This window comes from Scleropages formosus, chromosome 3 (genome assembly GCF_900964775.1).
Source record: "Scleropages formosus chromosome 3, fSclFor1.1, whole genome shotgun sequence".
Taxonomy (NCBI): Eukaryota; Metazoa; Chordata; class Actinopteri; order Osteoglossiformes; family Osteoglossidae; genus Scleropages; species Scleropages formosus.
The window spans coordinates 4644078-4713893 of NC_041808.1; the positions used below are offsets into that span (position 1 = coordinate 4644078).

Consider the following 69816-nt stretch of genomic DNA (forward strand, 5'->3'; position numbering starts at 1 on the left):
AAGCCAGAGCCTGACCTAGCAACACAAGGTGCAATGCCAAAGGGGAAGCCAATCTGTTGTAAGGCACCCCAAGGAGGGCTCAAACCTGTCACACAGCAGGCACCAACTGAATCCCCCCCAGTAACAAATTTGAAAGATTAAGTGATTTTATTGGGAAATATCTGGTTATATCTAGTTCCTTTGTGTGGTAGCATATTTTAGTTAAGCTCATTTGGGCTGCTTCCCATCCAGTCCTACATAGCCTTCCACACACTAGCCTTCTGAGAAGAGTGCTGGCAGCTGGAACTAGACATGTTAAGAATTGTCAGATAAAATCTGATATGGACATTACAGCCACTGGCCCGATGGGCCATTGACTCAGTAGCATTCAACATGTACATGTTTAGGTTGCCTCCACGCATTATCCTCAGCTTGGATCTTCAGTCATGGAGGGGTATGTGCAGTGAAGTGTCCAGTGTTCATTTTCCAGGAGTGTTGCCACCTCCCTCCAAAGCCCATTCATCATCTTGTAAAATGTTTAAATTGCAAGTGTTCTTAGAATACACAAGACCAAGGCTTAGGGTTATTTAACCAATGTTTTATTACATAAAGGCATACCACTTTATCTATATACAAAATTTTTAAAAAGCTTGTAAAGTTTAAAAAGGTCAGGGTCAGACCTGCCCTTCAGCTAGTTTTACATTATACAAGTCTTCAAGAAACCAAATGCTTTAGGGGAAAAACCCAGTGCCAACACTGGGTTGCAAGGGTGGGGGGGAATCACATCCAAGACAAGCCTTTCAAGTTTGAAGGTTAAGGCACAAGGAATGTTCCAGAACAGCCCATCATTCAGCTCCTGAAATGCAGGCCATCACCTCCTCAAGTTAGGATAGAGACTGCTGCATCTCATCCATCTCCCTAGGCTGCAAGAAGCAAAAAACCATTGAAAATCCATAAGCAATGGTTGAGCAGCATTGTTCACTTAACAGCCATGTAGACAACTCCTTGAAGAGAGTCGAGAGTTGCATTCTCACCTGCGTCTTCTCATACCGGGCACGTTCCCTCCTCCTGGCAAAGAACTGAAAGGACAAATGTGATCATGGTTAAACATCAGTCATATACACAATTCATTTCTCCCCCACTGGTGTGCAGATGTTTGCCTTTGAACCAAACATGGAACTCACCAGAATGAGTAGCCCAGCAACAACAGCAAGCACAACTACAACGATGACTGCAATTATTCCACCTGTCAGTCTCTTCATGGTGAAGGTAGGGGGTTTCTCATCCACATAGTATACCACAATGTTCTCAAAGTCCAGCTGCTGACCACCAACTGTGGGCTGGAACTTCTTCTCACCTTCAAAGAGTGGAAGCACCTTGACCTAGAAGAATGACCAGGAAACATGTGCTCTGGTAAGAGTGCCTCTGGCTTGATTTGAGGGGAAGGAGGGAAACAAAAACAAACTTACATCCTTCTCCATGTAGTAGGCCATGCGTGACAGGTCAACATTTCTGTTACCAACTGGTTTCACCACATCCACCACAACGACACGTGCCTGAGGGTCATACTAGAAGGGGAGGAAAAAGGTTTAACTTGGTTAAGTTAAATGAAACCATCTGTCCAGGGGACAAGAACTGGTCAAGAATAAGCTTACTTCCTTCTATTCTAGCACCCAAGTCACATCTTCAGAAGGACACATTAAAATTTAAATATATCAAAACAATTCCAGAGCTGGTAGTAAATTTTGTATATTGCAGTGGAAAAAGCCAAGTCCAAAGCACCTCAGAATTGTTCATGTAGCTGGCACTGAGATTGTAGCGAGACTCCATGGCAGCTCCCAAGGCCCTGCAGAAATATCAACGTTAGACTATTTGCCTATATGTGCAGTGGACACCAATCAACATACAAGGAAAACAAAGGGCAGACATACGCCTTCAGCTGAGTAGCATCAAGTTTTGCTTGAGTCTCTTTGTGCTTCAGCTCCAAGCGAATCCAGCTATGGCAGAAGGAACATTAACTGCAGCAGGTGTATGTGCTTTAACATTTAAATCTTCAAAGCTAGTTCCTTCATAAAGGACAAAGCCCACCAAATGCAATACAACAATGACATTAAGTTATACTTTGTCCTAAGGTTCACCAATCAGAACCAGTGTGTAAGTCAAATTGTACAAAGCAAAGTTTGATCAGGACAAACCCTCTGCCAAGTCAAGCATGCATTTGAGCATTGTGCTTAGAAAGGACTTGCACTCACTGTGTCTCCACCAGTTCACTGCAGGAAATGCCATCTTTGTCACCCTTGTCTGTGCGCCGTACACCAGCACTATTCACACACCAGCACTCATTTGTGTTGTTGCACTGCTTGGCTTTGAAGCGGCCGTCAATCTCGCACTCCGGGTCGTAGATGCCGTCGTTGTCCACGAAGGCGTGCTCGGTGGGCTTACCACCTGTGCGGGTTGACAAACCCTTCCTGGCACGGTACATCTCCGCCTTCATCAGGAAGCACTTGGGCACCACTGGCATCAAGAGATCATCATTAAGCAACAATTTCTGAGAAAAAGGCTTCAATTTACACTACCAAAGTTATAACAGCCCTTAGGCAGTAGAGCCCTGATAGAGACCAAGGCAATGTCAAGTTGACATGAATGCAATCTGGACTAGTGGAAGTCCACATTCCTGCTCCATTTGGACAGATGTTTACTGAGCACACGACTCTTGAAAACAAGGTGTCATGTTATAAGATGCCAAAATGCAGCCTTAATGTCCCCACCTGTTGTACCCTTTCATGAGCAACCACCACAAAAAAAAGCACCATTGAAAAAAGAAAAATAAAAAGCATGGCTTCACTTACAGGTAGAGCAGTTGAGAACCTGTTTTTCCCCATTTCCAACAGACACTGAGCACTGACAGGGGGTCCCATCACAAGTGGCCCACTTGAGGTATGGGCACTGGCCTGAGGAAAGCACAGCAGCACAGTTACTCTCTGCCTGTTGGGGGCAGATGAGAGCACTCCCTTGGTACAACCCCCCCCCCTCCCCTTTACATAGGAGGGGTGGAGAAGATCAGGTGTCCATGGGGCGTTGGCCATCCCAGAGCCCTACACCCGACCCTCTTTGTCTCGATGATGAGGTCACCAGAGAACGATCGGCGATCAGAGGCACGCACCAAATAGCCGTTAAACGAGTAATCGGTGTCAACGGCTCGCCTTCACAAACTACACAGTTCACTGCGTTTACGCAGGAAGGAGCGATTGTGCAATAGCGACTAATTTACACTGCGTAACAATTATAGGGAAATAATCAAAGCAGAGACTTACACTGAGCCCACGCGCCCACCACGAACGCGCACAGCCACAGGGCGAGCAGAACCAGGGACTTCATGGTGCTCTTCACACAGAGGATGAGAAACAGCAATCCGACACAGAGGACGCCGGAAGACCCGAGGAGTCAGCAGCCGTGCGAGATCTTTCAACGAAAGTCCCTAGTTTCGAACCCGAGTCCTGCGCGCAGCGGAGTTGACGCGTGTCGGGAGGACGGAAACCCCTCGAACAGGACAAAAGATCCTCGGTGTTTAAAGTTTAGAAGTTCAATCCGCTCAATTCCAGGAGGTAGCGGCTCTAGTAGACCCTCAACTTCGGTGGAACTTCTCCAAAATGAGCGCGCACCTGTCCTCCACGTACATTTATACACACACCTGCCGAGTGACGTCACCGAGTCCGCCCTGGTGAAACTCAAGGTGTGTCTTCACCTGTTTCTCAGCGAAAACACACACACACAAACGAATTGTGCACATGTGTGTTGTTGTTACTAAATCTCGCCGGTGTGAAACTGTTAGTCACCCGAAAACTGCGTCGCGTTTCTCTTTTTTGGACTCAAGTTTCGACGTTTGTCCAGAAATTAATATTAAGTCTTTGATGAAAACCCTTAAAAGTAGGGAAACTGTTTGAGACATTGTGGTCCCTTCCTATATTTGTGTTCTTCTTCTTAAAATGTACTGTATCTCAGTCATAACGGTGATGATCTAAACAGTTTTTCATCATTTTATATCATTTTCAAAATTTCACCATATTCATTTCAATATTTTTAAATATTGCATTTTGAAAGATGATACCGGTTTATTTTTTTCCTCCTATTTCGTACAGACAGACAAGAGACAAGGAATAATATTTAATAATAATAACAATAATATTTATTACTGTCTTGTTTAAACAAATATGCTGCTGCATTTTGTTATGTAGTACAAGAATAACATTTTGCCTGTGATATTTTGTCAGTGTAAACCATATTTGTTACCAACAATAATAACTGTTTCCAGTTGAGATGAACTTATTTTCTGGGGTAGTTGGGCTCAGGGGTTTATAGTGGCTTCATGTTCAAAATGACATTTTTCAAAGGAAGTTGGACAAAAATCCTTTTCCTGATGGTTTCTAACAGAGAAAAAAACAGAAAAGACCACAACATGCCAGTAACCACCTGCACACATGTAGAAGAATGTATAACATAATTTCTCAAGTCCAAAAAAATTTTCCAGTCATTTAATACATTTATAGAATGAAAGCAACTGACATTTGTTCATTTACATGTATTCATGTAGCAGGCGCTTTTCTCCAAAGTGACGTACATCTCATAGAAAATACAATTTGTTCATTACATTAGAAAGAGACATAGTTGCAGATGTGTGATTCTTAAGTGCAGTTGGTTTGTTTCTTTCCACCATATGAACCAAGTAGCTGCATAAAACTGTATCAGAATATCAAGGATTCCTGATCACCTTCCTAGTAATTTTTTTTTTTTTTTTAAACCTACATATAAACATTTACATTACATTACAGGAATAGCTGTGTAAAGATTTGTCCAGGTATAATCTTAAAGTAATGATGCTTGAACATTTACATGAACTTAAAAGATCAGCTTACACTGTTAAAGGTGCTTAGCCATTTGTACAGCACAGCAATTTACTGTGTCAGTTCAGGGTACATACACTGATCAAGGTTAGAGGGACAATTCAAACCTGGGTTCTTTGAGCTGAAGTCAGCAGTTCCAACAACTGCATTCTTAAGCAGCATTTTATACGTTTAGTAACACACACAGTCTGAATTGCTTGGCCCATACAGGGTCGCAGGGAGCCAGAGCCTAATCCAGCAACACAGGGTAAAGTGCTGGAGGGGGAGGGGACACACCCAGGACAGGACACCAGTCTGTCACAAGGCACCCCAAGCGGGATTCAAACCCCAGACCCACCAGAGCACAGGACCTGGTCCAACCCACTGCATCACTGCACCCCTGTTTAGTAACAGCAATGAGTTATATTAATATAAATCAGTAAGTTCATTTGATTTAATACATTTGTTCAGTTCCTCAGATTAGGGTGTAGAATGTAGAAATTATCATTTATTATCATCAGCAATTTTACAATTTCAAAATCACTTTGGTCTTCAATTGGTGATTTTTAAATATTGCAAGGTACCCTGTTTTTAATGGATTGGACACACTTTTACACATTTCCCACATTAAAATACATGTCTGGATCGAACCTCAGTTCCCTTGAAAGCCCCATCCTCTTGAAGAAGTTTCATTTGTTTCAGGTCTTTTTCAGGGGTCTTGCATAGGGATGGCTGGTGGCATAGTGGTTAGTGCTGCTGTGCTTGGATACAAGGGTTGTGGGTTTGATTCCCCCCTTTAACTGTACTACCCTTGAGTGAGGTACTAACCCTAAATTGCTCTGGTAGAATTGCCCAGCTGTATCAAGGGGTAAAAAAATTGTAACCTTAATGCTGTAAGTTGCTTTGGAGTAAAGTATGAACAAATGTGGTGTTGTGATGTGTGTGTGAAACCCCAGTCTTTGCTTAGAGAGGGACAGAGATCAGTGTGTGTACACACACACACTGAAAGTGTCCCTACTGTATCATACCTGCATTGGATTATTGCTGGTGTTGTTTCATGATGCCACAAGGGGAAGACCCTTTTTTTTTCCCCCATACTTTATTTCATACCACAAGAACAAGAATTAAAACCCTCCAACACTCCACATCACAGATCACAAACACAAAATCACATCCAAACATTTAATCACAAAAAACATTTCTCAACATAAACATGACAGGCCTTATTCATTCATCCAAACATCATCTCTTGTTACTAATACGAGGAGTGATAAGCATCAGAGTTTACATCAGAGTAACAAGCGTAAATATCCATTATAACAACAAAACCTGGGACTTCAAACCCCTTAACCATTAAAACTGCTTTTAAAAAAAACAAGAAATACATGTGTGTTACACCCACAAGCGCCCATGTCAAACTTTTACACTCTAGTTTTATTGTCATTAGAAACCATAAACATTCATACAGCACACACCTAAAACTAAAAACATTATTAAATTCTACATTTATTATTAGTTTCTCTACAAAGGCTGAAACTAAAAAGAGAAACGTGGCGCTGCTGTGTGCAGTCCCGTCTTTGTACGCACATGCAAATGAACCGCGGTGTGAATTTGAATGACCTCACTGCTGCTGTGTGTCTCTCTGTCCCTCCCGGGCCGGACAGTTTGAGATTCCTGGTCTCTCTGCCCTCACCTGTTCAACTCTGTGTTCTATTTAATATTTATTTCTTAGCATGAATTAAACTCATCTTTTTCATGTGATTTAAATAGTGATGACACATATGAAAAGAAATATTCATTCCTGCAGAGCCTGACACTCCCAGGTCAATTATATAAGAGTTTGTGATTTGTTTTGTTGGATTTTGTATCTCAAACTACATTTTATGCAGCACGGTTTTCATAATTTCCCTTGAACTGTATGACTTCCATCTACACACACACAGTCTGAAACCGCTTGTCCCAAGCAGGGTCGCAGCAAGCCAGAGCCTAACCCAGCAACACAGGGCATAAGGCTGGAGGGGGAGAGGACACACCCAGGGCAGGGTGCCAGCCCATCACAAGGCACCCCAAGCAGGACTTGAACCCCACACCCACAGGAGAGCAGGACCCAATCAAACCCACTGCACCACCACACCCCCATCTTTCATCCTTCCATTCAATTTCAATACTTGCTTCTCCTGAGTGGAGTTGTGGTGGACTGGAGCCTATCCCAGAACCATTGGGCACAAGGCTGAGAGGGGGTGCACCCTAGACCCCTAGGACCCCAGGGCAAGTGAATGACTCGTGTTTATTATTTGATTGTTTGTGTTTATTATTTGATTGATGACTGGAGGTTATACTGTTGTCTGGGGGAGGGTGCTTGACAGGACAGCTGGTAGCGTAGTAGTTAGAGCTACTGCCTTTTGACCCAAAGGTTGCAGGTTCAATCTCCTTTTCTGGCTATACTACCCTTGAGCAAGGTATCTACCCTAAAATTACTCCAGTAAAATTACCCAGATTGGTGAATGACTGTAAGCATGTAATAATAGTGACCTTAACAGTATAAGTTGCTTTGGAGGGAAGCATCAGCTAAATGAATTAATGTAACTTGCAGTTTGAATAACTGTGTCTACATTTATCTGACACTTTTCGTCAAAGCACACACACACACACACATTTTCAGAACCGCTTGTCCCATACGGGGTCACGGGGAACCGGAGCCTACCCGGCAACACAGGGAGTAAGGCCGGGGGGGGAGGGGAGGGGACACACCCAGGACGGGACGCCAATCCGTCACAAGGCACCCCAAGCGGGACTCGAACCCCAGACCCAGTGAAGAGCAGGACTGTGGTCCAACCCACTGCGCCACCACACCCCTCTTTTTGTCAAAGCAATTTATAATATTAATTATTTACCCATTTATACAGCTTGGAAATTTTGCTAGAGAAATTTTAGGGTAAGTACCGTGCTTAAGGGTACTACAGCCGGAGGATTCAAACCTGCGACCTTTGGGTCCAAAAGCAGCACCTCTAACCACAACTGTACCAGCGGCCCTTGCTATTAATAAAGTGTGAGGGTGGAAAAACTGTGTTGTGTTTATTCTTTTTAAAGTATGTTTTTATGGAGTCAATGATAGTGAAATCTGTAATATGTAGATTGTGAGATCAGAGGATGTAAAAATGGTTTGGTGTCATTTTATAATTATTTTATGATTCCGGTACATTAATTTTGGGAATATGAGAATCTTCGAGTCATATATTAATTTGCAAACTGTGTGTACTGGTGTTTGTGTTTCTGAGGTGGGCTGAGAACCGTAGAGAATAAGGAGGATTTCACAGACACGGTTGTTCATGATGACGACAGTCCTGTATTTTGTTGTGCCGTTTTACTGCTACTTTTACTAGATTTGGATTTTAACGCTGTGGCGCTTTCATTTGTTGCATTTGGCCTAATAAAGGAAAAAGTTAAACTCTTGCCAGCGACCATTCCAGTTCGGTGGCCCTTTGCTCTCGTCGCCCAAGTTTGTCCGTCTTCTCCTCGACTTCTCACCATGTTGTTTTACCAGTTCTCTTGTTTACTAAGAACTGGGAGCCATTGCAGATATACCAGAATTCCCAGTTTTGAGAAACAAATAAATACTTTGCTAAACACACAGTGAGCAGTGACACTTTGTGTAATGACAATGATGGAGGCAATAACAGGGCAGCTTTGGTGTTTTATGTCGCTTATCACAATTGGTGTTAAAAGGATATAAATATAAACTTTTATGGCTCTTTATGGTTTTATATTTGATAATGAGAGATTGATGCTCATGAGCTATGGGCCACACACACACTGTCTGAGACCGCTTTCCCAGGCGGGGTTGTGGGGGCGATGCTTGTCTGCCGTGGGCAGGACTCGAACCCCAGACCCACCAGAAAGGCGGACCCGGCCAAGCCCGCTGCGCCACCATGCTCCCCCTGCAACCCCCCCTCCATAGTTCTCAACACTTCCTTTTCACTAAACAGAAAGATGTGTCCCTTCGGTCCACTGTTTCCGGGGAGGACGGTCACCTGTTGACCTGGTCATTTCACCTGTGTCCAATTTCCCTAAAAGCGTCCCGACTTACACACCACATGACCAGTGTTTACCTTTTCTTGTCTTATCAGGCAGACTGCTTGTTTAGGCAATAAAGACACTGTGGAGTGTAATAAAACACTGTGGGTGCGCTATGTGAACGCAGATTAACACCAGTCCTGGAGTAACTTACGCTGTCACTCGCTCCCTCACACTGGAAATGGCTTTAAACTCTTACTCTGGTTTGTACTTTGCTTTATTGAGACAAAAATGAATAAATGAAAATGTATCCTGGGAAGAGGCTCTAAGAAATGTTTACCTAGAGATGTGTAAATTTCACTGTTTGGCAAAAATCAGTTCAGGGTTAGTATACTGATCAAGTGTAGTACAGCAGGGGGTGGGATTCAAACCTGCAACCTCTGAGTTCATTGGCAGCAACACTGAACATTACACCACCTTCTGCTTATGATGGAGAGCTTCTCACAACCTTTTACATATTTATACAGGCGGATAGCTTTCAAGAGAGGAATTCAAGGTGAGTACCCTGTTCAATTGCAGTACCTTTGACCAAGGTACTTATTCTAAATTGCTCCAGTAAAATTACCCAGCTGTATAAATAAGTAAATAATTGTAAAGTACCTTAACATCCTAAGTCGCTTTGGAGAAAAGTGTCAGTTAAATGAATAAATGTAATTGTACTTTAGCACGTGGAACTTGAACCTAGAACCTTTGAGTGTTAGGCAGCAGCTCTGCGAGGGTTTCGAGGGTGAAAGCGGTAATTTGCAGAACTGAATTAAATTTTTTTTTTTTTAAATATATTTCAGCACAGGCAGTTCGACTGATGTTAAATGGGAAAATTTCCTGCGTCCTCGTTGGGCGACAGATATTCTGGATGACGGGAGGAGAATGTTATCCGTCTGAAAAATCTAGATGAAACTGACTGTAGGAAAAGCCGCGAGGCACCATGACTCACCGGTGTGTCATGATGCCTCGCGGCTCTTCCTACGGTCTCCATCCTCACAGATTCCTCCTATGGATGATGTGGTGAAAAACATCTTCTGGTACATGAATGCTTAGGAAAAAAAATGTTTTTTACATTTTACATATCATGCTTTTTCATGCTGGGAAATTTCTATGTTATAAACAAATACCTTTTCTATACGTTTCCCTAACTGAATGAAACAAATAACCTTTTTTTACATTGTTACATGTTTGGGGCAGTAGGTGGCGTAGTGGTTAGGGCTGCCATCGTCCACTCAAAGGATACAAGTTTGAATCCCACCTCCTGTTATAGTACTCTTGATCAAGGTACCCTGAACTGATTTGGTAAAATTTACCGTGCTGTACTATTCACTATGTAGCCAAACACTGTAAATCGCTTTGGATAGAATATGATGGTCCTTTACTGATCCCTGCAGGGAAATTCTCACTTTGTAAAAAAAAAGATAAAAGAATATTAATGTAATTAATACTCACACTTCACCCGACTTTTCTCAACCAAAGAGATGTAACTTATAGAAACTGTTTTCATTTTCAGTTTTTTTTCCAGTTGATATGCCATTCTTACCCTCTTACCGTAGTACATAATATGCCACAGACCGGTTTGTTTTTGACAACAGGCGCTGGAGCAGTAATGCAGCAGCCGAGGTGAACCACACCTTGGGATTCAAATACCTCCATGACCCTGAGCTTCCTGCTCAACCTGTTTGGTCACACTGTTGCCATGGAGACACCAGACTTCTCTCTTTCTGTTTGACAACGGAAGTGTCCAAAATTTGGACCAGATCAAGAGCGAGGAGGAAGACAGATATGCCATGTCTTAGTTTGGATTAGCTGCTGAGGACTTCACCTGGATTGGACACTTACCTAAATCAGATATAGGTGAGAAATAATTGTGCAGCCTCCAACTGCACAAGTGAAACGTCTCGCCCGTATTGTAGATCTCATACCTGGCGTGGTTACAAAACACACTTTTTCCCCATCAAAGGCAACATCACCATAGCGTGAGAAGCTGACAGACCTCACAGACTGTGACGTACCATGGTAAAACCGCATCATGAGATAATATCGCTATATGTAACTGACAGTCATAATACCTGGCTCAGGAAGCACTGTATTGCAGAAGAAGTACCAGGTTAGTCCTCATTTTAATCCACCCACCATCAGTTGTCCAACCAGAGCAGGAATGGGAGGCGAACCCATGATGGCTTCACACACAATACTCCTACTCTGGAGAGACGTACCTGCAGGAGACTCACACAATGGGACGCAATGGGACGCAATGGGACAGGATGGCAGGACACCGAGCCTTGGCAATGCCCTTGTTCTCCCTTCTGAGTTTTCAAATGAAACAAACCATTGTCTACGTGTCTGCCCACTAATAATGGAACTTGTGCCCCCAAAAAACTGACCTTTCACAGACAAAGGTGTCATTGGGCAGAAAACAATGAGAGAATTGTGTATTTTCATTGTGGACCATCAGCGCCCCCTTCTGGCAGCCTAAAGAAGTCGTTACAAAAGCTGGAGAACCTTCAGTCAGTCAGCTCAACCTGTCAATCAACTCATCAAATCAATCAGCTCATCCTGTCAATCAACTCATTTGATCGATCAGCTCATCCTGTCAATCAACTCAGCTGATCGATCAGCTCATCCTGTCAATCAACTCATCTGATCAATCAACTCATCCTGTCAATCAACTCATCTGATCGATCAGCTCATCCGCTTAATCAGCACACATGGAGTCATGGCCTATAAACAATCCACATAAATGTCTTTAAGTGGGGCAGCAAGTGGTTAGAACTGCACCCACTGGACTCAGCACCTCCAGTGCCCTGGAGCAAGGTGCTTACCCTAAATTTTACCAGGAAAAAAAAAAAAAAAAAATTACCCTCCTGTATGAATAAGTAAATTAAGCCTCTTTAGAGGAAAGTATAAGCTAAAGAAATAAATGTAAATATGAAAGTTGTAACTGGAAAAGGGATGCAATTACCCTACTGTGCCACTAGGTGTCAAATGAGCAGTAGGTTATGGACAATATTATAGTCCAGTCCAGTTGAGGCCCATGAAGACAATGATGGCACATGGTGTCGTCTCTAGAGCCCCTCTTCAGTCTCCCCAGACGAGGTCACAGGGACCTTCTCGTTATTGTATTTTATTTTTGTATTTAATATATTAACTGATCCTTTTCGCTAAACAAACTTACACAGCTGACGGTCTCACGCCTTCAGACCTTTATAACGCAAGATATTTTTGAAAGCAGTTAAGGGTCTACATGTCAGCTCCACCCAGAGTAAGAGAGTGAAAGAGAGAGGAGTGAGAATGAGGAAGTGATAGAGAGGGGCTGCATATTGTGACAGATCCTGTCTTCGAACCTGCGTGAACCTGTGTGTGTCTCTGTGACTTACCTGGCCCCAGCAATGCCACTCCTGGCTCTGCTGCCTCAGTCATTTCCAGGAATCTGCCTCGGGGGACTCTAGATGACAGGAACATGCTGGGTACCTGTGGCGTTGGACTTGCTCACCTGGCAGGTGTAGCGACACACCGGGTCACCGAGTCGCCCACAACCCGCCGGCGCCTTCCAGCACCAGATGGTGCTTCAGAGAGACGAACCTGCGGGGAAGTCGCAGCGCCTGTCTCCTGTTTCTCCTGTTAGACATTCACTCAAGAGAAATTCCATTTTTGCGTGTTTATTATGCATCATTATCTAATGCATTTTACATTTTTATTAATTTCATCCTTACTGTACAAATGCAGATTAGGTGCTTTGCATATGTTATTCAACATTGGAAAACAGTCCCCAGGCATGTGGAACAGAGGTTTTTTCCTGACCATCTTGGCTCCAGGTGCATGTCAAGTTATAATCTTAGTCTATTTCATAACTTTGACCTTAAAAATGTTGGAATAACTGGGTGCGAGATTTACTGATCTCGCCGAGTCCAATCGCGTGCGACTGCATGACCGCGGATGGCTTAGCAGCACAATGCGCCGACTAGGAAAAAGGTTTTTGTTTGTGCTTTTGAACGTTAAGGACACAAAGCTGGACCAGTCTGGACAAACAAAAAACAAACAAGCTGACAGACGGGGATGGGGGGGCATGAGTGGACGGAGATGGCGCTGAGTGTCGCTGATGCCCATGTAGCAGATTCCTGAAAGACTGGAGATGGAGAGTGATGGTGAGACGCAGGAAGGCAAATATGGAGGGAAAGACATGAAATAACTTGAAAGAAAGAACAGTTTGAGAAAGACAAAGCTGGACAGAGAAGGAGATAAGCAGGTGGTTGAGGGATACAGAGGAGAATAGAGGCTGATCAACAGGGGCGGAGGAGATCGAAGTCATTTACAAAGATAGAGAAAGAGAGGAGTATAGCAATATTTACACTGGGACATCTGTCCTCCTTCAGGACGACGATAGTAAGGCCATGGAACAGCGGACAGAGTGATGGTGCCCAGGTCAACGCTCATCCTTCAGTCCCATCCTCACAACAGACCTGTCCTACTGCTGTGTTTGTCCACGCTTTGCAGCTCCAGGACTGTAGAGTCTGAAAGATCTTGGACTGTCCACCACAGAGACATCTTTATGTGTCTGTTTACACTGTGTGTTTATGGAGTTATGGACTTATTTTGCTGATAGCAGAGAGGTTAGCGCTACTGCCTTTAGACCCAAAGGTCATTGGTTCAGGTCTCACCTCCAACTATAGTACTCTTGAGAAAGGTACTAACCCTAAATTGCTTCCATAAAATTGTTCAGCTGTATGAATGGGTGAATAATGGTCAATAGCTTAATATTCCAAGTTGCCTTGGAGAAAAGCATGAGTAATTGCCTGTTTATTCATCTGTTACCACAGAGATACTAAGTGTACAGTTTTTTACAACTAATTTTCATTTTCCTAAAACTTGACAATCACTAGTTTAAGGTTGGTGTGATATGTGGGTTAAGGAGTTTTACCAACAATACTGTGTAATAGGTAATAAACCCACATGTACAAACAGGCAATTTCCTATATTTTATTCCTCTTCATGTATATAATATAGTAATAAATATTCTGTCTATCAGAAGAATATTGAATATTCCTTTCTGATGGACTTTGGTACTGGGTGTATGTGTTTGAGGGTGTGTGTGTCAGCAGCTGCCCTTCATCAGCAGTCGTGGGGTGATGGCGAGGTGACAGGCAGCAGATGGACTGGATCCCTGTCAGAGAGGGGCATGCTGGGAAAAAGGCCTGCTGTCTCTGCCCCGGGCCCCGTGGAACCCACTTTGCCCGGTTTTGACATTCATTGCAGAAGACAGGAGCGAAATCCCATCCAGCGCTGGCCCAAAACACCCCTGTTCGCCCCTCGGGACCTTTTACGTTCACTGTCACATCTGCTGTGTGTGTGTGTGTGTGTGTGTGTGTGTGTGTGTGTGTGTGGGGGGGGGGGCATCTCGGGGAGCCTGCGGCACCACGTCGCTTTGTTTCCAGTGCTAAATGAAATCCCATGGGCTGTGCATACACATCCCCCCCCCCACACACACACACCTGGGGCAGCTCTTTACTCTCTGATCAATAAACTATAATAAAGCCATCATTCATAATTGTCGGGGCACAGACTGAAATACACTCTCTCTGGGTTTGGGGCTCATGCACTGTGTGTGAACCCATGCGCGAGGCACGTGACAAGCACAAAACACACACCAGAGGTGTGCTGTATGAATGTGTAATAAACTTGTAATAAACGTGCAAAGATGAAGGTGCCCGCGCGACTCGGCTTAGCAGGGGGGTCTGTCGGTAGCCCTGGCGACCACCCGTGCGCAGCACCACGTGACCACCCCGCCGTGGCGCCCGTCCTGCGGGTCCGAGCGGGTGACGCATTGCGGGTATGAACGGACCAATCAGTGACGAGCTCAGCCCAGCGCCGCGGCACGTAGCGCTCCGCCGTAAGATAGTCCCCAAATTTATTCGTTATATATTCAGTCATCCCCGGGTCAAAATCACACAGTTTTACGCGAAAGTGAAAATACGGGTTAGGCTTTAAGTGCGGTCATTTTATGGGCTTCTCTTGCGGTTTGGTGAGTTGGTTGCTATGGTGGCGGATTGATACTAAGGAACGTGCCGCGTTGATGAAAAGCGCTCTGTGGTCAGGCGGTCAGTCGAGTTTATCCACAGACGAGCGCGAGGGCGAATAAAAAACACAAAATGGTGAGTAGAAAATTTGGGTTTTCTCTTTTAGAAACGCTGTGTGAACGAGTGTTTGCGCCATATTTTTTATTCTTCAGAGGGTGGGTCATTCATTGTTAGACTCGGGTTCTCCGCAATCGATCCGATCGGTTTTTTTAATTGACTGACACAACACGCGATCAATCAGAATGAGTTATTTACAGCGATCGTAATCACTAGTTTATTTATATTAATCATTAACAGCGACTAATGTCGCAGAAATAATCATTACTGACTTAAAGTCAGTAATTGTCGCTGTTAAATTATCATTATTACTAGTGTCTTATTTTCCTTATATTGTATAGTCAGTCATACTGTTTCATTAGATTGTTACAGTGATCAATAACTTACTATTAATAATCTGTTACTTCTATTGATGACTATTGATATACTATATCAGTGACCATAGTGACTGTTGCAGTGATCATTAGTAACTTGCTACAGTGATAATCAATAAATTACTATTACAGTGGTCAGTGACTGTGTTAGTGATCATTGTTGACATACTATTACAGTAATCATAGTTATTGTTACAGTGATTGTGAATAACTGGCTACTATAGTGATGATCAGTAAATTACTATTATAGTGATCTGTTGATATACTGTTACAGTGATCATTAGTGATTGTTGCAGTGATCATTAATAACTTGCCATTATAGTGATAATCAATAGATTACTAATACACAGGGATTATTAGGGACTGTTACAGTGATCATTAATGACTTACTCTATGATAGTGATGATTATTAACTGTTACAGTGGTCATTTGTGGTCTTGAGGGGTGTGACCTGCCCCTTATTAAAGAAACTGTACTGTTATCAATGGACCTTGTTTCTACCTCCCATCAACAGTGTTTTACTATGATGGTGAACAAGGTGTCTTTGTACATTTGGACTTTTCAGTAGATGGTTCAGGTTTGTCCTCAGTGACAGAAATGCCTTTTGTGGAAGTGGCCTTGATTTTTTGTTTTTGAAACTCTCCGCAAGGCTCGTTTTTGACCCTTTGCTTTGTGTCTCTCCAGGCTGATCAGCTGACAGAAGAGCAGATCGCTGGTAAGGGGGCCTCACCTTTTTCCCTTCCCCACCCCATACATCTCCTGCTCTCCTCAATTGTTCCTGCCTGGACGGAGTCCCACTGAAGGCTTCATTCACTCGCTGTCCTGCCTTTTATGGCCTTCTGTGGTCGGCGATCCGCATGAATTAACTCGTCTTCCTGCTTGATGGCCTTTGGGAGGCATATGGAATCTGCTGGAAGCCCAGCTGAGGGTTGAGCCATGTGTTGAGGAGTTATCAAGGCTGTTTTAAAGGCATTTTTGAACATGTTTTGGTCCACTTGGTAACAAATGGGCTTGAAGCTCAAGCTTTGTTGCTGTGGTTTTCAACCTGGCCATAAGGCTGCAGTTCATCCCATCCAAGCACAGTGAAGGGAGAACGAGAAGCTGCATGTGCCTCAGGCCTTTGGTCGATCCCCATGCTTCTGTCACGTGGTGATGTGGGAAGCTCTTAGCTGCAGCGCTCAGGAGATATTTGGTTAGTAAAACACCCTCATCCCGGATAACTTGTACGGTTTACAACTTGGCACTTAACCCTTTTTGTTCTGCTGGATGTACTCTGGTGAGGTTGGTCATAGATCCTGGGTCTACTGCTCTGCTTCTCAATGAGTAAAGATGCTGTTGAGTTCACTGCAAGTCATGTAGTCAAGGTACATGTGGATGTAGCTCGCCGTTACTCATGATCTTGGCACACTGATTGTGTTTCCAACCAAGATGCCTTTCCACACCTTCTGGGGTTTGTGTGTCATTGACACTTTTTTTTTTTTTTTTTTTTTTTTTTTAAACTGCAGTCTTTTGGGTTACCATACAGAAGTACTTGAGTGTGTAGAACTGGATGGTAAGACCATGTAACTTTATTGTAGAGGAAACATTTGGCCCTACATATTTACTTTGGAAGAACTCTACTGTCCAGTAAACTCTTGCTATGAGACAGAACAGCCTTTGGGTTGCAGCTCCTCTAGTTTCTCTGCTTTCTGGTGTGAGCCTTGTCTCAAATTAAGATGAGTTTGGGGGTTGATGTGAGCCAAGCATGCTGCCATTGCCTTGGTGACCAGTTATCATGGCTTTTTTCCTATCAGTCAAGGGCTGTTGGCTTTGCTTCCTTAGTAATGCAGTTTAACCTGTCTTTTTACTCAGAGGAACACGGTGAAGAATTTCTTTGCACTAATTAGAGTTTTTGACTGAATGAAAAGAGGTCCTCCCCCTGGGTGGTTTATCAGTGATACCTGATGACACACAAAGAACAACCATGGAATTCAAGAACTTGCATTTAGACTTCATGATAATTTGAAATGTTGTGTTGTTGAAGTTGAGGATACTGCCCTGTTTTTCTGTTGTAGAGAAATTTTCAGGACTTTAAAGAAAAAGCTGAGTAAGTGTCTGAACTTTGATCCTTGAATCCATTTCTCTCCAGAGTTCAAGGAGGCGTTTTCGCTATTCGACAAGGATGGTGACGGCACCATCACCACCAAGGAGCTGGGCACGGTGATGCGCTCGCTGGGCCAAAACCCCACGGAGGCCGAGCTACAGGACATGATCAACGAAGTGGATGCTGACGGTCAGTTGAGCTGTCAGTCCTGCCCTTTTGTCTCACCAGTGGCCTGGAGCCCTTTGTTGAAGGTTCTTTCTCTGTTTTCCCTCCACTCATTTCTCTAGGAAATGGCACGATAGATTTCCCCGAGTTCCTAACCATGATGGCAAGGAAGATGAAAGACACAGACAGTGAGGAGGAGATCAGGGAAGCCTTCCGTGTGTTTGACAAGGTACTAACAACCGTAGAACCTGGCTGGAACTAAAGTCGGACCCGTGTGATCTGTTGGGGCAGGACTGGGTAAAGTTCTACAGTCAGCACGTGGGTTCGGGGTAAGAAACAGAACATCTTGCCAGCTCCTTCACAGGACCGCAGTTGGTTGTTGGTGACAATCAAAAGAGTAGGATTTCAAGGGCTGAACCACATCATACCTTTTGCTGATATCTTCTCCCCCCCCCACTTTTCTAAACTAAATTATTTATTTTTATAGCACGCTCTTCACATCATGGTGGCATCCTAGTGCTGGATGGAGTTCCAGGGAAAGATCCATACAGAACAGCAGTAATTTTAGTTAGCTGTAAGGCTAAGACATCTGGCAGCTGAGGAGAGGAAAACAAAACAACTTCCACTACAAGTAGAAAAAAGTAGAACGAGACTTTTTCTGATTTTTGGTTATGTTAGCTGCACTATCGAAAAACTTTATTCTAATTTACAATAAGATGCCAACCCCCCCAGCAGCTGTTTTACTGGTTGCATGTGTTATTTTGTAGACTGTAGAATGAACGTTTTTCATTGAACACTTTTCAGCATTGTGTGTGGCAGTGGTATTTACGTATGTAGGACTCATTTGCATTGTATCATCTAAGAGGTATGAATAATACTACATGGGAAATGGTGAAAAACCGAAGTTGGTAATTAATACCAAAAACCACCGTCTAGTATTAAGTTTCATTCTTCATGTCTGACTAGTTGGTTGTTGTTGAGGTACCAGGACTTTGAACATCACTCGTTATGGCTGAACCGGTTTGTTGGGTTGGGCTCAGTTTACACCGCACCAGTGCGGCAAGTTGACACGCACAGACTTGTGGGTGGGGGGGGTGGGATTTGCATGAAACCAGAATTTGGGATGGGATGCTGTTAGGTGTGGTCATTTAGTGTGTTGCACAGAGTGTAGCCATGATTCTAGGTTAACTGTGAGTAGAGTGTTGGGTCAAAACCCTGGGTGTGAGGTGACTAAGACTGTACACTGATACAGGATGGTAACGGCTACATCAGTGCAGCAGAGCTGCGCCATGTCATGACCAACCTGGGTGAGAAGCTGACAGACGAGGAGGTGGATGAGATGATCAGGGAAGCAGACATCGATGGCGATGGGCAGGTCAACTATGAAGGTGCGTTAGAACCCGCGTTGGGCCGGTTATTCCTGCTTCCATAATGGACACATCTTAAATTCTCACAATTTTTTTCTCTCTGTGACTTTGTCTGCTAATGTGCTGCTTCTGGCTTTTTTTTTTTTTTTTTTTCCCCCCTTCCCCTCTTAACCATCATCACTCTCTGCCTTCTTGAGGTCGCATCACTCCTTTCTGCTATTTGCATCAGTGAAATTAAACTGTCCGTTGGGTGATGTTTGAATGCCACTGGAGGAGGTGTTCAGCAGCTGGGTTCTCATATCTGTTCTCTGCTCTGCTGCATCTCATGCTTAGATATCCAGAGCTTCCCTCTCACGTTATCTGGCCTCAGCTCACTTTTTCCAAACGGACTCGCATCCTCTCACTACCTTTTTTTGGTACAGCAAAATTGTGCTCTTTTCAAATTTTTTGTTCCACTTTGGTCTCATTCCTCTTCTTTCTTCCCCCCCCCACAGAGTTTGTACAGATGATGACAGCCAAGTGAAGGCCTTGTACAGAATATATTTGTACAGAATTTCTTGCCTTTTTTTTCTTTTTGTTTTTTCCTCTTACATTTGTCCCGCCCCACCCTGGCGCCCCCCCTCCTGCTCTCCAAAAGAAATGCATGTGTATCACTTTGGATTCCAGTTCTCATGCCTGTGTCTGTCTGCTGCTGCCGTTACCTTGTAAGTTAAGGGACAGTCACATGGGCGAGGCTCTCGGGGCGACAGGTGTCGACCCCAGGCCCCGCCCCCTCCAGCTTTGCATTGCTGGCCAACTGAGGCCTTCGGTTGAATTAGAATCAGCAGCAACGTTGGCATGTAAACATTTTCAACGTGGAGACGACACTGCATGGACTACGGACTATTATATATGGAAACTCAGCATTGCACTACTGCAGAATAAGGAAAAAAAAAAAAAAAAAAACGGGTGTATTGCATCATACACAACTTAATTTTTTTTTTTAATGTGTTCTGTACTCAAGACTATGCCTTTTAACATTTTAGTTACTTTATAATTTTTTTCCAACGTGAAGCACATACTTTGCCTTGACGAATTCATTCCAAGTTGTATATTTGTTTCCAATAAAGTGCGAAAATGTAAAGACATACCTGGAGCGTACAAATGTGTTTTGTAAAGGAGCTGGGGATGCGTGTGTCATTTGAAAAGGGCTTGCGGGAGCAGAAAAAGGGCCCTCCTCAGGCTGCATACATTAGTCATTCATGTTCTGAAACCTTCCTGTTTGTTCATCGCTGCCAAGTCTCAGTTATGTGCCGAGGGAAATGAATAAGTGCCGCTCAGCTCTATCAAGGGGCAGCATGGGGCAATAGAGCTCCATCAGGAGGGCAGCAGGCAGCCCAGCACAGCCTGAGCTATGCTGATGTGTTTAGTGTAAATGGAAGTTATAGTTATATACACACACATGCAATATTAAGGTATTTGGCAGATGCCCCAACTGGAAAGCCTTGTATGATTTTCCCATGGACAGGTGTGGCAGATTGGTGTAATCCTGCTGGTGGGAAATTGCACAGGTCCATATGAGATGAACCGCCGCAGTAGACAAACAGTGGTTGGTCATCACATGTGGAGCTGGAGCGTCATTGTCATGGTATGCGCTGGGAGGGGAGGCTTCGCGTCCACTGAGTCATTTGCCTGTACGATACGGACGAGTTGGCTGGTTCAACTCCCGGTTGCCTAGCAACCATGGATTATAGTTGTCTACACAAAAAAACAAGGTTCAACTGGACATGCTATTTTGGGGAAAAAGAAGAAAAACTTGACTTCCAGAGGGCTGAAAAATTCTGAAAATTCTACTTTACTACATGTACCCTGTAATAAATAGCACTGGGATTTGGAAACATTGGATGTTTCATCCTACATTGTGGGTGTTTGGTTTCAATGCCTCTCCTATGCAGGCGGAGACGCATTAGAGTTCAGTGCTTATAACTTCATATATACACATTTCCCTATTGTGCCATTTCATAACTTATCTATTGTTTTTTTTTTAAGAAAAATTGAGTGCATTTATGAGAACTCGCTGTAAGATTTTGGCTGAGGAGAGCCCATACAATTTAAAACAGGTTTGGGGAGGAGTGAGAAAGAGCAGTTTATCATCTTAATCCCTCAAAAGGCCTGTTTCATGAAAAGCATAAATCCTCCCTCAAATGCCTCCCTGGCATTCTCGAAATGCAACGAGCATAGATACAACAGTTAAGAAATGAGCTGGAATGGAACTGGATTTTCGCCTCAACGCAAGCAGGTTTGTCCTGTACTCCGTAAGCCGACTGACTGAGAAGGAGACATGGGTTACAGCCGGCACCTGCATTCTACTACAACGAAACTCTTACAGTGATCAAGTCTGTAAAAGAGTTATAACAGGTGAGGGCAGCGCTGACAGCTTGTGATAGTCAAAGCGAATGGAAATGACTGAAGATGACACTGATAAAGTGGTTAACAGAATGTACAGTTTGTGTTGTCAAGACCCAGAGCACAAGGCCTCTTTTTACCCTCAATGGATTTTAAAAAACACAACAGGTGGCTTTCATGCCAACTTAAAAACAGCCTTGTTTGCTCGATTTCAAATATGTTCCCGAATATCTTAGAGGCACCTTTGTTTTGGTTGAAAAATAACACCTCCACTTCCTGATTTCCAAGTCACCCACCAGTTTCATTCCCATAGAGCAGTAATTAGGCTCATTATTATAAACGCTCAGCGAAGACTAAACACCAGTCGTTGGGGCATTTCCCTTCACTCTTCTAACAGCTGGAGTGCTGATCGGGGTCTTCCGGCCCCACGGTGAACCCCACGCTTCCAGTAACTGCGCCGTCTGTTGTCGCACTTTGATGGTGGAGTAGCGCCAACGGGCTGCACGGTTCAAGTTGGCACCTCCAAACTGCCAGAAGGTCTTTTTTGTGTATTCATTGGGCCAAGAGGGCCTACAGTGAAATGCCATGCATCAGATACAAGTAGGTATGCATCAAAGTGAGCTGCACCCTTTCCTGTCATTACACTGCAATTTCTTAAGATAGTGCTTACATAACATTTATTTATTCAGGAGACACTTTTCTCCAAAGCAACTTCCAATCAACTCTATGTAGTGTTATCAGCCCATACACTTTATTCACCGCGGTGACTTACACTGCTAGATACACTGCTTACGTCAGGTCACTCATCCATACATCACCGGAACACACACACTCTCTCTCTGCCATTCACACACTATGGGGGAACCTGAACAGCATGTCTTTGGACTGTGGGAGGAAACCAGAGCACCTGGAGGAAACCCACACAGACACGGGGAGAACGTGCAAACTCCACACAGACTGAGCAGCACTAGTCGCCATGCCACCATGCTGCTTAATGCTATTCTGCTGTGTCTGTTTAAAGACTGTTCAGCAATAAATACAGTGAATTACAGGCTACATGCAAAAAGTAAAATATAATCACCTGGAAAAGACAAGGAGCATTTTGCTTTGTTGAAGAACATTGTTAAGATACCTACAGGGTCTGATCACTCCCTACATTTCAATCAAAGGCACACTCCTCCACTTCAGGCCACATGGTGGTTCCACTCACAAGAGGTCCAAAATCAAAAGCCCAAAGGTTCTTGCATTTGGCAACAGTGTGGTGGAATGAGCTCCCTCTGTCCCTCAGAGCTGCTGGATCCTCTTGCAATATTCAAGAAGCGTCTCAAAGCCCATCTTTTTCAGACTGACTTTTGCCCTGATCTAATTACTCTATAAATTTTAGATGATGGCATCTAATAACTTTGTATTTCTATCAAACTTAATTCCATATGCAGCTAATCATGTAATGTGAACTGGAAAAAACAGCGCTGTTGGACTAACTGATAACTGTTTTCCTGCGTCTCTCGCACTTTGCTGCAAAATACGGTTTGTTTGCTTCAAGTTGTGCGTTGTTTTGCAAAAAAAAAAAATGTGACAGCAAAGGTAATTAATGTAAAGATAAGAGCAAGTTTTTTAGGAAGAGTTTGTTTTGTTCCTTTATCATATCAACAATATAATGATAACAGGAAGTGTCCACATGATCAGTAGTAGGTTTCAACCCAGTTGTGGCTTCTGCCCAAAAAGAAAACAAGACAGGAGCTCACGACTCAGGTAGCATAGCAACTATAAACTGGACTCATGCGTAGGATGATTTTAATATCTTGATACGAGTCTTGAAATTATTCAGTGATATAAGTTAATAAACATGGTTCAGGCAGCAGACTCTTCTTTATGGCTCTGACAACTGTTTTGCCAGAGGAAATGAAAGTGGAACATGATTTGTGAGGTACCCCAGCTTTCATAAGCTCTGGCTGTGAAAGGGACTTGACAAGCAACCTGTGAAAACTGAGCATTAGTGGACACATTAAGACACAAGCAACATGAGCTTAATGCGGGATTTTCAGGAGATCTTGATTAGTCAGGAATGGCAGCGAGAACTTTGGCCGCCGCCTGCTTCTGTTGAAATGCAGCTTCTCGCTAGCTCTGTGGACTCTCCTCGAGGGAGATGGGGAGAACTGATGTGCGGGTCAACTCTCTCAACATCTCAGCTGTCAGTTAGACAGCAGCTACGACAGTTGACCCCCAGGGACAGCCCAGTAGAGGTACATGCGCGTAATTGCATCATCTGCCTAGTGGGCAAATAGGCTAATGGCACAGGCAATTTTACTCTGGGGTATCAATGTAATAAGTCATGAGACAGTTGGGCTCCAGCCAAAGGGCTGTGGAGGAGAGATGCTTTATTATATCATCCATCATATTAGTCATGGAATGCACAGGTCTTCTCAATGCACCCGCAGTAGCAGACAAATTGTCCTCTTGAGCTCATTTTGAGGAATAGACTTTGCTTCCTGTAGTTTCAGAGCCATCGCTTATGATGGTGGTCTAGGAATGAACCTGATGGGTGGATGAGATGTTTAATGGTTCCCTTGGAGAATAAGGCGCTGGCTTTGATTTGAGAAGCGCTTGATACTCAGTCCCCTAATAAGGAGACCCAGAGAGCATGTGCTTCAAGCTGTTCCCCACAGTAACAATGCCACATCCAGTCCAAAATGAGAAGCAGAAAAGCTCTGGAGGCAATCCGACCCATCATTGACTTCCTCATGCACAAGGCTTTCTGCATCAGTGGTGCAGATGAGATCACCTGGCAGACACAAGAGCCAAGGACAGGTATCCAATTTCCGCTTCACTGAACTCCTGGCTGCGATTCAGCAATTCCCAATATATCGAGAGAGCTAAATGGTCCACTGATGATTAACAAAGGACACTTATATGATGTCTGAGAATACCTGGCATGTGGACTATGACGGTCAATGTTAAGAACAGTCAGAAGACAAGCCAGCACTGATGGACAAAGACCACAACTGTTGTAACATGACACTTCCAAAGGATAAACTGGAATTAATGACCACGTTGACCATTTGCAGACTTTGATGCACATAAGTTTGTTTTACCGGGAAAGACCGCAATTCTATTACTGTTATTCTACACACAAGGCACATAATAACTTCTTTGAATTGAAGGAGATTTATCTCAGGTTAGAACATCTACTACCGTTCCATGAACTCCACTCTGGACACCAAGTGAGGACCTTTAGAGGGTGCCACCAAGCACTAAAACTTTGGCTAGAGGGTTTGTGGGTACAAATGCCAAGTGATGAAGAGCACTTGGGGTTTTCGCTGAAGAAAAACAAACACATATCCGTAGAGAAGCAAGATTTCATCCACAGGCTGCGTTGCACGAGTTTCTACTGGCCATCTGTTGAAGTGGATGGAACAGATGGGTCAGGTAAGATCTTTATGTAAGAGGCCTTGCAAAAGACTTAACACCCCTTAACACACAGATACGTAAATACATACATACACACACAGAATATTATGGTTGTGAAAATGCCCTCAGCTGAATATATATTTTATGCACCAAGTGATTGACCAACTCATATGCTAAAATCTTCATTCCAAAAGGGACAGCAGAGTCCAAAGAGAAGAAACCCGTTGTTTTTCCACACAATTGCATCCTGTTTCTCTGAAACAGTCAGTCCTTTTGTGCGGAAGTACGTGCAGCAGCTCTGGGAGGAACCAAGAGAAATATTCAGAAACGATCAAGAAGTTTTAAACATATCAGGCAGATGGTAGCAAAGTAGTCAAAACCTTCACTTTTGGTTCTGAAGGTTGCGGGTTCGAATCCAATCTACTGCTAAAATACTCTTGAACCAGGTACTTGCTCTGAACTACTCTAGTAAAATTAACCAGCTGCATAAAGAGGTGAATAATTCTGGGTCGCTTAACCTTACAATTTGTTTTATAGAAAATGAATGAATGTATATGGTAAAGGACAAATGTAATGTACTATATGGTACAGTGAAAGAGCAGCGGTTTCTGCTGAAGGACACAGTGAACCTCAATATAGAAACAAGCTCATTAACTGTAACAAATGCATGTTTGCACAAGTTTGTTGTGAGTGTTGCCTTCCCAGCATGGCAGGCTAATTAAAAGCCTCCGCTCAGCCCAATGTGTTTCTGAGAAATGAGGTAGAGTACCAGCTATTTTTACTGCATGTTGGGTAAATATTCCCACAGAGAGCGGCACCACCAGCTCTACAATACCTGCTCGTCGCTAGCGGCGGCTTCTGGGAGACCAAAGAATCAAACGGAAGAGTCATCAATTATTCAGGTTGATGCCATACAACACGTTGATGGATGAGGCTGTGATTTTTTGCTGAATTATGAATGCATGAACATGGGCTGTTTTGTGCTGGAGTGATCAAACACATCAGTCTACGCACAAGCAGTGACATATTGGGCCACATGCGGACTGGGAAGTGATCAAAAGCGAAGCAGCACCGTACGAATTTACAGGTTTCAAGTCTTCCATGTATTTATGGCAACACATAAAAACTTCATTTGCAGAAATTAAACGCAACTTTCCAACAAACGTCTCAACTCGACAGTTAATCCTAAATTTTCAACCAAGATCAACTCATGAACCACATTCCTTCTTCTCTCTGTGTCCGTTTCACAGTCTTCAGTGGGAGAAATTGGCCGCACCTGGTGCTTGTTTCCTCTGAACAAACTTTCCTGAGGTTTGGCCGCCAGTCCCAGAGAGGGGGTGTGGCTTAAGCTGCTGTCTGCCACACAAACACAAACGAAAGAACGGGAAATGGACGCAAAACGACACAGAGAGCTTCCCTGAACGACACACTCAGGCGTCCTCCTTATCTCGACCCCATTACCCTGTGGATGTGTTTGGAGGCATTAAGGGTCCCGTGACTCTCAGCTGTTTTGAACCCACCTCCCAAAATAACAGTCTGTTGCTAGGCAACTGGGTCGAGAGACATCCGCTTGCACTCTCTCACTTACACACACATACACACTGAGAGTACTTTTTCCAATTTGAAGACGCCGATGGTGGCAACAGTGGGTGGACAGGAGAACCCAGTATTTTTGTTCTCTGGTGGGTTGAGACCAGTTTTTTGGATCCAGCTAAGCATCTTCTGCTATTTTCAACCAAATGAAGGTGCAAAATTGTTAGTTATGTTGGCTCAGCAGTAAAATAGGAGTCGTGGGACAGTTTGGCATGGAAGGACTGCTCTGTCTGTTCCACCATGAGGGTCTGAGACCTCAAGTGATCTACACCCTTTTTCTGGATCAGGATCGCTCTCAAATCATTAACAAATGAGATGTAATTACACTGCCCCTTCTGCTTAATGAATCACTGATAAAATATTAATTCATTTTTAATAAGGAAGAGTTTTGAATTCCTGCAAATGCTCAAGGTCCTCCTGGATCATCTTGGACTGTAAGCCTTACGTCGGATTTGCTTTTCCTCATGTTCCTCTAACGAAATTCAGCACCGTCGTATGCTTTTACAGACTAGCTCAACCTGTAGGGATGTCACACACAAACACCCACAACCAGTCGCATCCCTTTCTGCTTGCTGTGCTGACCCAGTTATATCCGCTCTTTGAGGTCTTACCAATCGCTAGGCTTCCCTATCACCGTGGCAACCACCACTATTACCGAGGGGGTTAAATGTTATTAAAATTATTATTTTTTTCAACAGCCTCTAGATATGTAAACGCTGAGTATGATTTCCGAGTACTTGTGTTTTCTGCAAGTGAATATTGTGTGGAAACAGCTAGAATTCCTTCCAACGCCCATAAAGAATGTACCACATTTTTACCACAATCACGTGTGTTCAATGTTCCTACAGGTTTTGACTTTGGCAAGTCATTGCATTCCCCCCCATGACAACCCTCTCCTTTGTTGTGAACCTGCTGGTTTGACCCCTCCAGGTTCTGTCGGGAGGGAGTAGGTCAAAATAGTGGCTCCTCCAAATCCTTCATCATTCCTGGGGGGCTATAATCTCGATGTCTTTACAAAGATACTACAGTTTTTAGCTCAAGTCCCCACAGTGCTATAGACATCACAGTCAGCAGCAGTGACCTCCCCTGGTGTGGGTATTGTGTGCTGGGGGGGAACTGCTCAGACCACTGGTGAGAGACAGTAGAAGCCATGCAGAGCTGCTAAGGGACCGCATCCTGGCAAGAGATGCATTGCGACATTGGAGGTGAGAAAATAAATCCTCGCAGTTCCCACCGCACCTGCCGCTGACGCACCGTGTCGCCTGGAGCTCCAGGAAGAGCTATAAAACATGTTCCAGCATGTGTGTGTATGTGTATGTGTGCACACCAGGAGATAGAGCAGGTCATTCTCTCTGTGCTGAAGGAGGTCACTGGAGGTCGTTGAGCAGCTCACATTAAATGGTTGTATCTTCTGGCTTCCTTTTAATGTCCAGCAGAAGAATAGGTCTGTCCTCTGATTGTGATCATTAAGTAATAACTGAGAAACAGCGCCCTCTACCGTTCGCCACTGATCATGACCATTTTCGGAACTGGTTGTTAACTCGAGGGTGCCCTCATGTGGCAATTCTTAGCAATTACACCAACAGGCCGTTGGAGCCTTATAGTGACCCGAGAGCTCATATCAGTTCATGATGCTGCATCGCCCCCTGCTGGTCACATAGGAAAATGAACACCATCTATTTGAGCTTTGACTCATATTGAAATTAGATCATAAACCTTTCAAATTTAGAAGAGAACAAGAAGTCAGAAGGACGTTCTCAAATGGGAGGATGCTTGTATGTACCACAGGGTGGAGTTAAACATAATTTGAGAGATTTTAACCATAACAAAACAGTAATGAACAGGGGAAAGAAGTTGTTTCTGTGGCAGTAAAACTCCCAGGTGCAAACTGGACAGCATTGTCGGCTGAGGTCCACTTTGGCAGAGGAATGCAGACAGTGTAGGTCATGTGTTAAAATATCTTTTAAAAAAAAACAACAACACATAATATTACTAGTAATAATACCAGAGAATGTATACGTTAAAAAAATTCAGGCCTTGAACTGAAGGTTGTCGGTTCAAGACCCACATCCTGCTCCTGCTTCCGTGTTCTTGAACAACATACTGATCCCAGTTCACTCCAGTAAAATACTCTGCTGTATAAATTGGTAAAATGTGACTGGTAGTGACAACTACTAATAATAATATTTCTTTATCCCAAGTAAGATGATTAACAGATGAGAAATGAGCAAACTAGTTTCTGTGGGACCTGAAACCATATATATTATTAAACATATGATGATACACACACACATTTTCAGAACCGCTTGTCCCCATACAGGGTCACGGGGAACCGGAGCCAACCCGGTAACACAGGGCGTAAGGCCGGAGGGGGAGGGGACACACCTGGGACGGGACGCCAGTCCGTCACAAGGCACCCCAAGCGGGACTCAAACCCCAGACCCACTGGAGAGGAGGACTGTGGTCCAACCCACCGCGCCACCGCACCACCGCACCACCACACCCCCCCCCCCAAAAAAATAATAATAGTTAGTAGTAATTAAAAATAGCTGATTTCTCTTGATGTTCCTAGAAAATCCTCTGATATTGACTGAATATTGACTGAACCCTCTGACACTGACTGAACAAAAGTTACACCGCACACCTGATATGTATTATATACATATATGTGATAGTCACATGTTTGGGCTCAGAGTCCAGGGCTCCAACAACTTCAGCACAAGCCAAAGCCCAGTCTGGTACCTTTGTAAAGAGTTTAGCCTCATAAAAATTAATAAATGCTGCGGAGCAGTGGTCAGACATAAGAAACCAGATAAAACTCGACAAAAAATTATAAGCCCTGTTCTGCTGATACAGTTTGCATTGTGTTCTGCAAATGATGTTCCGACACCTGCAGCCCGTGCGAACAACATCCTCTGTGCCAACTGTAGGGCACTTTGAGGTCCTGGCGACAAGCATTGCTGTGTTGGCACTTGCTCATGGTTGTGTTTCTTAGTCACAGAACAATCCCTCAGTTACACCAAAGAAGATACTAGAATGTACTGTTATTTTAGTTTTTGATTTTTTAAGGGTTATCTTGTATTAACATTGACAGTCAATAATTGATTTACCTTGAAATTAGGTTTTACTGCCCTCTCCTGGCCGAACACAGTAGTGTCTTTCTGTTGGGAATTTGGACTCTTGCACGTTTCTGTGTTCATGGCCTATTTAATAAGCACACACACACACACACACACATTTTCAGAACCGCTTGTCCCTTACGGGGTCACGGGGAACCGGAGCCTACCCGGCAACACAGGGCGTAAGGCCAGAGGGGGAAGGGGACACACCCAGGACGGGACGCCAGTCCGCCGCAAGGCACCCACTATTTAATAAGCATTTCGACATAATTCAGGGGGCATAACATGCGTTCCCCTACAAGGCTTAACACCAGAAAAGAGAAACTTTAAAGTGCAGTTGTACTGTTGTTGTTCTGTACAGTTGTTGGAACAAACCCCTGATTGGACATACATGTGCGGGTCAGACACTTTCGCCTAACTTCACTCCCGCTATTGAAAATTGGGTATCGATCACAAGGTGTTCCTGACCTGCCGTTTGATTCCCAGGACCATTTTTTTTTGGAGAAAGGCAAGGTAAAAAGAACACACTCGAAAGAGTCTGAGTTCACACCCTTTCCAGGCCACATGCATCCACAGCATCACACAGTTTTTATTATCCACAAAAACTGGTCACAGTTCTCAGGTCAGCAGAAGGTCTCGCACCCAGAGTTCCTGAAAGGGTTAATTTACGGTTCACACAGTGTCTACCTCTTAATGAAAATCCATGCATCTCTTTTTTGTACATAGATATTTTTCTCCATCATATATTTTCAGGGGGGTGTGGTGGCACAGCGGGCTTGGCCGGATCCCACTCTCTGGGGTTCGAGTCCTGCTTGGGTTGCCTTGCGATGGACTGGTGTTCCATCCTGGCTGTGTCCTCTCCCCCTCCAGCCTTATACCTGTTTTGCCGGTTTAGGCTCCAGTTTGCAGCAACCCCACTCAGGACAAGTACTTTCAGACTCTGTGTGTGTGTGTGTGTGTGTGTGTGTGTGTGTCGGGGGGGGGAAGCCTTTTAAATCCCCTCCACTCTCTCCTCCTGATGATCGTATCGATTATAATCGATATGATAACCACTGATATGAAATTATCAGTGGTGATCAGTGACGTCCAGCCCACGGGAGAAACGCCGCACGCTCCTGTGCCCGCACGGTCACGCGGGATGGTGAAGGGTTTGTGACGCGCCAGGCTCTAGACTAGTCTATAAAAGCGTCCCGCCGCGGGAGGGAGATGAGAACCTCCCGGAGGGCAAAGGACCGGCGGAAGACCTTTTGAAAGTCACTTGAAGTCCACCTGAAGAAGTTTGCAAGATAGTCTTAATACCTGCCAAAGATCACTTGAAAAACATCTGAAAACCTTCTGCGTATGTAAATCCCATATTGAAGACCATCCGAAGTCTGAAGACCACGCTGAAGAGCATCCGAAAGTGTGCCTGAAGACTTTCTGAACTAGTCCATCTCAAGATCATCCTGAAGACCATCTGAAGACCACCTGCGGACCAGGCGATCAGCCCACCCCACCAACACAGATGGAGTACCAGAGGGCGGTGGATCTGATGAGCACCGTGAAGGTCTCCTACGGAGACATCTCCGCGGAGGTGAAGAAGTCCGCTCTGCAGGACCTCCAGGACCACCAGGAGCAGTCGCGCAAACTCTCTGAGGACGAGTCCAACCTGCCGGCGCTCCAGGCGGCGTACCGCACCATCCTGCGCGGGCTCGGCGAGGACACGGAGCGCCAGGGGCTCGCGCGCACGCCTCTGCGCGCCGCGCGCGCCATGCAGTTCCTCACCAAGGGCTACCACGAGAGCGTGTTCGGTGAGCGCGCCCGTCACACACCTCACACACCCCGCACGGTGGCAGCGCCATCAAGCCCGATCAGTCCAGAGTGACGGGTTCGGTGGCTCGAGGACTGCACCCGCACCCTTGCGTCATGGGCTCAGAACCACATGTGGGGTCACTCATTTCTGGATTTTTTTTTTTTTTTTAAGCAGAAATCATGTTCACAAAGAAGGGCATTGGAAACACTGACTTCCTAAAGTGGTAAAGTTTCTGGGGACGGAGTGTGGACACGTGTGACCATCAGGTCAGTGTGAACATGTCCCAGATAAATACACTGAAGTGCGGTGATGCACCAGTTGCTTATGAATATAGAAAATGCAGCTACATCAAGATTAAAGCTTCAAAGGGGAAGAGACTCCGCAATTTGGAATCTTTTCAGTTTGATTTGTAGAAATGTGTTTTATGCTAGGGGGGTGCAGTGGCGCAGTGGGTTGGACGGGGTCCTGCTCTCCAGTGGGTCTGGGGTTCGAGTCCTGCTTGGGGTGCCTTGTGATGGACTGGCGTCCCGTCCTGGGTGTGTCCCCTCCCGCTCCAGCCTTACGCTCTGTGTTGCCGGGTAGGCTCCGGTTCCCCGTGACCCCGTATGGGACAAGTGGTTCTGAAAGTGTGTGTGTGTGTGTGTGTGTGTGTGTGTGTGTGTGTGTGTGTGTTTTATGCTGAAAAAGTGCCAAAAATAAATAATGTTGTAAAAGCATTAAAAAATCCGGGGGGTGAATATCTTCATAGGTGGTGAATATTATTGAAAGGGAACATAATTTGGAAGTAAAACGAGCTCAGCAGAGGAAGTCTGTCTCCAGAGAAGGACAGAAATCTGCCAGAATCAGGTGCTTTGAGACCCTGGCTGGAAAGCTGGTGGTGAATTCACCATGTTCTGTGTCTGCTGTGACCTTGTCGTCCTTCCTCTGAGATGTTAGACATTCACTCCTGTCACATCCCGCTGTTCTTGTCATCACCTTTCAGCAGCGCTCTACCTGTGGCAGTTCAGTAATTAACATGGCCTATGTGTCACCTACGCCATCATCACGGATCTCACAGCGGGTCTCCACTTGCGGTTGTAGCACCTGTCCCTGGAGTATTGATACCAGCAGAGAGAGACGTGCCTTTCATCATAATTAAACCCAGATGAAAACCACGGCCACGTTTGTACAACACAACCTTTTACGTAACATCATCACAATGGTGCTCTTTGTTCTGCTGAAAGTCCTCAACATTAAGTTTCATTCCGTCATTACAGACCCTATTTAATCTGACTCGGTATGAGTGTGGGGGGTGTGGTGGCGCAGTGGGTTGGACCGGGTCCTGCTCTCTAGTGGGTCTGGGGTTCGAGTCCTGCTTGGGGTGCCTTGTGACAGACTGGTGTCCCGTCCTGGGTGTGTCCCCTCCCCCTCCAGCCTTGCGCCCTGTGGTGCCGGGTAGGCTCTGGTTCCCCGTGACCCCATATGGGACAAGCGGTTCTGAAGATGTGTGTGTGTGTGGTATGAGTGTGTATGTTGAGTTTTCTTCTCACAGGTATCTTCATAGTTTTCTTATTTCTCACGTTGAATCAGAGGAAGGTCTTTCTACAAATGCATCTCTAAAAGTGGGTGTTTAATTCTTATCCTGCCTTCTACAGACACCCTCAATGATGCCATCTTCGACGAAGACCATGATGAGATGGTGATCGTCAAAGACACTGACATGTTCTCCCTGTGTGAACATCACTTGGTGCCTTTTTATGGCAAGGTAGGACTAATATGATGGACCCAGGGCAAGGCATGGAAGATAAACACATGGGCATGGTGAGATTTTTATAAATGATGTGGTAACAAAAGGTGTAGGGTACAGTAAGATTTGGAAGGTAGATTGGGTATGGGAAGCGTAGACTTTGGAGGACAGATGAAGGTATAGAGTAATTCTTAGAAGGCGGATGAGGGGATAGGTTAAGACTTTCATAATGGATGTAGAGGTAGAACAGACAGCAGTAGGGTTCCATGATAGGTGTAGGGTAGAGTAAGATTTGGAACATAGATTGGGTATGGAAAGTATAGACTTTTGAAGACAGATGAAAGTGTAGGGTAAGTCTAAGGAAGCAGAAGTAGGAATAGGTTAAGACTTTCATGATGGATATAGAGGTAGAACAGACAGAGGTAGGGTTCCATGATAGGTGTAGGGTAGAGTACTTGGAAGGTAGATTGGGTATGGGAAGTATAGACCTTGGAAGAAAGATGAAAGTGTAGGGTAAATCTAAGAAAGCAGAAGTAGGGATAGGTTAAAACTTTCATGATAGATGTAGAGGTAGAAGATTATCTGTACCATGGACTTGTCATACCTTCTCTAATTACCACCATAGGTTCACATTGGATACCTGCCCAGAAAAAAGGTGGTTGGTTTGAGCAAACTAGCCAGGTAAGTCCATTTGCAACAATCTACATACACTCACTCAGAGCTCATGTGGTTCACACTGATGTTCTCCTTGAACTGATCAGCCTCAACCACTCTCCAACATTTCTGGCAGTCGTGGTTCTGATAGTCCAGCTGGAAAGAACCTTGCATCCAGAGATCTGGGAAAGCACTATAAGGCTGGTTGTGCTGAAAATACATGGTGTAACACCATGAAAACATGGAAATTTAATATAGTGAGAGTAAAGAGAAATTTTGATAACTGGTCCAAGCTGACTACTCTTGTCTTACTTATGCAGTGTGGTGTGCACATGCACCATACTCACCTCAGATACCCTATCCTGGTGCTGTTGATCCCAAAGGCCCTTGAATCGGTATCACAAAATGAGCCAAAGAGCAGGGGACAGGGTTTAGGACTCAACACATGTAACAAGATCGCAAGGGTAAATGATTAATTACTGAAATCTGCCAAAGTTCACTGGGGAAGCCGTTGTACTTATGGGCTTTAGGATGAATCCGATTACATGTTGGTTTAGGGATTAATGATTGTTTCACAGGCTTTTGGCTCAGAAACATCACACCGAAGCTGATGTTCCTGACCGAACACGATACGTAATTTTTTGGCACATTACCAACTTGACGCTGCAGAATTCTGGGTTATTCTAAGAATTTTCTGCTAAACGAGGGACGTCCCATCCAGTCGGTGCCTGGCGACGGGAGGGGCATAAGTTCACAGAGGGCGTAGGGGCCACGAGGCTGATCGCTTTCAGTGCGAATGCTTCTTAACTTTTATGTTTCCTATATGCCTTATTCCAGGATTGTTGAGATCTACAGCCGCCGGCTACAAGGTAAATATGGTACATTTGGTGTCTGTACAACCTCCTTCATAATTTGCTTTGGATAACTAAGCCATTCAGCATGTGAGGTTTTTAAGAGTACCATCAAGCACCTCTTTCACAGTAATGAGTATCCAAAGATTTCTTGTGAAAAATACACCCTAAACATATGTTCATAGGGTTACTTACTGTGGTAAGATGGGTAAATGCAGAGTTAATTTGGTTTTTTTGGCCCCTGGTTATGTTGTTACCCGTCAAACTGCCCTGCTGTGCCCCTCTACAGTCCAGGAGAGGTTGTCAAAGCAAATCGCCGTCGCAATCTTTGAAGCTCTACAGCCGGAAGGCGTAGCAGTGGTCATCGAGGCCACGTGAGTATGACCTTCATTATTACTTGTGTGCATGTGTGCCTGTATGTGCAAAGCAACAGGTGTCATCACTTTTGCAATCAAATTAGGAAAGTGTCTCATCTGTGTGTTAATCACATATACGCTTTTACCACGATACCATGTGCTTGTCTGCCAGCTCATCATATGTGTTTGCATGCCACAGGCACATGTGTATGGTGATGCGTGGCGTGCAGAAGATTAACAGCCGCACAGTCACCAGTACCATGCTGGGGGTGTTCCGCGAAGACCCCAAGACCCGCGAGGAGTTCCTCTCCCTCATCAAGAGCAGCTAGAAAGAATCCTACATCACTGATTTTGAGAAATGCAGGCCAGAATTCCATGTCTTCACTGCCACTGAGCTCACTATTGTTTTAGTCCTGAGGGATAAGGGCTCCCTGTAATGTTGAACATACAGACAACCACATGCATGCAGCTGGGTAGATAACTTGAAGAATGCCAGAAGTGCTAACTCAACACCTAACTTAACCTTAAATCCGACTGCTTTAACAGAACAGCTGAGCATTAGATGTAGGAATTGCCCTGGAGGCGGAGCTACATAAAATCATATGTAAGACAGTGGAAAATCATGTGCAGAACACAGCTAGTGCCTTGAATATGTTCATACCTGGGAAGGTGCCGCCCCCCCCCCCCCAAAATGATCCATCTCCTCCTGCACTGTCTTCTGTGCAGAAACACTTCACACAGAAAGACTCTATGCAAGACATTGTCACTTTGGAGCACACAAAGAGTCTCTCAAAACTTCATCTATGTTTGTTTATATTTACAGCTGGTTTGTATTCAGAGTGATGATGAAACTACTGTCCTTTTTCTGAGAGATGTACTCAATATACTTATTTAAATTAATAATTTTCCATTAATCTTATTCTGTTCACCAGACCCCATGTCTTGAATAGATTTTAATGTGTAACTTCCTAAAAATATTTAACCTAAATGTGTAAATTTATTGAACCTGTATATGTTTGTTTAACCTATAAAAATGAAACATGGTGACTAAAACAACTGAATGTCTTCAAGACTATGGACTAATAAAACAGCTTAACTTTTTGAGGTTTTGAATGATTTTTTTGCCAGTGAAGTACAAAGAACCTTTAATCTTTGGTTTTAATGTTTGATGAGCTGGACAAAGATCAGATCAGTACTACAGGTATATGGCAGACAGGTTTCCTTTGTCCAAATAATTTGTACGACAGTTAAATCACACATCTGGTCTGTACAATTTAACCATAGTATATAAAATCTGGGGGAAAATGTTTTAGGATTTTTCAAATTCTAAAACAAACAAAAAAAACTGAGAAAAAAAGTTTCATCTAGTGATTGTATTCCCTGCCTGTCACTTGTTCGAAGAAGATTCATCTCAAAGTTTCAAAAACAAGCAGAACAAATAAACTCAAGGATCAGCAGTTCACGTACATTTAAATAGAAAATATTAACAAAACTACAGCAAACTGATAAAAAGTGTACCTGACCTGGTACAGTTACTGACACAGCTGGGACACTATTGTTGGAAGCGCAACCTCAGCTGCTCTAGGAGAAAAACAGCAGCGATGGCTGAGTAGAAAACATGGACATGTTCACATCACCATTTGTTTAACACCATAAAATGAATTTAGTTAAGAAGGGGATGAAAATGGTCAGAATTTATTCACTTGAAAAAAAATCAGAAGTTGTTCTGAACACAGCTTACACATGTTTTCCAGGCTTTATAGTTCACCGTAACAAAGAGTTCAATTACTTTGTAAAAAAAGACTAAGTCTCCATTTAGTTTCTAAAGGGGATTTATTCAGAATGATCACATTTCCTAACAATTCTGGGGTTTTACAAATGGGGAAATCCTGTGCACAGAAAATCTACCATACAAACATAATTCAATATAAACAGTAGCCTGTACTGGTCAGTGCAAGCATTCATATTGCATTTATTTACAAGAGAAGGCTTTGCTACTATATAATTTTTTGCCACCAAAGTAGAACTAGTAAAATAGTGATTTTAATGACAGCACTGGAACGTGCAATAACTTAAAAAATAAAAAATACACATTTCAGGTTATATGGCCCACACATGGTCAAAGACTCCTACTGGTTATCGACAGCCAAGCTGTGTGTGGTTGAGGATGTGCTCCTGAAAACAGACACACAAGTGAGTTAATCATTCCTGCTCCCACCATCAGCGGTGGAAAAACACAGGGTGTCCAAATTCATAGTGGTCTTCACACGGAAGTCTGTTTGTAGTTTTTGGTGTCAAGAACCTTCTTCCCGCACATGGCGCAGATTCCTGTAGAAAGTACAACAGAAACAAGACACGAAATTTAATAAAAACAGTCAAGGAAGCCAGAAAGGAACAAACTTAAATGAAGTAGGAGGGTGAGATAAACAGCAATTACAGTGTTAAACTCAAGTGGTGGGCATCTCCTCACCTTTTTTGTAAGCACAGCCCTGGCAGTAGTTGGAACCCGGCTGATGGACCGAACTCTTACAGATGCGACAAATGGCAAACCGGGATTTTCCATAGGGGTCAAATCTGTTATTGCAAAACGACAATGTCAGTGAGAAGATTTTCCTACCAGTTTTACATTTAGTTTATGCTTTTCTCCAAAGTAACTTACAATGTTAAACTACCTACAATTATTTACCCACTCATACAATTGGGTAATTTTACAGGAGCAATTCAGGATATGTACCAACGCCGGAGGTGGGATTTGAACCTGCGGCTTTTGGGTCCAAAGGCAGCAGTTCTAACCCCTATACTACCAGTTTAAGACAGAAAATACCTTTTATTGATCCCAAAAAAACTGCACAATAAACATCCAATTCAATTATTTACATACAAATTGAAATTTACAGAAAAGATGCGCTTACCTTGCTTTTTTGGACGTTAAAGCTTTATTTTCATTCAGCTTCCGCCCACCACTCTCTAAAAATGGCAAAACCATGATTTTGAGTTATTCATTGTGTGTGTGTGTGTGTCATTTTCTTTGACTAATTTCCTACTAGTCTAAGACACAGATTTAATTATTACCCGTTGTGTTTCTGGCCCCGTCTTTCCATGTATCCGGCGTGATCACCCGGCCCAGTTTTTTCTCACCTAGAGAAATAATAGAGAACATATAAAACAATAATATTGCTAATACAAAAATATATAAACGACGTCCTGTTCATAAAAATGAGAATTTTAAAAAAAAATGGCCACCTGGCGTCGAAGAAGCACGACTGTAACCAAGTTAAGGAGAAATAACAACCAGCATTGCAACAAATGACCACAAACAATATATCAAGAAGGGAAAATAATATATACATACATTTTTCGCAAACCATCGTTCTGTCTTACTGCACAAAAAAACTAAATATTACGGAAAAACAGCAACAGCCACCCCCTCTTCAGTGGCAAAACAACAAAGCACAAAACTTCCGATATTGGCATTTCCGCTTCCGGGTGAAGGTAGGACTTTTTCCATGAAGCGGATCCAGTTTTTCCGCCATATTGGCTCGTAGTTTGCGTTATTTCTAAAGGAAAATTCATGTTACGGTGACAGTAGCTCATCGCTACTGCATACGGCAGAGTTAACAGGAAATTCACGGCTTAGAGTTCTCGAATGTAATTGGTTATGTTCCTGTCAGAGGTCGAACGCCATTCGTCAGATTAAATGTCAATAAACACTTCAATACAACTTCCTGTATCACTAGAATTGACCTTCTGGATCCTAAACCAGTCCGGAGACTGTGGAGTATGTGTTAAATGTCTGTTTGTGTACTGAACAAACGAATAACACCAATAGTTTTGCAGCTTTTGATTAATCGAAGTTTAAATTTGTTTCTTCGACTTCGGTGGGCTATCTATAATACGTAGCTACTAGGAGAGGTAAATTATTATTATTATTATTATTATTATTATTATCTAATACACCGGCGTGCTTACCTGAGAGATATTAACTTTTGTTTTTCATTCATTCATTCATTCAGCTAGTTAAATCATCATGCATAGCAATTTGTTTTTTTTGAAAATCCAAGAACACTGACTGAATCTTCAAGCATGTATATACATGTGTACATTCATATGTATATATAATTGTATATTATATGTATATAATAAGGATCTACATCTTTAGCTATACTATTGTATGATAATTAGACTGAGGGGGTTGATTTTATGATGGTAGTAATAATGATACTGATTATTTTCTGTAGTACTTTCATAATTTTCATTTTCAGCTTTTTGAAACATTTTACCACCTGCGGAACCCAGGGCCATGTGGGACCAGGAGATTAAGGGCATGGCCTCGGCCCACATGTTCATCGCCTCCGCTGTCTTCGTGGGCACCCTGCTACCGGCCATCGTGGCGGAGAAGTTCTCCGTCTATGGAAGCCACCTGGTCTGGGTGTATTCTGTGGCGGGATCTGTCGCTGCGGTCAACGTCGCTGTGTTCTGGCTGCTCGGTGTCGGTCTGGTTGCCAAGAAGAACACGCTGAGCTACAAGGTGGGAGGTGGCGTCGCTTGCGGCACCGTGTGTTCGCCGGACTGTGGGGAAGCCGTGTGCTAAATGTGCTTTGCTTAGCATGAGGTGTCATCCTCCAGATTGATCATATTGATCGCTGAGTCCCATGTTTACCTCTGTGTGAAATGTTTACTGAAGAGTGTTTTCTGCAGGTGTCCCGGATGGTCCGCTCTGGCCTCCACTTCACCCTGTCCTGCTTCTTCTACCACATCATTGTGGTTCTGTATGGTGCCCCCCTGCTGGAGTGAGTTTCGTTCCTGGATCACCTCCAGGGCTCATATGCACAGTGCTTCTGTGTGTGTGTTTCCATGTCTGTACTCATGCATATAAACTGGTGCTGGAAACTATGTGAAGCCCCTGTGTCCCTTAGTTTTACCACATAATGGTTATTTAATGAGAATCGGTGTTTCTCATGGGGGGCACGGTGGTGCAGCAGGTCTGGCTTGTGCCTGCTCTCTGGTGGGTCTGGGGTTTGAGTCCCGCTTGGGGTGCCTTGTGGAGGACTGGCGTCCTGTCCTGGGTGTGTCCCCTCCCCTCCAGCCTTGCGCCTTGTGTTGCTGGGTTAGGCTCCAGCTCACCGCGATCCCGCTTGGGACAAGCAGTTTCAGTCAGTGTGTGTGTGTGTGAGTCTTTATCATGTCACATAATAGGTGCGTAATGACCAATTCTGTATGTTGCTTTAGAGAAAATCGTGTGTAGTAGAAACATGCAAGTTGTGCAGGTGTAAAAATGAGTGAAGCCCAAATTGTATTGGTTAAATGAAGTAGGTTAAGTAGAATCAAAGGTGTAAATCATAATAATTTATCCATTTAATAAGTTTAAGATTTAACATTTATATTTTAAGTTGAATATGTTATACAAGAGTAATAACCATCACTGTAGCGTTCACATGCTTTCAAGCAGCACTGTAAATTTTTTTCACTTGCATATATTAATTTTTCTCCCTTTTGTTTGTATGCACACACACACTCACTGTAGGTCAGTGTTGGAGACCTTCTCCCTTGCTGTGCTGCTCTCCACCTTCACCACCCTGCGCTGTCTCTGCCTTTTGGGCCCCAATGTACAGGCGTGGATCCGGGTCTTCAGCCGAGACGGGTGAGTCCAGTTTACTTCCCTCTTAACACCAGCCAGTGAAATGACCCCACTGCGCTCACGCAGTCTTGGAAAGTGAGCACAAACTGTGTGTGTTAGGCTGCATAAGGTGATCACGTCCTTTCTGCAGGGCCATGTCTGTGTGGGACACGTCCCTGCAGATCACCACAGCCTGCAGTGTCATCGGAGCCTGGCTGGGAGCTTTTCCGATACCGCTGGACTGGGATCGGCCGTGGCAGGTCAGTACAGGCACACACACAAATACCTGATTTTCTTCTTTTAAGGGTCCATTCCCAGGATTCTTTGGGCATCAAACAAGACGATCTGGACTATTTGTCCCTCCCAAGGAGAGAGAGGGGGTGCTCTGTGTGTTTCAAACATTAGATTATCCAACACCCCCCTAAATCTCAGATCTTTCAAACCTGTAGTACGAATTCTGACATAATTGCTCCTCTCCCGCGTAGGAAGAGCTGAGTTGGGATTCCTGTCAATGCTTCGTTCTTTCCGCGCTACTCACACGCTGCGATATTTTTAGTTTCAGCATGCAAATGCACCTCTGCTCCTGAGCTGCAGAGAAAGCAGGTTCGCAAACCGAAGCAGAGTGCGACCGCAGCCGATTCTGTGTTTCACTGGCGTGTTGAGTGCCTGGTGGTGAGGGGACTGGCGAGTGATTATCCCACATCCACTGGACAAGAGAACTGAGAGCTCTCATGTGAGTGGCACGTTGCCCTTGTGCTCAAATGAGAGGTTGTGCCACAGAGTGGTATAACCCTGTGCTTAACCTACTGGTCTGAATCTCATAAAAGTAGAGAAGTTCATCTAGAGATGTCCATGGTATCTCACAGCGATGAGCTACACGTCGGCATCTCTTTGGAATGTGGTTGTTACCACTGTGCAGAAGAGTAGTTTTTCGGAACTGCACCCATTTGTATCAAGTCATTGGAACAGCTGCCTCATGTAGCTGACCTGCTGATAAATGTTTCAAAGCCGTGGTGAGGGGGTCACATTTTTCATCGGAAAATGCAGGTAGTCTTTGACTTAGGACGGGATTCTGTTCTGACGGAAACCCCCTGTACTGTGTTATATAAGCACAAGGATGTATGAACAACTAACATGCATAAATGTGACGTTGTATAACAGGGCTGTTATATTTTTTTCCACCAATTTTGCAAAAATGCTTAAAGTTAAATAATACTAATTTTGAATAATTACATGAATTCCGCACAGTATTAGAAGTATATATTCACATTTGCCATTATTTTCACTTTCATTTCTAAATCTGCTTCTGTCTGAAGACTCAGATTTCCACTTGCTAGCAATTTTAAATAAAAGTAACATGAATAGAATCGCAAATAAAATATTCTCACGATGGAAGCACACTGCTGGGCACCCATACATTGACAGACCCAAACAATAAGGAATATGGGCTCTGAAATAATGTAATAAGGTTGATGTGATTGCCTTTCATAAGTCTGGGTCGTCTTAAGTCGCATATGTCGTAAGTACTTAAGGAATTTGCCACTTCCCATCAGAGCCCTGTAGGTGGCTGGTGGTAATGCTGCCCCACACTGCCCACACACTCCTGTGACACATTCCCTCTGTCCTTGTCTTACTGCTATAAAGTAAACATAGGTTAAAATGATACATTAATTTTATTCACATTCTGTGCTTTCAATCACAAATTTAAAAAACAAACATCAGTATCGTGTCAAAATGCAGGAGACACCAACCCAAAGTATTTACGGTCAGTATTACAAGTATCATACCACACAAAGCTGAATGCAAAACCATGTCCTTCTAGATAGCAGCCATTTGTGCTCTGTGGTCCAGGTGGGTCCTCAGAACCGTCTCACAGTAAGAGAGGAGCTGCGGCCTTGATGCCTCGAAGGAGCTATAGTTCATAAAAAGATAGAAAAAAATTGATGAAAAAAGGAGGCCGCTGGCTTCTCTATCAGATTTTGTGCCAAGAGGAGTCATTAGGGTGAAGTTGGGTGGCAGTTGGCTCATTGGCGGACCACTGCCACGTCCCACAGTGGTCGTGGTCAGTCACTGACCATTGGGCGTGGCCACTGCCTGAATACTTCCTGCATCTCTTCCCTGTTCGCATAGGTGTGGCCCATCTCTTGCACCCTAGGGGCTACCTTTGGATTTCTGTCTGGACTCGTCATTGCCCCCGTCTGGATCCACTGGCATCGCAAGCAGCTAACTTACAAGAGCAAATAAGGAGCGGGGAAGAGGCGGGACAAGGGGGCGTGGCTAAGGGCAGCACCCATTGCGTAGAACAGCATGGCACGGGGTTGGAGCAGAGAAGCAGCCCTGGGGTTCCTGCCTCGGCAACATCCTGTGTATTTATTTATCCAACACTAGATAAATCTCTGTAAATGTTAAGCTTTTTTAACCTGTATCAGTTTTTTAAGACTGGAAAGTGCTTTTGTCATGGATTAATGTGTTTAAAAATAATGTTGTTCAAGTAGTACTGTCTGGGAGGGGTTTTGTGCTGCTGATATTGTGTGGACGGTGTTGCATGAGAACCAGGACCAGGCGTTCTGCTGGAGCTCCCATGTGGTTCTCCCACCCCAGACCAAGTGCCATTGTCTGTTTGGTTTGTGAGTTTGTCTGAACTTTTCTGCTTTGCTTCACTGTGTTTGCCTGTCACGTGATCAGGTCTCGCCTCCCTTGGCCCCGCCCACTGCGTCATGTGATCAGGCAGCAGTCAATACAGCGAGGCACCAGCCGTCTCTTGAGGGCTCTCCTCTTGGGGGCAAGGATGGCAATGATGGCCTCGTCAAACACGGTCTTCAGCCCCTTCTGCGTCAGGGCAGAGCATTCCACGTAGCAGTAGGCACCGATCTGGGTCGGCAGGAAGAGGAAAACAGGAAGTCAACACCTGACTAAGAACGATCCCAAACCAGTTAGCCGAAATAATGGACACCATGATGGCTAATTTCTGGGAAGGCTTGAGTGATGAGGTCAGTGTTTGATCATCTTCACCCACTACTGATTTTGCTCTTTGCATTCCTGCCGTGCTGCTGTGTTAATATGGTGTTCAGGTACACAAATCGTGATGGCTTGGGTTTTATGATTACAGTTAAATTAATGTTATCACAAGGAAACCTTTCAATTCAATTTATTTTTAATAGAGCTCATGCAGTTTTAACCTTCATTAAAAAAGTTGAGGAGAGACATTATTCTTTTCTTCCAGGATCTTCCCTTTCTCCCCACACTGACAGTGCCACCCCCTACCTCCTTCGCCAGCTTCTGCCCCTGCTCCGTTGTGACGGGCTTCTCTTTCATGTCGTTGAGCTTTGTGATGGTCTTTGGGTCGTCCCGAAGGTCAATCTTAGAGTGCAGCAGGGAAAAAAGATTAGCAGGATCAGCATGGACTCTGTGTGTGTGTGTGTGTGTGTGTGTGTGTGTGTGTGTGTGTGTGCGCTAAACCTGATTGCAACTCCTGCAGGGTTGATTCAGACACGAGCTCAAACACGTACACGCCTGGCTCGATGTCCTGATGCCCTCTGAGAAACGGTCCCACTGAGCTCCTGTCTGAGTATCACTTCTGCTCTCTTGCTACCTCATCAGCATTCGCCACAGTTACACAACTCATTTATTTGTCAAAATAAAACCTGATAAAAGTTTGAACTGAATTTTCTCTCTTCCCGTGTTCCCGCCACGGTTTTAGATGTCCTGGGACAAAGTGGGATATTCCGAAGGATGTGTCGGATAGATCTCAAACCAATTTGCTTCACGTTGTGAGACAACATTCCTGTAGAGCATCTGCCTTCCTTGCAATTGCTAGAACACTTCAATATTTCTGCAGTCACACTCCTTTATGTCTCTCAGCAAACTAGGGGACACATACAAATTTTCAAAATGTGTGTGCAGATCTGGTTGCAGAAAGGTGGTATGAGATTATGGAAATACACACCTGTGTCCCTATGAGGAGAAAGGGGACTCCAGGAGAGTACTGGTGCAACTCTGGAACCCACTCCTGCCGGACGTTGTGGAAGCTAGCTGGGTTCACCACCGAGAAGCAGATGAGGAACACATCGGTCATGGGATAGGACAGGGGTCTCAGGCGGTCGTAGTCTTCCTGTAGGACCATAAGGCCACCATCAAACGCAGGCTTCCTCAGCACCAGAATCACATGGCTGACCGGCCACAGCAAACTTTTCGATGAGCATTTCTCTCCTACTCAACTCCAGTCTCACGTATGAGCGGGAGGAAGGACCAGGACTCCGCTTTGGTGGCTGCAGAAGACCAGAGAGCAAGACAGACACACTCCGCTCTTCCACCTCTGTGTATCAGGCCTGCCAATTTTACATAAGCGCTCCATGTGCAGCAAATCAAACTATTTCATCACTAATCCCTAATAGGATCCTTTTGGATTCATTTGTATTATTCAGATGCTCATAATGGGAGTCAGTAAGTTTGTTTTCTCAAGATGTTTATACATAAATTACAGTGCTTATTAAAAATTGAGTCCTATATCAGCTGTATCACTAGTTGAATGCTTAGCTTTCAGCAGATTTTGAATAAGTCATCAAAATCAGAGTCAGCTGGTTGTGTAGTGGTAAGAGTTGCTGCCTTTGGACCCAAAGTTTGGTTTGAATCCCACGTCCAGCTGGACTTCCCTTGAGCAAAGTACTGTGTCTCCCCTGAATTACTCCAGTAAAATTTGCCCAGCTGTGCGAATGGATAAATAACTGCAGGTACCTTAACACTGTAAGTTGCTTTGGAGAAAAACATCAGCAAAATGAATAAATGTAAATCCCACCTGTATTCTTAGTTTTCTCATGATCATTCATCATGTTAGTGGAGGGTTTAATCCAAATATTAATGTTAACAGAGATGTAGCTCTACAACCTTTATGAGTTTTGGAGCCCTTAACAACCACAGTCTCCATGGCAACAGCATGTACACAGAGGCTGCTTCTACCATCAGGGCGCAGGGTTCTCCAGTGAGCGCTGATCACGACAGGGATGTTTCCAGTGCAACTGTCCCTGAGGGCCATGGTGAAGAGCAGGGGATTGACAGGACAGGGCTGACCTTCACACACACCAGACCACAGACCGAGAAACACTACAGAAAGGTGACTAGCAGTAACCCAAAAACGGAGAATAGAGACAAGAACGGAACCTCATCCCAGGTATGCATGGGTCACAGCTACTTGTTGAGAACAGACTTTTTGGTATATTTTGACCTATGTAATAACTCATTTGTGGGCATATTAATGAATTTACTAATTAATAAGTCTGATTAATGTCACAGAAGTCAGCAAGCTATAACCTGATAATTGATGGAACAAAATAAAAACAAGAGCTACAAAAATGCTCAGGATTTGCTCACTGAAAGTACCGTTTGGCAAATTCCTGTTGTGAGAGCATCAAATTCACCTTTATTTTGAATGGGGAAAAAGCTTAGTGATTCAAAGACCAGAATTTTATCATCTGAAATTAGATAACACACAAAATAAAATATATTTATGTGCCTGACTATAACAACACTATATATTTTTAAACATTTATAATTAATTTACCATTGTTATAGTGAAAATATTGCTAGTATGTTTTTTATTGTTATATGTTCATTCACGACAAAGAAACACTTGTCCAGCGGAGGTTTGTGTGTGGTCTAGATTTTTACTATATTTTAAACATGGTTTGAACACCATTTGAATAAACAACAAGACAGCAGTTGTTTTAACTTGTTCCCAAACAGCGTGTGCTTTAGTGTGTTTCTCATTTTGAAGAAGTGCTTCACTGGTGAGTGTTCCGTTTTCCTTTTTTTAGAATTAAAAACACATTGATACTAAAAGGCTCCTATTCTGAAGCAAATGCAGAGCACAGCATGTGTTTTACCTCATTTTTAAACGCTCCATTTTATTTGTTTTAAACATAATTTCTGAAGATGGAGGACAATTTCTGATTTTTTTCCCTTGAACTATTATGTACCAGTATGCACGGTTCCCTGAAAGCCATGCTACGACTGCGTTGCACCAGGACAAAAATGTTCCTTTTGAAAACCTGCCACTAGCTTAAAAAACGAGAGCAAAAGCAAAATTGACTGGCATTGGTATTATCAACTCTTCATCCATCTCCTGCTGTAATAAAATTACCACATAATCGGTATAAATGCCTTTGTACCTAATAAGACCGTTGAATTAAAAATTATGTACAGACACCCCTCGGTTTTCAAAAATCAATCCATTCTTGAACACGGTGCAGATATTGAAATTTTGGATACCGAAAGCCTATTTTCTATTATTGTACATTGGTAAAAATAATAATGCATTCCCAGCCTATCCAAAAACACCAAACTGAATTTTCCCAAACAGCACTGAAACAGTGTAAAATGTCTATATAATTATCAATCCATGACTTCAGCACAATATAACATACATTTACACACTTACTGCTCTGGTGTATTTCCCACTTTTCATCTTAATTGATCAGTTTTCCACAGGATGAGCAATGAACCAAGCGGGAATCCACTCAGCATGTTATTATGAACAACTTTCTAAAACTGCACTGCTGCTAAAATGTGCATACAAAACCCAAAAAAACCCTCTTCCAAACTTTTCCTGCTAATTGCTCTGCTGTCTCCATAATCATTCAATTAAATGACACACCCAATATGACCAACAGAAATTCCTGTGGAATTGTACAAACACCCCATAATGCCCCACTGTCTTGAAGCAACAATCTCACATTCCTAATACACCACGAGACGGAGAGATCTGGATGCACACACACCAATTACAGTACATTACTGCAGTTCCATTTCACTTGCTGGACTTTCAGTGTCTTTCTCATTTTAGTTATTTATTTATTTATTTGTATATTTATTGTGGCGCAGTGGGTTGGACAGGGTCCTGCTCTCTGGTGGGTCTGGGGTTCGAGTCCCACTTGAGCTGCCTTGCGACAGACTGGCGTCCCGTCCTGGGTGTGTCCCCTTCCCCTCCAGCCTTGCGTCCTGTGTTGCCGGGTTAGGCTCCGGCTCCAGCTCCCAGCGACCCCGTATGGGACAAGCGGTTTCAGATGATGTGTGTGTGTATTTATTGTACATGCTTCAGATGAATTTTGTTGTACTGATTTTTTGTTCCGTAAACCAAAAATTGGGTATGAAAAGCCAAGAGGCGTTACACTCGAGTTTCGGATAGCTTGTAAATCTAGGGATGATTGGATTTTCATGAGCAAGTGTAATGGTTTGTCATAGTATGAGGCCCCTCTATACGAGGGCTCAATGTACATGCATGTGGCAGCAATGATCGCCGCTGTAGTGAGGCCACATGCTAAGTTCAGACAGCTCGTGCTACATGTCTTTGACCAGACTGATTTGAGCCATCAAATCTAGCAAATCCGCCTGGTTGTTCTAACCCCTTTGATGACTGTATAAAGTGAGTTCACTCCACAAATCCTCGAAGCTCACCTACAGTGATGCAGATGGCAGACAGGTAAATGGGGAAAGGAAACTAAATCATACCTGACCAGCAGTGTCATACAGTCCCAAGAGGTGCTGCCTTCCACCAACAGTCACACTTACTGCAAAGGCAGAGATAAAGAGACGGGATCTTAAGATACAGGTATGATATGGGGAAAGGAGGGTTGGAATGGAAGTATGGTAATGGATGATGATCCGATCAGAGGGAGGGAGGGAGGGGTGGGCAAAGAGTGGGAACGGCTTGTTTTCCCAATCCAGTTACACAGAGAGTCTCACAAGTGGTTTTCATAATCAGAACAATTCCAACAAAGGGCCAAGAACAGCAGACCAGGTCAGGTGTCTTTAGAAACATGATAATATTCCCATGCTTTTACCGCACAGCTCCCTTCCTCCTTTGCTCCAGTCCAGCTGAAAACAGTGTGACTCAAACAGCAGAGCTGGTTATGACCTCATCTCCACCACTGGAAGACAGTGGACTGCGGTTCACACCTACCTGCATAGTGGTCGAACACCGTGGGCACGTACTCCTCAGGGAAGGCGTCGTTGGCGTAGCTCATCAGCAGACACGTTTTGCCCACCGCTCCATCTCCCACCACCACACACTTGAGCATCACTGCTCCGGGTCCGAGCGCCATGCCCCTGCTGCCACGCCCCCCGGATGGCCATGCACCACCAGTCGGGGTCAAGGCACCACTCTGCTGGGGCACATAGGCCGGTGTGGCATTCCTCCGCTGACAGCCCCAAATGTGGCAGATGTTGGGGAGACTCTTCTGTCTTGAGGATGGATCTGATTTCACACTGGAGACTTGGGGGTGGGTCAAAGCACCCCTCCTTTTCAAGAGCTCTTCAGTGCGGCTCACTGCCGCTGTTCCACCCCCTCCACTCCTTCAGCCCACTCTCACTTGCAGGGACCCCCGGTGCCAGCTCGCGCTGGCTCACGACAGGGGCGGGGCACAGAGTCCAAACTGAAGGGATTGTGGCAAAACTCTGTAACATCCACAATGCAGGCACTGCATACAAATGGTATTCACCAAAATACTGTTAGAAGTGATTGAAATACAGAGAACTCAGATGTGTACTTTGATTTATACAGCTGCATCCTGCTGCTTAGTCAAAGGCTTTTCTCCCGTCTTCCTCAGTACATTTTGTTTCCCTCCACCTGTACTCTGTAGTCAGTAGGGAATTGCCTAAAAGCACAATGATATGGGGAGGGGGGTCCAGACAATTCAGTTAAAGTCCCAAACAGGCAATAGATTCATTCAGTTTGTTATAAAAATTACCCACTGCCAAACTAAATATCCTGTTTATGCACTTGAGATGATAGCTGCTACCTTGGCGAGTTCAAATCTCTGTAAGCTTGGGTCCGTTATGGAGTGCTTTATGCATTTATTTATTATGTATGTGCTTTCCAATCAATGCCACTAGGTAACGAGGAAGAATTTTTTAAAGAACCACTGGAGTCACGGCACAATAAACAATTTTCGCATTGTCTCGCGGGATGTCACTTTCTCCACGTTCCCTAAGTGTCAGAATGCCCGTCCAATCAGCTGGGAGTGAGACTTGCTGCACGGGCGCGCGTCGTCGTGTCGCTCCAACAGCTGCTGCAGCGGTCACGTGACCAAACAATGACCTCATCGTTTTTGTGGGCGTGCGGCGGGGGGGGGGGGGCGCAATGGGGTCACGTGACGGCGGAGGCGTCGTCACGAGCCGTCGGGTATTTATTTTATTTTGATTTAATTGACCGCAGAAATGGGGGCGTTTCCAGAGCAAGTTGTTCCAGCTCAGTACTGCAGTTTTAGTTCTAACAATACAAAAATGTGTTTTCCATGTGATATTTAATCATTTTAAAAAACAAAGAACAACGTGCTGTCTTCATTTTCGAACTGAAAAATATGCAAGACATTTTATGCTGAGAAAAATTATTTAAAAAAATCTACACCACCGTCAATATTTGAAATAAAACAAGCAATAAATAAAACAAAGTCATGAAAAAAAATGTCCTTTATGTATTGCTGAGTTGCACAAATCATCAAATGGGAGAACGACTGAAGGCAGTTTTGTGTGGTGTGTAATACTCACTGTAATAATATTTTGTAGCACCCTGGGGCTTGTTCACCACTCCTACATTGTTCTTACTTTTGTTTCCCACCTTCACCTCCCAACTGTGTTTTCCTAAGGTAAATGCCTCAGAGTCCAACACACACACGTTCGTTTGCATGTTCTCCCCATGTCTGCGTGGGTTTCCTCTGGGTGCTCTGGTTTCCTCCCACACTCCAAAGACATGCTGTTCAGGTTCCCCCATAGCGTGTGAGTGACAGAGAGTGTGTGTGTTCTACTGATGTATGGATGAGTGACCCAGTGTAAGTAGTGTATCTAGCAGTGTAAATCACCACGGTGAATAAGGTGTGTGGGCTGATAACACTACATAGAGTTCATTGGAAGTCGCTTTGGAGAAAAGCGTCTCCTAAATAAATAAATATAATATAAATATTAACAGTACAAGAGTGATAAACAGCATTAAATTTTGTACAAGAAAAAGTGCCCATTAAAATACGCTTTCTTGGTTTAATTATACTATTGTCTAATATTTGTCATCAGCTCCACAAACCCTGTATAAAAATATAGTAAAAAGTATGTCTTTCAATTTTACCAACTGGAAAAAATCTAGGTAATCAAGATAGTTTACAACTGAGATTATTCATTGTCTACTGTCAATAATTCTGTTTCTTGTGCCAACTTTTACCACTACCATTCTATGTTATCACTGCTGATTTGTGATCGTTTTTGGCTGTTGGTCCCTGTCATTTGATCTCTGTACTAAATATACAGTATGTTGCTGCTGACATCTGTGAGGGTGTGGTGGTGCAGGGGGTTGGATGGGGTCCTGCTCTCTGGTGGATCAGGGGTTCAAGTCCTGCTTGAGGTGCCTATGACAGACTGGTGTCCTGTCCTGGGTGTGTCCCCTCCCCCTCCAGCCTTATGCCCTGAGTTGCTGGTTTAGGCTCTGGTTCTCTGTATGAGACAAGCTGTTCAGAAAGTGAGTGTGTGTATGTGTGTACTGCTGACCTAATATACATGCATGCTGATGAAGACATTCTGCCAAAATGCATCTGTGTGTAAATTAAAATCAGAATTTGAGAACAGCTGGTAGCATAGTGGTTAGAGCTAGTGCCTCTGGTTTCAAAGGCTATAGGTTTGATCTCCACCTAGGCTGTAGTATCCTTGAACAAGGTACCTATGCTAAAACTACTCCAGTAAAAAAAAAAAAAAAATTACCCAGCTGTATAAATAATTGTAACCTTAACATTCTAAGTCAATTTTGAGGAAAAATTTCAGGTAAGTGGTAGGGAAAGGGTCCTGTAAATTCTTCACAATCAGCAGGCTGAAGTTTACAGAGCTGCAAGGAGTCATGAGATTTTTGTTTTTTTTTCTTTTTACAATGAAGGCACAAGAGTAAATCCAGAAAGCCAAAGCATCCACATGCTGAAATAACTCAACTCCATTGACCTTCTTAATTATTTGTCTGAATTATATGCCTTAATTGGTTCTCATTTTCTTACCTGCTGTGTAGCTCTGTGAACATCTTCCATGCTATGGATCCATTCAGAACAAAGCCGCTTTACTTATCTCGTGGTTTTACTAGGTAATTTTACTGGAATTCAGGGTAAGTACCTTGCTCAAGGGTACTACAGCCAGAGGTTAGAGTCAAACCTGCAACCTGTGGGCCCAAAAGAAGCAGCTCCAACCACTACACCACCAGGTGTCCCTGCCATCTGAGAAACATACTGTTTTATGATGCTCCGGTTAAGAAAGAAGGAAAACCGCACACAGAGTGAGAGTGAGAGTCGCAGTCTATCATGCTGCGGTAAGGGAACCTTCACTGTCAATGACCTCGTATTTCTTTTGGAAACACGTCAGTATGTTTTAACCTGGGTTTCTGATTTAAACTTTCACTTCAGACTTCATTTTCAGAGAAGTTTCTTCATTTAAAAATACCCTAACTGTACAACTGGCAGTAAAAATCAGTGCTCCTTGCCCTATAATGGTGACACATCAGGACACGTGTGGGACCTCACACATATCTTTCATTTTATTTTACACATTTACTGAACCCATCCAGCATATCTTTTAATATCTGACTTTAAATATCAGCAAACGTGTTGATCTAAAAAAAAATATGTTCACAGACATGAGAGTCAATCAGTTAAACAGACCTTCACTGGATGGATCATCGGAGCTCTACAGTTTCTGCCATGATCATTTACACTAGGTGAAGAAAATGGACACATGTACAATTTAGTCACCAGTTCAGCTGTAACACATCATTGTAATGTGGGAGGAAAGACATACAAATGTGGAGAACATGTGAACCGCACACAGACTGACAGATTCAAACCCACACCCTGACAGCCCAGGTGCTGTAAGACAGCCCATGATTCCTTTTCTCTGCACATTTACATTGACTGGTTTCATTATTAGTGACATTCAACAAAACTAAATGAAAGTTTACAAGATTTCAATTCAGAATCCTGAACACCTTCATTACAGTCAGTTGACAGTTACAGACACCTTCACTGGACAGATCTTCAAAGCTCCAGAGTAACTGCCATCATCATGTGAAGAAGGATAGAAATATGGAAACAGTTTCTCAGTGAAAGTGTCTGTAAAAGTGTAGATGCGTGACATGTCAGTGGGGTTGAAGAAGGACACCTTCCCCCTGTCATAGTCCAGCTGAACCCGGATCCTCTGGGGTTTCTTCTTCAGTGTGAGATCAGTAACTCCAGCTGCTCTATATTTATCACCATTCCTCAGAAGTAAAACCCATAATCCATTCTTTGGACTGTATGTGATCTCCCCCTTCCTGCTGATGGACTCTTTCACCACTCCTACATCCCACTTTGGTTTGTTTCCCACCTCCACCTCCCAGCTGTGTTTTCCTGAAGTAAACCCCTCAGAGCCCAACACCATTGCATACTTAGAAAACCTCTCTGTGTTGTCAGGAAGCTGCTGTTCGACTCCAGTGATTCTCACACAGGTCAGATCATCAGACACAGAGAGGTAGGGGGATGCAGTGTTGGGGTCCAGAGTCACAGGAGCTGTGGGATCCACAGAGAAAGAAGAAACATTAACATTTTAGTAATAAAGGCAGGATTTTATGAAACACAAACTTGATTTAAATTTTCTGTTTGTCATTTGTCAACAGTTTTGCATTAAAAATATACCATTGAAATTGATGAACAGACAGTAAGTTCAGAGTGAATTAGAAACAAATCGTTACTTACAGCTTCAGGTTCCTTTGACAACAGAAAAAGTTTTTCTAAATGTTCAGAAAATCTTTTTTTTTAATCCAGTCTGAAGTGAGATAATGTGTTAAAGTTTAAGTTGGTATTGAAATCCCACGTCATATTATTTGCAGTTAAAACCCTTTTAACCTTTAGTCTGTTTATCAAAGTGTGTCACAGATATATTGATATTTATACATTTGAACGGTTCCAGCGGAGGATTTGAATCTGTTTCACACTGTATACAGTCACCTTCACATTATCCTACAGTCTGACAAAAACCCTGTTTTACGATGTTCTGCTAAAGAGCGCACACACACACTGACGCCAAGAGTAAAGAAAAAGGGAGGAAAACTTTCTTATAGCATTTTTCACCAACTACTTCGAAATACAGTTTTCAGTCAATATTCAGTCTTACTGGTAATTTACTAAATTTGAAACCCAAACCGTCAAGTTGCATCAGGGGTGTAAATTGCAGGACACAAAGATGATCTACTGAACCAACACCTGAATAAACCTCAAAGTGCTGACAGAGACCACCTTCTGTAACCCTCTATAATATAATAAATAAAATAAACCCCAATTTAAAACTGGTAAAAAAAGTAAAAAAAACAAAGTGACCCCAACACTGGTGCTGCTTTTCAGATACGGCCGTTTTGCATATAAAAGGGCTTCTACCGGGTGCCCAGTACTCACTGTATGTGACAATGTGCAGCATCTTCTCCCAGACTCTGAAGCTCAGAGAACCCAGATGTTTGGCCACATCTATCAGCGCCCCTGAAAGCACCTCTGGATCCTGCACTTCACACTGGGCTCTGCAAGGACAAGCAGGACTGAATGATGATGTGGGGTTGGAAGGGAATTAAAATAAAAAATACTAATTAAAATAAATACCTTTGCTTTCTGCTCTTGTAGGTCTGGAAAACAGATAAATAAAAATAAGTCAGTGTGTTCACTCAATCAGTGCTGAAGAAGAAATAATTATAAACCATCATCCTACCACCAGGAATTTGGTGTCTTCATTGTTTAGATGTTCCTCAATGTCTCTGATTCTGTCTGACAGGATGGAGACGTGTTTGGAGATGTTTTTTATCTTCTCCTTCATCTTCTGACTCTTCTGCTCCTCTTCCTCCCTCAGTGCAGCCAATCTGGCCTCCTCTTCATCTCGCAGGAACTGGTGGAGCTTCTCAAACTCCTACTTTATCTGTTTCTCTGTGTGTTGAGCCTGATTCTGAAAATTACAGTCACAAAAACTGTACCGTTCAGTATCACTCTTAACTCTTCAGTCCTCCTCATATGGACATTTAGTAGTTGGTTCCAATTCTGTGTGACATCTAATCATCACCAGTCCTCCCCATGTCTGTGTGGATCCATTCAAAAGAGAAGCTCCTCTGATACACCCCCTGCCAAACACACTGCTTTCTTTACACACTTCACACATGACATCGTGTAGGAGATCTACTGCTGATCTGAGGATTTTCATCTCTTACCGGTGTCTCCTGGTGACCTAAAGTGCTTCATGAGTTTGTAGGAGGAGTCAATACAGCTGTCAGTTCAGGTAGATCATCATCATGACAATGATACCAGTTAGTGTCTCTCATAGAAAGAACAACACAAACAACAGAACGTGTCCTTTCCAAGCTGTAGGACCAGTGTGCTGATGGGAAAGACCTCTTCACTCACTGACTCATATAAAGGCTTTAAAAAATCATCCATTTACCTTTATGTGTTTCACTGTTTTTTCACACTGTTTTTTAGCTTCATTGAACTTTTCCAGTTTCTCTTTTATTGGTTTCAACTCAGCCTTGCGTTCCTCCTAGAATTAAATGCACAGATTGATTATTGAGAGACAAACTAATATATGATCCTGCTTCATGTTGTCCCATTTCTGTTTTTATGTTTTACACTTAATAAAAACATCAAAGTTTCCATCCTGTTAGTCTTGATTTTTCATTGGACCATTATTTGACTATAGTGCCACTACAGGTGTACAGTATAGTGTTTTACGTGAGGAATTCAAGTGCCTTTTCAATAGACAGTTTGATAAACTGGTAAATGAAAAAAAAATGACAAACAATCAAATTTTGAGACATTAGAAAAAACATACACATCTTCATGAGTAAAATTTATTAATCTGTAACAAACAACTCCTGTTTTGATACTAAACACTCTCTGAGGTCAGTCATCCTCTAACACTCATAGTTCAAGGTCGATAATAAATGGTTTTATAAATGTTATAAAGGCATTATCATTATTAAACACACACACACACATTTTCAGAACCACTTGTCCCATACAGGGTCCCAGGGAACCAGAGCCTACCCGGTAACAGAGGGGGAAGGGGACACACCCAGGACGGGACACCAGTCCATCACAAGGAACCCCAAGCAGGACTTGAACCCCAAACCCACCGGAGAGCAGGACTGTGGCCCAACCCACTGCGCCACCGCACCCCCCTTCCATTATTAAACACACACACACACACACACACACTTTCAGAACCCCTTGTCCCTTACAGGGTCACAGGGAACCGGAGCCTACCCGGTAACACAGGGCGTAAGGCCGGAGGGGGAGGGGACACACCCAGGACGGGACACCAGTCCATCGCAAGGCACCCCAAGCGGGACTCAAACCCCAGACCCACTGGAGAGCAGGACTGTGGTCCCACCCACTGCGCCACCGCACCCCCTTTATTAAACATTCAAAGTATTTTTAACACAACTTTAACCAACTTTTCAATTTTTTATTAGTTATTCACTTTTGTGTTTATACTAAATACTGTGTGTAATTTGAGCTCCTCTGGTAGAGGCTGATGTCTAAATATGAAACTGGAAACATCTACTGTTCTCAGGTTTCATGTTTAAACTAGGTTTCCACACAAAAAAATTCAAAACTGAAATGTTGAATAAAATACCTTCATATCCCCTGCAGCCTCTTCCACTGGACAGAACTGGTGGTTTCTGTGATTTTTTGACAAGTGACACACCAAGCAAATGGGCTCCTGGTCTTCAACACAGAAGAGAAGAAGTTTCTCCCCATGGACGCTGCAACGAGCTTCGCTCTCCTCTACAGGTTCAGCCTCACTCCTTTTCTTTAGGTACGTTTCCACAATATTCTTTAGAACGAGGTTTGGTGGAGGATTTTCAATAGAGGACCTCCTCCTACACACAGGACACTCTCTGGAGTTCTTCTGTTCCCAGTACTGCTGCACACAAGATCTACAGAAGCTGTGGCTGCATCTCAGGACAACAGGATCCTTGAAGATCTCACAGCACACAGAGCAAATAAACTCCTCGTCCAGAGACACACTTGTAGCCGCCATTTTAGACTTTTTTATTTACGTGACGTCTCTTCAGCTGTGAAATCGTTCAGTCAAAGTTTCACTTTCACTTTGCAGGGAAGATAGAATTAAACTTTTCACGACATCCTGAAGACTGAAATTCAGGTTTTCAATCACAATCCTACAGACAGAGGAGGTCCATCTTACTTTTAAAACCATAATAGCAAATAGAGATGTAATAATAACTTATGTAACCCTGTAAATATATTGCACAATATATTACATGATTAGCAGATTTAAAATAAATTAAAAAGTTGATTTGTGTAATAAGATATGGGAAAGAAAAAGAGAAATAACTTCATGATAAATAGAGAGGAATTTTTTTTTTGTGTGTGTGTCTTGCAGGCAGGTATAAAGACTAGACTAGCTGTATTAAGAAGGACAGAGGCTCTTAGGAGGAGGAGGAAGAAGAAAGAACAGGCCAGGGTGGCATTTTTCAGAGATCCGTTCAAGTTTGTGAAGGCTCTGTTTGGTAAGGAGAAGTCTGGGACGTTAAGGGTAGGGAAGCAGGAGCTGGATGGTTATCTGCGTGAGGTGTACTCTTGTGAAGAGCTTGGTGGTGGTGGTCTAGAGTTGCTGGTGGACATCCCCCCTGTAGGGGAGATAAAGTGGGAAATGAATGTGTGTCCTCCGAGGTGGGGAGAGGTGCAAGATGTAGTGCGGCGGGCAAGGGCCTCTTCGGCTCCCGGCCCAAATGGGGTACCATACCAGGTGTTTAAATGTGCTCCTGGTGTGCTAAAATTTCTGTGGAAACTGATGGCTGTTGTGTGGAAGAAGGGGGTAATTCCCAAGCCGTGGCAGAGAGCAGGTGGAATTTTAATTCCTAAGGAAAAGGAAGCTGTTGGGGTAGGCCAGTTTAGGCCTATCAGCCTTCTGAATGTTGAAGGGAAGATTTTCTTTAATGTTGTGACAAGGAGGTTGGTAGCGTACTTGAAAGCCAACAGGCTGATTGATACCTCTGTGCAGAAAGCGAGGCTTCCAGGATGCTCAGGGTGCTTAGAGCACACCAGTATGATTTGGCGTCAGATTCAGTCTGCTAAGAAGGAGAAAAGAGATCTCAGGTGGTATTCTTGGATTTAGTGAATGCTTATGGATCGGTTCCGCACAGTTTGCTATGGGAGGCGTTCAGGTTTTTTAAGGTTCCTGGAAGTGTTACGAGGCTGGTGAAAGCCTACTTTGCGGATATTCAATTTTGTTTTAGTACGGAAAGCTATACAACATCTTGGCATCGGTTGCAGGTTGGGATCATGGCTGGTTGTACAATTTTGCCATTGGCTTTCACAATGGCAATGGAAGTTATTATAAGGGCTTCCAAATGGGTTGTTGGTGGTGAGAGGCTGCGGGATGGGACGCGCCTACCCCCTATTAGAGCATTTATGGATGACATGACTACCGTTACAGCTACGGCTCCTTGTACGTGTCATTTGTTGTCTAAGCTCAATGAGAACGTGAAGTGGGCTAAGTTGAAGGTTAAGCCAAGTAAATCAAGGATTCTCTCAATTATTGGTGGGAAGGTGGTAAAGGAGAACTTTTGTATCGATGAGGAAGTGATTCCTTCTGTTTTGGAGAAGTCAGTTAAGAGTTTGGGTAGATGGTATAGTTCTGTTTAAGCGATAAGGAGCAGGTTGTTGCACTCAGGGAGGTGATTGTGGATGGCATAAAGAGCATTGATGCATACCTCCCCCCCTGGGAAGTTAAAGTTGTGGTGTCTGCAGTTCGGCTCTTGCCACATATTAGGTGGCCACGTATGGTGTAAGAGTTTTTTGTTCGGTAGGTGGAGAAGCGCAAGCAAATAATTAGTGCAGCGATAAAGAGATGGCTGGGAGTGCCACACTGTTTGAGTAGTGTAGCCTTATATGGTAAGGGCAAGCTGCCGGTATCAAGTTTGGTGGAGGAGTATAAGTGTGCAAAGGTGGGTTTGGAGCTGACTCTAGTGGAGTCAAGAGACGAGTTTGTGAGGAAGGTGGTGCCGTCAGTGAGGACAGGTAGCGGGTGGAACCACAGAGGTGCTGTTCAGAGCGCAAAAGGGGCGCTGATGTTGTTGGATGTGGTTGGGCATGTGCAGAGAGGGAAGGCAGGGTTTGGCTCTGGCCATTTGCGGTGGTTGTGGAGTGCTGCCCCGGAGACAGACAGACGCCGGTTGGTTGTTGAGCAGGTCCGAGGGCAGGAAGAGGAGGTGAGTCGTGCAACGGCAGTCGCATTGGTGAAGCAGGGTCAGTGAGTGAACTGGGAAGGTGTGGAGAGGAGGAAGTTGCGCTGGCAAGATGTGTGGGTGATGGAGGTGTGTCGCCTTAAGTTTATTGTTGGAGCAACTTGTGACATGTTACCAACACCACAGAATGTTAAGCAATGGGCAGGTGGCGATGGTTCTTGTAAGTTGTGTAGCGGTGTGGTGATGCTGAGGCACATTTTGTCAGGGTGTAAGGTTAGTTTGGGGCAGGGGAACTATACTTGGCGTCATAATCAAGTTCTTAGATGTTTTGCAGGTGTGTTTGAGAGTAAGCGGCAAGCTGTGAATTCTCTGCCTATTGGCAGGTCAGCTAGAGCAACTGGTTTTGTGCGGGCAGGAGGGAGTAGCACTATGCAAGGGCAGACGTGCCCTGGTAGGTGGGGTAACGCATGGGACTGGAAGCTGTTGGTTGACGTGGGCAAGCAGCTCCAGGTTCTGCAGGTCATTGCTGTTACTTCACTGCAGCGGGACATGATGTTATATTCGGAGGGTGAGCGTACTGTGTACTTTGTAGAGTTAACAGTGCCGTTCGAGGTTGCTGTTGGGGAGGCATATGAGCGGAAACTGTTAAAGTATGCTGATTTGGTGGCAGAGGCAAGGGTCAGTGGTTGGCAGGCTCATGTGAGGCCGGTAGAGGTTGGTGTTAGAGGGTTTGTGGCTAAATCAGCTACAGTATTGTTGGGGGAGTTTGATATTAGAGGCTGATCGTTCAAGGCGGCGGTGAAGGAGCTGTCTGAGGCAGCTGTGGAGGCAAGTCAGTGGTTGTGGCTGGATAGAGAGCAGGGTAGTTGGAGTTACAGGCTGGAGGGAGATGTGTGATAGCAAAAAATTTAGTGGCAGGTGATGAGTAATGAGAGGCAACTAGTGATAATTAAGGAGGTGTGGCCTTATTAAGTAGGATAGTTTAAACTTGTGGAGTGGTACATTTGCAGTTGGTTTGGTAGCAGGTATGGAAGTAAGGTTAGAAGGTATGTATAGAACTGTGGTTTAGCTGGTTGAGTTAGCGGGGTTGCGGTAGTTGTTGAGGGTGAAGGGTATCGAACATGTGTGTGGAGGGGGGTGCGTCTGGGATGCCGGATTGCACTGTTGAGCCTTCCGGAGGTGTCGTGGGCCTAATTCAACGAAACACCGACGAAGGGAGGTGCCCACTTAATAACCTCAATGAAATACTCATGTTTGTGCCTGGCTGGTGTGGTTTGTTGGTTTGGCTGGTGAGTTAGGCTTGGTCTGGTGAGTTGGTTTTGTTGAGGTCGGTTGATTGTATTTGTTGCGTTGGTTGTTAGGCTTGGTTTGGTGGTGGATCAGATGTGGTTTGTTTGTTTGGTGTTGTTGGTGGGTGTGGTTTGTTGGTTTTTGTGTGGGTGGGTTAGACTTGGTTTGTTGGTTTCGTGTTTGTTGGGTGTGTTTGATGGCTGGTTATTAGGCTTGGTTGGTTGGCTTAGTTTTGCTGGTGGTATGGGTGGATGGTTCTGAGTTGATGTGTTAGACCTGGTCTGTGTGGGTTGTTGGTTAGTTTCTATGTTTGTGGGAGTAGGCTTGGTTGGTTTTTGTTGGTGGTTGTACTGTGGTCTGTAGGTTTGGATTTGTTGGGTGTGGTTTGGTGGTTGGTTATTATTAGTGGGTTGGCTGGATGGCTGATTTGTTGGGTTAGGCTTGTTTTGGGTGTTCTGTTGGTCGGTGTGCCTTGGGTTCTTTGTATTAGTCGGTTAGGCTTGGATTGATTATTTGTTGGTGCATTAAATCTGGTTTGATGGTTTGGATTTTGGTTGAGTGAGAGTCGCAGTCTATCATGCTGCGGTAAGGGAACCTTCACTGTCAATGACCTCGTATTTCTTTTGGGAACACGTCGGTACGTTTTAACCTGGGTTTATGATTTAAACTTTCACTTCAGACTTCATTTTCAGAAAAGTTTCTTCATTTAAAAATATCCTAACTGTACAACTGGCAGTAAAAATCAACGCTCCTTGCCCTATAATGGTAACGGATCAGGACATGTGAGACCTCACACATATCTTTCATTTTATTTTACACATTTACTGAACCCATCCAGCATATCTTTTAATATCTGACTTTAAATATCAGCAAACGTGTTGATCTAAAAAAAAATATGTTCACAGACATGAGAGTCAATCAGTTAAACAGACCTTCACTGGATGGATCATCGGAGCGCTACAGTTACTGCCATGATCATTTACACTAGGTGAAGAAGATGGACACATGTACAATTTAGTCACCAGTTCAGCTGTAACACATCATTGCACTGTGGGAGGAAAGATATACAAACGTGGAGAACATGTGAACTGCAGACAGACTGATGGATTCAAACCCACACCCAGGCAGCCCAGGTGCTGTGAGACAGAAGCACTACCTGCTGCACCCAAAAACACATTCCAAACAACTGCTGTTGAGTTTTTAAGATATTTCAATTTATTGAGATTTTATTTCACCTTCACAACATCTTGAGCTCATCATTCCTATTCTCTGCACATTTGCATTGACTGATTATAAGTGACAGTCAACAAAACTAAATCAAAGTTTACAAGATTTCAATTCAGAAGCCTGAACACCTTCATTACAGTTACATGACAGTTACTGACACCTTCACTGGATAGATCTTCAAAGCTCCAGAGTTACTGCCATCATCATATGGAGAGGGATAGAAATATGGAAACAGTTTCTCAGTGAAAGTGTCTTTAAATGTGTAGATGTGTGACATGTCAGTAGGGTTGAAGAAGGACACCTCCCCCCTGTCATAGTCCAGATGAACCCGGATCCTCTGGGGTTTCTTCTTCAGTGTGAGATTAGTAACTCCACCTGCTCTATATTTGTCACCATTCCTCAGAGCAACAACCCAGAATCCATTTTCTGGAGTGGCTGTAATCTTCCCCTTCCTGTTGATGGACTCTTTCACCACGCCTACAATCCATCTTGGTTTGTTTCCCACCTCCACCTCCCAGCTGTGTTTTCCTGAAGTAAACCCCTCAGAGCCCAACACACACACACAATAGTCAAACCTCTCTGCGCTGTCAGGAAGCTGTTGTTCGACTCCAGTGTTTCTCACACAGGTCAGATCATCAGACACAGAGAGTTTTGGGTGAGCAGTGTTGGGGTCCAGAGTCATAGGTGCTGCGGGATCCACAGAGAATATAAAAACATTAAACATTTTATTAATAAAAGTAGGATTTAATGATACACTAACTTGATGTAAATATTCTATTTGACATTTGTCAGTAGTTTTGCCTTAAAAACATGTAACTGAAGTTTATCAACACAGTCTTAAATGGACGGAAATTAGCAAACTACAGCTTCAGTTTTCTCTAACAAAAAAGTAGTTTTTTTTTCAATGTTTAGAAAATCATATATTTTAATCCAATCTGAAATGATAAATGGTGTTAAATTTAAGTTTGTGTTGAAATCCTATCTAATGATTTCATTTACTGTTAAAACCCATTTAAGTTTTAGTCTGTTCATCAAAGTGTGTCACAGATTTATTGATATTTACACATTTGAACGGTTCCGGTGGAGAATCTGAATTTGTTTCACACTGTTTACAGTCACCTTCACATTACCCTACAATCTGACAAACACCTGTTTTATGATGTTCTGCTAAAGAGCGCATACACACACACACAGGCTGAGGGTAAAGAAATAGACTGATAAACCTTTTCAAATTACAGAACCTTTCACAAATTACTTTGAAACAGTTTTCAGTCAATATCCAGTGTTACAGATAATAAGCTGAAATTAAGTTTCAAAAGGGGTGTAAACTACAGTACACAAATATGATCTACTGAACCAACACCTGAATAAACCTCAAAGTGCTGACAGAGCCCAACTACTGTAAACCTTTATAATATAATAAGTAAAATAAAATCAAGTCCAGTTTAAAACTGGTAAAAAAAATGTAAAAAACAAAGTGACCCCAACACTCGTGCTGCTTTTCAAACGTAACAGTTTTGTATATGAAAGGGCTTCTACCAGGTGCCCAGTACTCACTGTATGTGACAATGTGCAGCATCTTCTCCCAGACTCTGAAGCTCAGAGAACCCAGATGTTTGGCCACATCTATCAGCACCCCTGAAAGCACCTCTGGATCCTGCACTTCACACTGGGCTCTACAAGGACAAGTAGGACTGAATGATGATGTGGGGTTGGAAGGGAATTAAAATAAAATTAAAAATTAAAATTTAAATAAATACCTTCGTTTTGTCCTCTTATAGGTCTGCAAAAGACAAATAAAAATAAGTCAGTGTGTTCACTCAGTCAGTGCTGAAGAAGAAATAGTTATAAACCATCATCCTACCATCAGGAATTTGGTGTCTTCATTGTTCAGATCTTCCTCAATCTTTCTGATTCTGTCTGACAGTATGGAGACATGTTTGGAGATGTTTTCTATCTTCTCCTTCATCCTCTCACTCTTCTGCTCCTCTTCCTCCCTTAATGCAGCCAATCTGGCCTCCTCTTCATCTCGCAGGAACTGGTGGAGCTTCTCAAACTCCTCTTTTATCTGTTTCTCTGTGTGTTGAGCCTGATTCTGAAAATTACAGTCACATTTAATACAAACTGTACAGTTCAGTATCACTCTTAACTCTTCAGTCCTCCTCATATGGACATTTAATAGTTGGTTCCAATTCTGTGTGACATCTAATCATCACCAGTCCTCTCCCTGTCTGTGTGGATCCATTCAAAAGAGAAGCTCCTCTGATACACCCCCTGCCAAACACACTGCTTTCTTTACACACTTCACACATGACATCGTGTAGGAGATCTACTGCTGATCTGAGGATTTTCATCTCTTACCGGTGTCTCCTGGTGACCTAAAGTGCTTCATGAGTTTGTAGGAGGAGTCAATACAGCTGTCAGTTCAGGTAGATCATCATCATGACAATGATACCAGTTAGTGTCTCTCATAGAAAGAACAACACAAACAACAGAACGTGTCCTTTCCAAGCTGTAGGATCAGTGTGCTGATGGGAAAGACCTCTTCACTCACTGACTCATATAAAGGCTTTAAAAAATCATCCATTTACCTTTATGTGTTTCACTGTTTTTTCACACTGTTTTTTAGCTTCATTGAACTTTTCCAGTTTTTCCTTTAGTGGTTTCAGTGCAGTCTTGCATTCCTCCTGGAATTAATTGTACAGATTGATTATTGAGAGACAAACTAATATATGATCCTGTTTCATGTTGTCCCATTTCTGTTTTTATGTTTTACACTTAATAAAAACATCAAAGTTTCCATCCTGTTAGTCTTGATTTTTCATTGGACCATTATTTGACTATAGTGCCACTACAGGTGTACAGTATAGTGTTTTACGTGAGGAATTCAAGTGCCTTTTCAATAGACAGTTTGATAAACTGGTAAATGAAAAAAAAATGACAAACAATCAAATTTTGAGACATTAGAAAAAACATACACATCTTCATGAGTAAAATTTATTAATCTGTAACAAACAACTCCTGTTTTGATACTAAACACTCTCTGAGGTCAGTCATCCTCTAACACTCATAGTTCAAGGTCGATAATAAATGGTTTTATAAATGTTATAAAGGCACTATCATTATTAAACACACACACACACATTTTCAGAACCACTTGTCCCATACGGGGTCCCGGGGAACCGGAGCCTACCCGGCAACACAGGGCGTAAGGCCGGAGGGGGAGGGGACACACCCAGGACGGGACGCCAGTCCGTCGCAAGGCACCCCAAGCGGGACTCGAACCCCAGACCCACTGGAGAGCAGGACCTGGTCCAACCCACTGCACCACCACACCCCCCTTAATAATCATACAGTAAATGTAAAAACTCAATGTAAATTGTCTTCCCATAAAAATGAATTGCTGTTGCTGGTTCAGATCACTGCAGCTGTCTGGTTAAATGGTTCTCCATCTCCTTTGAGAGGACAGCCAATAGGATCTTGTTGTGTCCAATATGTTACTGCTCCCTTATGTTAATAGATCAGTCTTTTTTGAAAAGCATCTCTTTCTAGCTGATTCTGACACTGCACATTCTGGTTATTTTTGATTACCCTTGGTTAACTGCACATATCTAGTGTTTTTTGTGGAATGAAGGAGTACTTTGCCAACCAGGTTAACAAGAAGAAATGTTACTCTGGCTGACTCTGACCTCTGAGTTCATACTTGTAAACATCTCTCAGCATTTGAAGTTACTTTTGAAACTTCTGAGTTTTACTACTGAAACATGAAATAAAATACCTTCATATCCAGCGCAGCCTCATCTACTGGACAGAGCTGGTGGTTTCTGTGTTTTTTTGAGGTCTGACACACCACACAGAGAACTTCCTGGTCATCCGCACAGAAGAACACAAGTTTCTCTCCATGGACACTGCAGCGAAGTTCATTCTTCTCTGGAGACTCAATCTTCTCAGCAGCTTCGGCCTCACTCTTTTTCTCCAGGTACGTTTCCACAACATTCTTTAAAACCAGACTTGGTGGAGGATCTCCAGTAGAGGACCTTCTCCGACACAAGGGACACTCTCTGGAGCTCCTGTGTTCCCAGAACTGCTGCAAACATAATCTACAGAAGCTGTGACTACACCTCAGGACAACAGGATCCTTGAAGATCTCACAGCATACAGAGCAGCACAGCTCCTCATCCAGAAATGACGGTTTAGTCGCCATTTTAATGGCTTTGCCCCAGGCTTTGTCAGATCAGATTGAAGGAGGGAACCGCTCTCTGAGTTTCACCTTCGCTCTATAGTTCTGCGAAAGAGAACACACGCCTGGACAAATAAAGCTGTGTCAACATCTCAGAGATTTAAAGTGACAGCTTTATAGACACAATTATTCTGTAAGAATATTGCTGAAAAAGGGTAAATTGCAAGGTTTGGGCTGTATTTATGACTTTAAAGGACAAATTAAAATTTGTCTTTGTGCTGTATGTACATTATGGTGGCACACAGTGAATCAAATATATCTAACATTTATTTACTTAGCAGATGCTTTTCTCCAAAGCGACTCCTAATGAACTCTATGTAGTGTTACCAGTCCACACACCTTATTGACCAAGGTGACTTACACTGCTAGATACACTACTTACACTGGGTCACTCATCCATACATCAGTGGAGCACACTCTCTGTCACTCACACTATATACTATGTACAAACATAGTTGCAGCATGAGGCAACAAAAGAAAATCTGGAAAAGGTCCTCCAATAATGTCGTCACAAGAATGAAGATCAGAATTGTTTGAGCAAAGAAATTTTCTATAACACAAAATAGGTGTGAAAGTTGGACAGAACAAAAAAATGTGGGCTTTTTTTCATTGTTGTGCTGGAGCAGAGTCTTCAGGACATTGGACAGCCAGGAAAACAAACAGATGGGTACTGGATCAAATCAGGCTGAAACTCTCAAGACCACCCCAACCAGGAGAGCATAGGGATTACCTCTACTGCCCTTGGGCCCAGAGGTTGTAGGTTTATTTCCCACATCTGGCTGCAGTACCCTTGGATAACATACTCGCTCTAAATTGCTCCAGTAACAAAAAATTACCCAGCTATATAATTGAGTAACTCATTGTAAATACCTTAATTGTAAGGTGCTTTGGAGAAAAGCACCAGCTAAATTCGTAAATGAGACTGAGGTTGTTGTACTTTGGAAACATCATGTGAAGATCAGATTCCGTCAAAGAAATGTGCTGAAAGCTGAAGGCAAAGAGGACACCCCGCGAACAGGTGGATGGTCTTCATCACTTAAACAGTGGACACATGCCTTTAACACAAGGAGACAAATGAAGGACAGAACTTTCTGGAGACACAATACTTATGCAGCATCTAAGAACAGATCTTGACTTGATGGCACTTATGAACAACAGAAACAGCAAAAAAACTTAAACACAGTAAAGGAAACAAAGAATCTTATAAATGCACAACATTCACGGTTAACATTAAGGGTGTACTGTCACTTTAAGTTGCACCATCTGTGTGTAGGGATCACGTCTGCTAGTTTCATGATAATTAGAATAACTTGCTTAAAATTATTAAAGCATAAAATATAAAGCATAAATATCAAATAACATTAAGACGTATTTCTTTTCGGGGTGTCTACAGCGGGGATCATCTGTATGTTAGCTGAATACAGTAAATGTAATGTAAAATGTATTGTAATGTCCAGTTACCGTAGTGGTGCAGTACTGACACTGCCCACCAGAGGGCACGGCAACCCTACTAAATCACCAATCAGCTGCTTGACAGAGTTGAGATTCTTGTACATGTTTTTCTTACTTGGGGACAGTGTTAAGTGAAGAGCATTTTCTTTTCGGCCTAAAACACTTGTCTGTATGAACATGCAACTTTTGCCACTGTCTCCTTATCCTATTTGATTTCAGCGTTTTTTTCACAAGCTGTCATTGCTGAAAATTACACACATAGCTGCCATTCACTGTGACACTATGAATTTAAACTTAGTGTCGGCTTCTGTGACAATAACACCTGGGGAGAATTATAATAAACTAACTTTCTAAGCGTCATTGAAAACTCCTAAACATTTTGAATGGGAAAAAAATCACATCCATCACTGTCAACATGGTAAAACTACATATCCCACAGTGCTCTTCTGGTAAAGAAAATAATTTGCCAGAAGTGTTTTTTTGACCCAAAAAATTATTAATGTCCTCATATCAAAACTGAGATGGTGAAAAATGGTTCTTGTTCTGAAAGCACTCCACTGTGTAGATATAAAAACAGGTAGGATCCACCACATTAGTTGGTAATTTTACGTCTGTGACTTTGCCCAGAGTTGTCCAAGGTTTCCTCAAACCTGCTGACATGCTAAGAATAAGCTCAGTCGAGCTCAGGAACTCACCACCAGCAGCCTGATGTGGGCCTTTCAGCATCTGGTAAAGAGTACCGTACACTGACCAAAATACCGCACAGCTAGAATAATCACCTCTTTAGCACCTCACAGTCCGTCCTCCTACGGAATGGTCTGTCAACAGCAAATGCAGCAGAAAATAAAATTATCACCGATAGTAAGAACAGAGCTTTATTAAATTGCCTGTACTTTTATTTGCATTAATATCTCCAAGGAAACATTTACTTGACAATACTATCAGTTGATATACAGTGTATATCAGTTTTTATTACATGTTGTATATCATATTTGATGGCAAGGTAATAAGTACATATCCCACAATGCATTTCCAGAAACTGCAGAACCGTGGTGTGAGAGCTGATGCTGTGCGAGTGGTCCTGGAGTCAGGAAATTAAATAGTGTAATTAAATGAAGCGGAGAGGAATCTCACGGGCTGGTGGTGGTTCTGTGAGGTTTGGTGGGAAGTGGGGGATGGGGGAAGTTGGGTGGGTTGGGGGTTGGTGGAGTTGCTGGTTTCTCAGGGCTGTATTAGCACTGGTTAATAATGCATGGGCCTTTGACACATTGCCTTGTATTTCCAGCTGAGGGGAGGTGAGCGGAATTATAGCCCCATGGCCCCAGAACTCCACTCAGTCAGCTGGCAGCTCCGCCCCCTCATTCCCATTCTCACCCGTGTCTCTAAGTGTCTGGTACTTTAACACACTCCCGTTTTTTCTCTATGCAGCAGAGTGCTGCATTCCATTCATTAACGCACTGCTGCGCCAGTGGACGAGAGGAGAGGAGGCAGGTCAAGTCTCGACCAATGGCTGAAGGTGAGGTAGGAGGGGCAACAGAGCTCAGCCCTGATTGGATGTAACGGCAAGCTGTAATGATGCTACCGCCTAAGGAATCATCTTTACATCCTGCCTCTTTATGAGGCCAACACCTTGAAAAGACCCAACGGCCCAGTGACGCCACCTACAGGTAAGGGTCACTCACTGTTACAGAATTCAGTCATCTTTCTTTTCTCATCACATTCAGCATAATGAAGTCTGTCAAACTTAACCATTTTGAGAGTCCTTTCACTTCCCATCACCATGAAAGGCAGGAGTGTGAAAATTTTGGCTATGATCGGCCAACCCCACCGCCGTGCTACTGAATGTGTCACCAGAAGTCATGGCAGGACTCTGAAGGATAAATGCACCACCGCTAAGGAAAAAGAGGCACATCAGATCTGCCGAACTGTGCCAGCACTGCAGACCGCTGGTACCATAAAAAAGGCCCATGAATTATTTATTCTGAAATATGAGGTCATATTTTATTGAAGGCGTAGAGCTTAGCCCCAGATCCCTGATCATGCATCAGTCTTGGCTTGCCGAAGTTAAGAACCACCCATCGGGGGGAGACGTGGCATTGGAAAAAGTGCAGGAGCCAGCAGGTGGACCACCTGACGATTTGTCAACGGGATCGATGATCCGCCACCTTGCACATCCCATTAATCTGGAGCGTGATGTTGCTGGCAGCTTGGACCCAGAATGCACTCAGAAGTCACCAGTGTTCTCCCTCTTTGGCTGAAGCGACATGTTTTTTTTTTTCAAAACAGAAAGTCTGGTGTTTCTCTGAACAGAGGAGAGATTTCCTTGCTACTTTTCCATGGCTAAACTGTCCTACGAAGCCATTTTTCTTTCTCCTCTCCTCTGCTGTTGTAATGTTTGTTCCCATACTGTATGTTAAAACTTGACATGAGAAGTTCGAGCACAAAAGAAATTCTGGCGGCTGTTTGCAGTTTCTCAGCATGGTCTACCAACCAACCAGTTGCAACAGCTGTTTGTTCCGAGCAGGGTTGCGGTGAGCCGGAGCCTATCCCGAAGACATTGGGCGCAAGGCCGAAGGGGTGGGAGGAGCACACCCTGGACGGGACACCAGTCCATCGCAGGGCCACAACTATTTACCCAGCCACACAGCTGGGCGAAGGTACTGGAGTAATTGCGGGGCAAGCACCTCGCTCAAGGGCACCACAGCTGGAGGCCAGGATCGAACTGGCAACTTTCAGAGCCAAAGGCAGCCACTCAGCACAGTCTAGTAATTCAGAATTAGATTTAGATTAATATATTTTCATCATTAATAAATCTCCGAAGACTCCACTG

At 43.6% G+C, this 69816-nt stretch overlaps 6 protein-coding genes and 1 pseudogene across 8 annotated transcripts; 3 read left to right on the plus strand and 4 right to left on the minus strand.

Moving 5' to 3' along the window:
- Nucleotides 1–561: 561 nt before the first annotated feature.
- LOC108931456 (tumor-associated calcium signal transducer 2-like) lies at nt 562–3644 on the minus strand. The gene is made up of 9 exons (XM_018747213.1): nt 3294–3644; nt 2829–2930; nt 2232–2493; nt 1911–1976; nt 1762–1825; nt 1449–1547; nt 1164–1361; nt 1014–1058; nt 562–902 (listed from the first exon to the last, which is right to left on the minus strand). Exons 1-9 carry the CDS (start codon nt 3355–3357, stop codon nt 864–866), a joined length of 939 nt encoding a protein of 312 aa, XP_018602729.1. The 5' UTR covers nt 3358–3644; the 3' UTR covers nt 562–863.
- An 11385-nt stretch (nt 3645–15029) lies between these two features.
- Nucleotides 15030–20000, plus strand: calm2b (calmodulin 2b, (phosphorylase kinase, delta)). The gene is made up of 6 exons (XM_018747407.2): nt 15030–15071; nt 16112–16141; nt 17555–17698; nt 17797–17903; nt 18927–19062; nt 19536–20000. The coding sequence occupies exons 1-6, from the start codon at nt 15068–15070 to the stop codon at nt 19562–19564; spliced, it is 450 nt and encodes a 149-aa protein (XP_018602923.1). The 5' UTR covers nt 15030–15067; the 3' UTR covers nt 19565–20000.
- A 10809-nt stretch (nt 20001–30809) lies between these two features.
- Nucleotides 30810–35698, plus strand: gch2 (GTP cyclohydrolase 2). Its single transcript, XM_029250525.1, has 6 exons — nt 30810–31336; nt 32973–33082; nt 33690–33745; nt 34556–34587; nt 34859–34943; nt 35125–35698. The coding sequence occupies exons 1-6, from the start codon at nt 31051–31053 to the stop codon at nt 35252–35254; spliced, it is 699 nt and encodes a 232-aa protein (XP_029106358.1). The 5' UTR covers nt 30810–31050; the 3' UTR covers nt 35255–35698.
- A 1041-nt stretch (nt 35699–36739) lies between these two features.
- On the minus strand, nt 36740–38391 carry cript (cysteine-rich PDZ-binding protein). Its single transcript, XM_018747324.1, has 5 exons — nt 38278–38391; nt 37998–38063; nt 37838–37892; nt 37396–37499; nt 36740–37253 (listed from the first exon to the last, which is right to left on the minus strand). Exons 1-5 carry the CDS (start codon nt 38291–38293, stop codon nt 37189–37191), a joined length of 306 nt encoding a protein of 101 aa, XP_018602840.1. The 5' UTR covers nt 38294–38391; the 3' UTR covers nt 36740–37188.
- A 235-nt stretch (nt 38392–38626) lies between these two features.
- On the plus strand, nt 38627–44470 carry pigf (phosphatidylinositol glycan anchor biosynthesis, class F). 3 transcript variants are annotated; one of them, XM_018747348.2, is made up of 6 exons: nt 38627–38703; nt 39222–39453; nt 39624–39715; nt 40450–40566; nt 40694–40802; nt 42673–42804. In XM_018747348.2, exons 2-6 carry the CDS (start codon nt 39226–39228, stop codon nt 42784–42786), a joined length of 660 nt encoding a protein of 219 aa, XP_018602864.1. In that variant the 5' UTR covers nt 38627–38703; nt 39222–39225; the 3' UTR covers nt 42787–42804. The 3 variants fall into 3 exon arrangements, with proteins under 3 accessions (XP_018602864.1, XP_029106359.1, XP_018602855.1); XM_029250526.1 differs by having other exon boundaries at nt 38636–38837; nt 39188–39453; nt 42673–44470; XM_018747339.2 differs by having other exon boundaries at nt 38636–38837; nt 42673–44470.
- On the minus strand, nt 43251–48915 carry rhoq (ras homolog family member Q). Its single transcript, XM_018747360.2, has 5 exons — nt 48497–48915; nt 48046–48104; nt 44489–44653; nt 43807–43902; nt 43251–43413 (listed from the first exon to the last, which is right to left on the minus strand). The coding sequence occupies exons 1-5, from the start codon at nt 48636–48638 to the stop codon at nt 43258–43260; spliced, it is 618 nt and encodes a 205-aa protein (XP_018602876.1). The 5' UTR covers nt 48639–48915; the 3' UTR covers nt 43251–43257.
- A 3253-nt stretch (nt 48916–52168) lies between these two features.
- LOC108931504 (E3 ubiquitin-protein ligase TRIM39-like) lies at nt 52169–65546 on the minus strand (annotated as a pseudogene).
- Between the last annotated feature and the right edge of the window lie 4270 nt (nt 65547–69816).

What these genes read in the sequence shown, in the direction of transcription:
- calm2b (XM_018747407.2), top strand. An exon ending in CAACGAAGTGGATGCTGACG is followed by an intron (nt 17,699 to 17,796) that starts GTCAGTTGAGCT and finishes TCATTTCTCTAG; the next exon opens with GAAATGGCACGATAGATTTC. An exon ending in CCTTCCGTGTGTTTGACAAG is followed by an intron (nt 17,904 to 18,926) that starts GTACTAACAACC and finishes ACACTGATACAG; the next exon opens with GATGGTAACGGCTACATCAG.
- gch2 (XM_029250525.1), top strand. Translation starts at nt 31,051, where the DNA reads ATGGAGTACCAGAGGGCGGTGGATCTGATGAGCACCGTGAAGGTCTCC. An exon ending in TGGTGCCTTTTTATGGCAAG is followed by an intron (nt 33,083 to 33,689) that starts GTAGGACTAATA and finishes TTACCACCATAG; the next exon opens with GTTCACATTGGATACCTGCC. An exon ending in CTACAGCCGCCGGCTACAAG is followed by an intron (nt 34,588 to 34,858) that starts GTAAATATGGTA and finishes GCCCCTCTACAG; the next exon opens with TCCAGGAGAGGTTGTCAAAG.
- pigf (XM_018747348.2), top strand. Translation starts at nt 39,226, where the DNA reads ATGTGGGACCAGGAGATTAAGGGCATGGCCTCGGCCCACATGTTCATC. An exon ending in TATGGTGCCCCCCTGCTGGA is followed by an intron (nt 39,716 to 40,449) that starts GTGAGTTTCGTT and finishes CACTCACTGTAG; the next exon opens with GTCAGTGTTGGAGACCTTCT. An exon ending in ACTGGGATCGGCCGTGGCAG is followed by an intron (nt 40,803 to 42,672) that starts GTCAGTACAGGC and finishes CTGTTCGCATAG; the next exon opens with GTGTGGCCCATCTCTTGCAC.
- rhoq (XM_018747360.2), bottom strand. Translation starts at nt 48,638, where the DNA reads ATGGCGCTCGGACCCGGAGCAGTGATGCTCAAGTGTGTGGTGGTGGGA. An exon ending in GGTGTTCGACCACTATGCAG is followed by an intron (nt 48,105 to 48,496) that starts GTAGGTGTGAAC and finishes CTGCCTTTGCAG; the next exon opens with TAAGTGTGACTGTTGGTGGA. An exon ending in TGTATGACACTGCTGGTCAG is followed by an intron (nt 44,654 to 48,045) that starts GTATGATTTAGT and finishes ATGGTCCTACAG; the next exon opens with GAAGACTACGACCGCCTGAG.
- LOC108931456 (XM_018747213.1), bottom strand. Translation starts at nt 3,357, where the DNA reads ATGAAGTCCCTGGTTCTGCTCGCCCTGTGGCTGTGCGCGTTCGTGGTG. An exon ending in GCTACATGAACAATTCTGAG is followed by an intron (nt 1,548 to 1,761) that starts GTGCTTTGGACT and finishes CTCCCCTTCTAG; the next exon opens with TATGACCCTCAGGCACGTGT. An exon ending in CCCGGTATGAGAAGACGCAG is followed by an intron (nt 903 to 1,013) that starts GTGAGAATGCAA and finishes TGCTTCTTGCAG; the next exon opens with CCTAGGGAGATGGATGAGAT.
- cript (XM_018747324.1), bottom strand. An exon ending in TTAACGTCCAAAAAAGCAAG is followed by an intron (nt 37,500 to 37,837) that starts GTAAGCGCATCT and finishes TTGCAATAACAG; the next exon opens with ATTTGACCCCTATGGAAAAT. An exon ending in GGGCTGTGCTTACAAAAAAG is followed by an intron (nt 37,254 to 37,395) that starts GTGAGGAGATGC and finishes TACTTTCTACAG; the next exon opens with GAATCTGCGCCATGTGCGGG.